This window comes from Solea solea, chromosome 15, assembly GCF_958295425.1.
Source record: "Solea solea chromosome 15, fSolSol10.1, whole genome shotgun sequence".
Classification (NCBI taxonomy): Eukaryota; Metazoa; Chordata; class Actinopteri; order Pleuronectiformes; family Soleidae; genus Solea; species Solea solea.
Window position 1 is genome coordinate 19,273,739 of NC_081148.1, and position 72,089 is coordinate 19,345,827.

General features: G+C 41.1%; 1 protein-coding gene across 1 annotated transcript; it reads left to right on the forward strand.

The window, feature by feature from the left end:
- Positions 1-1,864: 1,864 nt before the first annotated feature.
- On the forward strand, positions 1,865-54,663 carry zgc:171482 (zinc finger protein). The gene is made up of 7 exons (XM_058651222.1): positions 1,865-2,431; positions 18,268-18,384; positions 22,778-22,870; positions 29,362-29,539; positions 33,726-33,983; positions 42,266-42,362; positions 53,021-54,663. The coding sequence occupies exons 2-7, from the start codon at positions 18,274-18,276 to the stop codon at positions 53,040-53,042; spliced, it is 759 nt and encodes a 252-aa protein (XP_058507205.1). The 5' UTR covers positions 1,865-2,431; positions 18,268-18,273; the 3' UTR covers positions 53,043-54,663.
- Positions 54,664-72,089: the final 17,426 nt, after the last annotated feature.

Genomic DNA, 72,089 nt, shown 5'->3' on the forward strand with positions numbered 1-72,089 from the left:
GACTGTATTTCACGGCTGTGAAATGTTGATTTGGTTTGATTGGGATTCAAAAGGAACCGCTTGTTTATTCACATTACTTCAGAAATACCTCCAAGTGAAATATGGGCTCATTTGCAGCAATTTGGCATCTCTGAGATAATGATTTGTAGAATCCAGGAGGTATAAGTCAGCAAAATATACTGCAATCATCCTCATATTGTGGCTTGTCTGACAATTAGTCAGTAACTTGCTTGCTCCACAGTGGAACAAGAATTCAAAACTTTTTTTAAAAAGCCACAGAAACAGGAAATACTGTTGGATATATGGACTCTCCTTGGGTACAATAGTAGTTTTTGATGATATTGTTGGGTATATAAAAAGAAAATGTTGAAAAATATCTGTTACTTCATGTTACCTGAGCCCATAGGCCTTCATTATGTCTGTTTCTTTCTAGCCAAGCTTCATTCATATGATGTCTTTGCTTGATAAAACACTGTCAAGTTGAATTAATCATCAAAACATGATCTGTAATATGTCATTCCAATCACTCAACAAAGTCCTTGAGATTAGCTGTACTGTTGACCCAAATGCTTCATGAAAATACCAGAGAGGAGAATTATCACATCTAAATCCCTGGCCATGTGTCCGGGACACGTCTCTGTCTTCAGTCAAACTCATGCTGGGAAAATGATACGGACACTCAACACCTTCACCGCCTCGATGATGAAACATGGCAAAGGATATTCACAGAATACTGAGCCCGTCATGGGGGCTCATAGCCTTTGCTGTCAAGGCTTAAACTACGACGGGCGGGAATCAACAACGACGCCATGATATGATATTGATATTATTATTATGATATTATTATATTTAAGTCACGATATGATATTATCCCGATATTTAAGTCACAATATTGATATTGTTTGGTTAAACGCCAAGTGTGTGGTCCTGCGTCTGTGACTGGATCGTCTAGTCTGCGCTTTCTCGGGATTAAAACACTGAAAATCGGATACAAAGTTTGTTGTGTCTGTGGTTTTCCATGTTTTTTAAAATCACGTCAGATTTGAAAATCCTCTGGTGTGGGGCAGGCTTAAGTGAAACTTTAGGAATTAAAAGCACAAACTATTTTGTTTTTGATAATCGTGGCATAAAGCGTTCATTTTGTCCCATGCCTGGACAAAACACATACAACAGACACATTTTGTAACATCTGAACATTTGTTTATATTCTATTATTTTTCATTTAGAGTTTGTTTTCTATTTTGACTTGATTGAATTTTGTATACTTTCTGTATATATTTTGGTTGAAAATAAAACTTTCAAAATTCTATCAAGATTCTTTTACCTAAAACTGCAAGTATGTCAACTTATGTACACAATAATAGTAATATATAATAAATGCTGTCATGTCAATGTGTGATGGTTGTAGAAAAGTAACATTAGGGGAACGTTCTGGGAACCATTAGAGAAACGTTCTGGGAATGTTCTGTTGTATGAAGGTTGTGAGAAGGTAACATTCTGGGAACCTTAAGAGTGCGTTCTCTAAAGGTTATATGAAGGTTGTGACAAAGTAACGTTCTGGGAATGTTCTGGGAACCTTATGAGGATGTTCTCTAAAGGTTGTATGAAGGTTGTGACAAAGTAAGGTTCTGGGAACCAAATGTGCAACCAAAAAGTAACATTAGGGGAACGTTAGGAAAACTTTCTGTGGCAACCACAGGAGAACCTGTGAATAAAGCCATTGTTAGCCGCTGTGAACTGGGAAGAATACGTGAATGTAGCAGTGATGACGATCTGCTCTCGTCTCTGTGCTCGTGTTTATATGTAGGATGATATTCGTGTGGTGGTGGCTGCTCCGTGTGGAAACCTACCCACTCGACCAGTGCTCCCACTCACTCACTCCCCTCTACAAACCGCGCGTGCAGTGTAATTCACTACCACACGCTGTGCGAACGCAGCGCGCGCTCATTCATTCATTCTTTCATCCATCCATCCATCCCGCTGAAGGCTGCTCACACTTTCCTCTCTCTCTCTCTCTCTCTGGTTCTTTCCTCACACTCGGACATCTGTACTTTACTGAGTGTTTACCCACAGTGGGAGTGACAGTGGGTGATATCAACACAGCTCCGCTTCTCCTTCTCCTCCACCACGATACGATACGGAGCAGAGAGACAGAGGAGTCACCGGAGGACGCGCGCATCACGACGGCAGTATAGCGAGCAGCGGGTGGGAGTTTTTGTTGTTGTTGAGCATTTAAAAACAAAGACAAACAAGGTCTAAAGAAAACACCAACACGGGAACGGAAACTACAAAGAGAACTCTCTGTTTTGGACATGATCCCCGTGTAGTTTGGACGGATTTTACGCGGCACAGGTGCGTTAAAGGATTAAAGACAGCCCCGTTGGCGGATGATTGTCGGCTTGGTGAAGAGGTGTCACTGCCTCTGCGCAAGGTGAGTGATGGATTCCCGCCGTGAGTGGTAAAAAACAACAACAACAACAACAACCTGACAGCTTACTTTGTTCAACAGATGGATTCTTTCGAACTTAAATCCTCTGAATTCCTGCTGTGCAGTGTCAGAGTGTGTGAAAGTTTTGTGGCATTTTGTTTTTATCTCTCGTGGCAAATGAGTCAATCTATATTTTCCGTGCACAGTATCAACTGCTTATAGCTTGTTTGGAAACATCCTTCACTGTGTTTGTGCAACATCTTCCACCAAAAAGTACAACTTTTTATTCATATAAACCCAAATAAACAGTGTAGAACATTTGCTGAAAAGAAAAGAGCAGTGTGAAGAGAGTTGAGTGTTTTACAGTTCTCATAGTGACATTTATATGAGCAGATGTTGCACAGGTAGGATTGAATCTTGTGCAGTCTTCTGTTATAATAGTTTAGGACTGCCATGGCATCATCCGTTTATTTATAGACGCACTGTTTTGTCTAGGAAATGTCTGAGCCTATTTTAAATGTCCAGTGTCCAAGGATAAGTTCCCAATGTGCCGAGGCGTTCAGCCAACACTGGAGAAATCAAAGACGCTCAGTTTACAGCGGCAGAACCGTATCATTGCCCTGGATACAATGACACTGGAGAGTTCCTGGAGTTTCTGCTCTATCATTTTCGGGTAATCAACTATTTCAATAATTTAACAATCCCTTTATGCTCCTGCCAGGTGCTTTTGGAATTTAGCAAAAGATGGAATTACATTCATGGATTTTATCAAAACTTTTCAGAGTTGGAAACCCAAGCTCTGCCCCACCTTCAGTAATGGCTTTCTGTGATGAAATGAAAACGATACACACACACCAAATATGCATTGGATCATCTTGATGATAGTTACTGCATCACATTTCACTGACTCCTGTCCATCTGACTGAGAGCGCTATCACTGCATGTATCTGTCAATATGAAAAGAATAAGAATGTCCCTATACAGCCTCATGTCTCTGGTCATTTCATGGTGCTGGACTGTCCGTCCCTATCTCTCTCTCTCACACACACACACACACACACACACTCATGTTTGTATAGCAGTCATAGTGAGGACATTCATTGATATATCGATTCCATAGCCCCTTATCCTAACCTTAACCATCACAACTTTAACCCTTATCTAAACCTAATTCTAACCCTAAAACCAGGATTGAAAAAGCCATTTTTAGGGATGTCAGAATGTGAGGATAATCCTAAATGTCCTCACTTCCTCAGATATACAAGTATATAATAACATGCGCACACACACACACACAGGTTTACACAGCTATTCTTCTGAGGACACTGTACTGACTTCCATTCATTTGGACAGTCAAAACAAAGTGTTATCCATAACCTTTACCTAACTACCATTAAAATCTTAGCCCTAAACGTCAGAAATGAAGTTGTGTCGCAATAGGACCAAGTTTTGGTCCCCATGAGGGCTACTGGTCCTGGAAGAGCTACAGTGACAATGTCAAGTACACAGTAACCTACTATTTGGTTAGTGTGGCCACTGATGTCAGGATCCTGCACTGGCATTGTGGACTACTGTACCTAACCTGTGCTTAACCTAACCACACTTTGCTCTATATTAGGTTGATTTTTTAGGTTTAGACGAGTAAACATTTTAAAAAGAACACACACATCACATGCAGGCAGACACAAGCGTTTTCCTAAATACCACTCCTTCGGAACAGTGTAATAAAATGTCATAAAACAATTCATCATATTTATGTCAGCACATGCCTCCATCCTTTCAATCCAGGACATTTTATTAACCCCAAGCTGTGGTCAATACTCCGCCTTACGCCTTTTTAGCTTCATTGCATTGCTCTGGGTCTTTCTTGTTTTTTGTCCTCGTGCACATGCTCGACCGTCTACACTGAGCTTTATGCTCTGTTTACATGCAGCTATTGATCAGAAGTTCCTGCACGAGATCTTCAGTTATTGGCTGCGATCGATTCAGACTTCTAATGTACTTCAGCTCATTGCTGCAAACACAGTGGCACATGTATCAGCACTGGAATAGTATAGAATAGAGTAGAGTAGAATAGAAATGTAACTCTTAGAACATATTAGAGTTACACCAGACAATCACAAATATATGATCAATTGTTTGCTCTAGAAAAAAGGGTTGAAAATAGTCCCATTGCGGATTCTGAGAGCCTAAAATTGCCTCTTTAAAAATGTTTTTCCTACGTTGACCAAACTACCATTCTGTAATAATCTGGCTGTGCGAGAGCAAACCAATCTGCAAATGCATCAATTCATTTTTGATTCGCATTATTAACGACTGCAGAAGATGCAATTAAATGAAATGTGCGATGAGATCAGTGGGGCCAGCTGAAATTGTGTAAATGAAACTTTTGCCAACATCTTTGCAGAAATAGTTGTTGATTGCTCAACCAGTTTCAGGGCAGATGCTTTAGCAGGCGAGATGCCACAGTGAATACAGCTGAGATTGCTGATTGGTCTGTTTTTCTGGGCCTGAATGATTTCTTGATTGAGTGATCACATAAAGTTTGTGAGTGTTTGCTTCTTTTGTCATGTTTGATGGTAAACAAGATTGCATTTTTGACATGAACCTCCCAATCAGCAGTTTGATTGACAGCAACATGAATCATTGGCTGCAGCTTTATTACAAATCCAAAACTGTCCAGTTTGCTTTTGTGCAAGAAAATGCGTGAAGACTGGAACCAACCAGAGTCCTGCATGGGTCAGTTTTTTTTTTAACCCGCCCACACCCATGAAGCTCTGTAACGGAACCAGCCTGTTGACCGCCATTATGTCTAATGCAATATCGTACCCATTAAAGGTAGGCTGGGAGATCATTTTCAGGAGCATTTTTTACTGTATTGCTTAAAATCCTCTTCACAACCCGATTGTAACCAATTAATTAATGCATTGACACAAAAATAAAAAAAAATGTCAGTCAGTCGTGGAGCAGACAGGCCTGTAAAAACACCATCCAATCATACTGAACGGCAGCGAACAAAACAATTGTATCGTGATGCATCAATCAAACTGCCATCTGTCCTCCCTCCACAGCTCATCCAACGAGACAGTTGCAGCAACATTATGGCAGAAAAGGTGCCAACAACAGGTGTTGGATGCAAACAAATGACGTTTTTTTCTGGGAGAGCTACTGCCAAGAAAAAAATAACAAGTATGCAAAAAACTTGACATCACCGAAAAGTACCGAAAGTTACCGATGCTGCGCAGTGCTCATGTTTGAAGAAAGGGGCTTGGACTTTTGAATTCAAAAGGTAGTCTACTCTAACTGTTTTTCCAGGATCTCCAACCCTACCTTTCATGAAAGCCCAGGCTCTAATACTGACGTGCTTCGTTTTTTACTCGCACATTTTCAATACAAATTTCAATTAACACACAAAACGAAAAAGTAAATAAAAACGCCTTACGCACGACTACTGTAACGCTCCAGTATTCCACATTCATGGCACATAGCAATGCAATGGAGCCATGCAGTGGCTGTCGTTGTTGTCGGCAGCTTGTGACTTTCAAAATAAAAGTAATTTTGGCTCGATAAGAGCGATTCATTCAATAATGCACATCTTAAAATTAGTTTTATTATGAAAAACAAATATTTTTATTACCACTCGCTGCCTGCCTACGTTTTTTCACCCGTTACATTACACAGCCTTTCTGAGGGTCACTGTTGGGTACTTGACCCGGTGCAGGACTCTGGAACCAACAAACACGTTCTTCAAAAATTCTAACAATGGATCCAAGATGTCATATGTGAAATTTCTGCATTAACAAAAACTAAAAATGACTCAACTCTTAAACCTTTAATCCATAAAAATCCATATTTCTATGTCGAGTAATGACATAATCCAGTTTGCCTTTGAAAATCACCATTAGTAATGTAGTATTAAATGATCTAAATCCTACTTTGTAGTAAAATGTCAGGACTCTTCAGGAACGTGTAGTAACAAGGGAAAGCCACTGATTCACATAAATGTAATTAAACAGCTTGTATTTATCCTATTTTCCGTGTGCTGCACTTTTAACTTCACAGCTAAATACACAGAGTGGAGCCTTTAAAAGAAAAAAAAAAAAAGTGGGAAAAGTAAATCAAGTCAATTAGCACGTTCATAATGTGGAACATATGCAGAGTAGCTCGTCAGCTTTTACCCATGTGGAGGAACAGTAACCTCTTTAATTCATTCTGTCTCTCACGAGGAGCTGAACTGTGTCTGAGGGAGAATCTGATTAACTGACTGGCATCATTCACACAGTCCCAGAGGAAGAAACAGGGATGTGATGCTGCTGTTGGTCAGTGATATGAACATGCTAACCAAACATATGTATAGAGTACACACACATAAGAGCATTACAGCTACATTTGTACCAAAGCAGTACAGTGCGACACAGTGTTGTCCTTCCATTGATTCAACAAAGACGAAGAATGACAGTATTTCCCATGTTTGATATTTATGACTTAACAGCGGCTGGGGGGGGGGGCGTGAGCAGAAACCCGCAGTAACCAATGAGAACAAGTTGACCGGGAAACGGATGTTTTGTTTGGAGCCGTAACTCGTACAAGCCAAGCTGATTCTGCCTTCTCAGCCATGACTTCATCCACTGTTGACAGCTACTAACTGACGACGCCAACAGTCCGCCTACATGTCTGTTTATTTTCTGAAGTCACGTTAAATCACGCAACTTTCTATGAGTGGTCCTATGTGTGGTCCTGCGTCTTGACTGGATCGTCTAGTCTGTGCTTTCTCAGGATCATAACAAATCTGTTGCAAAGTTCGACGCGTCTGTGGTCACAATATGAAGTCCATTTGGAAAATCCTCTCGTTTGTGGCAGGCTTTAGATACCGAAACCACTGTGCTGGGTACCCGAACAGAAGGGTGCCAAAAAGTGGTACAGAATTTTTTTTTCTTTTGTTTTTTAGCCCATACAACCTTTGACAAAATGTACATAATTGCGTAACCAATCTGAATCGTACCATTTGGTGGAAACGGAGGCGTAATTGTGTCGGTGTCTGTGGGACTCATTAAACAAGTGTGATTGTTGTGGTTTCTTCGAGATCGATAGAGCGTCATATGTACGTGTGTGTGTATATTTTTCCTCTTTAAGTGCTCCATAGCAACAGGCAGCATAGTCTCTTCAAATATCTTTTTCTCACACTCTGAACGCTGTGACCTCTCGGCTGACTGTGTGTGCATGAGTGCATTAGCATCTGTGTGTGTGTGTGTGTGTGTGTGTGGGCCATGTGACCTTTCTTGGTGCACATTCATTAATAGCCGCATAATAACTAATATGGAGCCGCCTGCTGTGCCCGTCTCCACAATCATGATAACTCTTGTCTCATAGCAGTGTCACAAAAATGCCAACTGTCTCCAAGTGTGTGTCCTATTCTCTTCAACAGATATCATCACAATGTTGCAGCACTAATAAGGATTTAGTGCTAGTTCAGCGTTTTTTCGCCGATTGCGCACGTCTCTTGAAGGGACATCGAGAGACATCTTCAATAAATATCGTGACGCGGTTGTCAGGTTATGTTAATATCAACGTTAGCCTCATAACTAGTTGCATATTTCATATCCGGGCCTAGCAGACAGAGCTCTTTAGAAATCAATTTCCTTTTGCTCCATCGCCATGTTTAAAAACTGGCCTGCTGCCAGATCGGGAGGGAGTGTGGGAAGGAGAGCGGGTGGATGTGGATGCATTACTGAATGAGTAAAGAGGAACATGCATATCAGATCATTTTATCAGAAGTAGAATTCAGGTCACTGGCTTCATGAGTGTTTGTCTCGTCACAGAAATGTCAGAGAATTTGTCCAAAGTTCTTTGCTTTCAGGAAAACTTTCTCACAAACACACCGAGAATCACATGCAAGAGGAAGGAGCACAGGAGGTTGATCATAGCACACGGGGTCCTATTTATATACACTAGGTGCTGCAAGGTCACGCCCTATTTAGTCCATGCTCGTGTGTGTGTGCATCCATGTGTCTGTCTGATCACAGCGTGCCGTCTCAGCTCATACATATCAATAGCATTTCTATATGCCTGTGCATGTGGAGACTGCATGAATCATAATAAATAACTCTCTCTCTCTCTCTCCCACCCCCCATCTCATATTTGGAAAACACATTATATTGTATGAATCAAACAGCAGAGGAGGAAGGGACCGAGCAATTTGAAGCAGGCAGTAAATTGTAGGGTGCATGTTGTGTGGTTGAATACAGTAATTTTAAATTGTAATAACACTCTTTTGATGCTGTGGCTTTTGCTACAAGTCTTTCAATTTTCTGACTTCAGGCTTAAGAGTGAGTTGCTTTTTCATTCATTTCCTTTGTTTGATCATTTCACTGTTGATTGCCGTTATTGAGGTCATTGATTTATTTATTTCTTTCTCCCCCTTGTTCCTGTAGTTCCACTTTGCTGGAAGCCTTGTTCTCCAACATACAATACACATACCAAGTCAATCTGCTGAACCCAAAAAAAAAAAAAAAAAACGATTCTTTCAATGTAATAACACTTACGCTGTCTTAGAGAACTGGGCTCACAGTAAACACAAATAAATAAATGTGTACAGTGTTGAAGTGCATCATAACAGCAACATCCAGCTTAGCCCGACTGTCTTTTATCAGTTACTACAATGTCCGACATTATTCCTCCAGTATACCTGATCTTTTGTACAAAAATATTGCATTCTACCATAGAGAGTAGGGCTGCAACTGCATGAGGATTACTCTCATTAATCCCATAAATCAGATGATTAATGCAGAAAATAGTGTAAAATGGCGATCAGTGTTTCGCACACCACGACTTCTTCAGATGTCTCGTTATGTCCACAAACCAAAGATAGATAATAGATGATTTTCACGCTGAAGAAGCTAAAATCATAGAACTTATCTTGTTTGATCAAAAACACACTTAAAACCAAATGTACTAAATCTACTATTTAGTTTGCTTTGTTTCTTTTGCAACCTCTGGCCTCATCGTGAGGAACCCTGCAGCCATGGCAGCTCACATTTACTCACGCTAACGTACACAAATATGACATAAACACATATATATAAAGCAGGGGCACAGTGACTCTCACAAAGGATATTAGTGTACATATGCCCTAAGGACCAAAATACATACATAATCAACCCTCTGCCATATGGCGCTGCAACTAATAGACCTGCTCTACTGTCAAACTACATGACTCACAGTAAGTGTTAAGTATAACACTGTGATATTTGTTTAGTTTGAGCCGTTTGTGCCAGAGCGAGGAGCTTATTTTATAAATTAGTGAGGAGTAATTGTTTTAACATGACACATAAATAATGGAGAGGACGATGAGGAGAGCTCATGAAGAAAAGTCCTTACTTGGTTTGTGTTGGTTGTTATTTCTTGTTTTGCCATTTGAATGTATCTATGTCCTATTCTGTTGCAGTGGCGTAGGTACATCACTGCCTTATGCTGCCACATGAGAAATCCCCTTACATTACTCATGTATGATGTGTAGTGGGGATTTAGGTGAATACATGAATGACAATACTGAATGACATTGTTACTATTATTATGTATGTCTCTAACCTACTCAAAAACACTGGTAATGTGCTGGGGGGTAAAAAACAAAACATGTGCTTTCAACAGCTAAAATCCTTGAAGCATGCACTTTTATGTTCAGTACAATCCAGTGTTTAACGCTCTTCTCTTTATTGATCACGCCGTTATCTCGCTTTTATTGGATCCTCGAGCTTTAATTGTATCACTGCAGTCCAAGGTCTCACACACTTGGTACCAAGACGGTGTTTTTATTGGATTATTAATTTTAAAGATGAAAGTACTGACGGTACATAAACGGCATAAAGGAAAAGTCACGCTTTTAAGGATTGAAGACAAGGTGTTCTTGATTTTGTTGTTGCAATTAGTCGCTAATGAAACAAGAAAGACCCCAAACAGTTTTGTTGCCATGCAGTTTAGCATCACCCATATGTTACAGTAGCATAACAACCACATTCAAACTTCAGGCCACCTTTTGTCTCCCCCCCATTAACTCGGTTTGCCTTCGAGTCTGTTCTTGAACGTACGCAGACAGGCAGAGATACGCTCGGTTAAATTGGGAAAACCCAACTTTGCCTGGTATAATGGCCTTCATTCACCCTCTAATGAATCTATAATTTGGCCTAAAGCAATAGTTCTCCTATTAATACCACTAAAAAGTAATGGTCCCAAGAGACACAGAGAGAGCGAGAGAGAGAGTTATTATATTCGGTGGTAAATGTACAACGCTATAACCTCAAGTATGAAAGGTCCTATCAAGGCAGTGAGGTCATAAAGTCTACATGATATCATCAGATGTGACGAGCACATAGTTTCCCAAACAAACTGCCTCGTTCTGAGAGAGCGCAGCGGGAACTACATCTGATTTATCCCCTGATGGGCCACCTAAAGGTGATATATGTGTTTTTGCAATTGCTACATAGGAGCTATTTACTTTTAAGTTCAGTTTTTAAAGTTTATCAGTTCAATGTCAAACCTCATTAATTGGGAATGCTGAGGTAGGAATTACCGACTGTATTCCCGTTTCCACCATCGTTTGGTTTCCGTCTCCTACATTTTTTAGCCGATATCAACAGTCCGGGACATTTCGGCTTCATTTCAAATGTGGTCTGCTGAATTTATTGCCATTTAATTTTTCCATTTTAAATAAATAAAATCCTTGTTTTTCTTTCAATCTAAACTGTGGAAAGGTTAGCCACAAGAAAAGGGTGGAAGAGGAAAAGGAAACAAGAAAACAACAGTTAGGAATTGCTGACTCAGCATTCCAACTATTGGCGTTAGCGACCAAATAAATGGACAAATGAACAGGAAAACAACAGCCAGCTGTCTCCCATGGTGATGATGAAAATAGTTTTCTGGAACATTCTCTGCTACTGTGCAGGAGAAACATTTAATTCAGTACCAAACAGATTATAGATACTGATACTGATATAAATGCTCAGTACACAGCCCGAGTGCCGATAGGATAAAATAAAAGGTATACAAAGCCTCTTTATTGTTGTTGTGATATTGGTATTAATTCAGAAAGTCTCATCAAGACCATGGCCTTTTTTGTGAGGAGACCCAAGAATGAACACATTAATACATTCATCTTAAATATAAACAATATCAACCAAGTTCCCCTGAGAGGAATTGTTGTTTCCAATTTCAAGTCCTTTGGCAAATTTATTCCAGTAGAAAGGTTCAAACTGCTTAAGCTTATCTACCCACGAGGCGGATGAAATTGGGAATGAGAGATTAGAGTGTTTTTCACCGTCGATATCAAGATGTTCCATACATACCTCAAAGAGGGGAATTATGTCTGAAGTAGAATTTGGGGCACAACAAGCCCCAAAGAGGGAAAAAAACTAAGAGAGAAAGTGTAGTGTAAGAACGAGAGCGAGAGACTTGGGGGAAGAGCCAAGAGAACTGACCTTGGTGTGGAATGGTTTGGTTCCATTTTTTTGGCACCCTTTCCTTGGGGTACCAGAGTAATATCACGGTATAGCAATAGCAAAAAGCCATTAATAATCAGTATAATCTGAATAATTGGGTCCAGTTGATCCAGAAGTTGTCTGGGTGAGAAGCGAACGAGCAACAGCAGGAGAAATTTCAGATTATTCATGTGTGTTGTGGCACCTGGCTTGAGCATGACCCTCATCCATTCACCCACTGTGAGTTTCTCCAGCTGCATTTTCACATGACTGGACATTACTCTGGAGAATCTCTGGAGAATATCACTTATGTTCACACATACAGCCTCTCTGTACTATCTTGGAAGACCGCTTCATTCTTCAGTGCAGGTTTGAAAACATTTAAAGAGCCAACAATGTCTTGACTTGACCGACATGGAACAGACACTGTAATCACATCGTCACCTATTTTGAATCATTCTGGCTTTACACTTTGAGTGATTAGACTTTGATGTTTGTGCCCTAGATTTATTTAGCACTAAGTGAGGATCTGCAGTGTAACCCGAATGGAGGTGGACTTAGATTCAGAACGTCTTTGAAGACATTACTCCCTCAATCTAGTACCTTTGATTAGAACAGAGACGGGAGGAGGAGCCGCAGAGGGTGAACTGTGTTCAAATAGATTATATTACCAAATGCAAATGAGGCAAAAAAAAAAGAAGAAAAAAAGATGTGGAAGATCAAAGTCAGAGAGCAGAGTGACTTTGTGGTATAGATTTTCATATTAACCCTACAACTCGTTCTCTTGTTATTCCCACTTGTGCCCAATTAACGAGATCACTGGCTCACAAGATGATGTCAATATTCTTTTGACGGTTAAATCCAGTGCTCCTGTCAAAATGTGAGAAACAGGGGAACAGATAATCTATTACAAACAGGGTTTCTCAATCCTGGTCTTGAGAACCCACTGGCCTGCGTGGGTTTGACGCGTCTCTGTCTGTTGGAGCAGGGAAACATCTAAAACTTGTTGTGCAGTGGGCCCCCAGGACCAAGAGTGAGAAACCCTGGTCTAGATCATAGCACCAAGCTTTCCCGATGAAGCAGATTGAAGAGAGAAGAAAGAAATTAGGAAACCTCAACAACAAAAACAAACCCTGCTTCCCCAACCACCCACTGCTTTCCATCGCTCTCTCACCCCTGTTTTATTACAAAGGGTGATATTTATATCTTTCACTAGCTTATCTACAGTAAACATTTTACCTATAAACTTTACCTGTAAAACATTACACTGTATCTCTGAAAGAACTCTCATCTGCTAGAGTATTAGTAGCAAATTAGGTCACGCACTACTTCATTTTTTAAGCTCGGGCGATGGGAAACAGTCAACGCAGTTATATTTATTATAGAACAAAAAGCCACGTCCATTTCAGTGCCAGAGGCTGAGATTTCTGAGACAGCTCAGAGTTCACATCCATGTTAAATACTTGATGTGGTCTTAAAAATGAATCCCCACATGGTTCATGCTGTCATCAGACGCTTCAGGCTTTCATCTTCTCAGAATCAGAAATACTTTTTTTCGTTCTCACTCAGACTTGTCTAGTTTTCACAATTCCATGTTTAGTTTTGTTGAGCTACTGTTTGCGTGTAAAACTAATTTGACTTTAACTGTTGGATGTTTGTCGACGACCACACACACATTTTCAGTGACTTCATCGTAAATATTTACATGGTTTGTGCTCAGGTTCTCTCCAGCGACTCTGGTTTTCTAAAACAGTAGAAAGATTTGCAGATTGGGGTTAAGTTCTTTGCTCTAAACTGAGTTTGCTAGTATGAATGGGAGCATAAATTGTTGTTTGTCCCTTTATGTCCTGACTGGCCCAACCTCAAAGTAAAAGTGGTAAAGATAAAGGTTAAATGGATGCTTCATCTGGATTTTATGGACTACTTTGATTGACAACAGCTTGGCAGCATTCACAAACAACACACCAACTGTGATCAAACACAACACAGCATCACTGCTTCATCCCTCCAGCAACATAACCTCCTCCATATTTGCTATACTGTTGATATTGTTGACTGAAAAATGTTATAATCACCATTAACATCGCAAAGATAAAGCTGTTAAACTTTAGAATAGGCAACACTTTACAAATGCTTCCTTTTCCATTGTTTACTTAGTAGTAGTATTTGATGTTTAGTGTATGAATAACTAATGAATAAGTTACTCACTGTCATTGTGTCTATCTACATGTAAAAAGTCAGATTTTAGTTGGACTAAGACAATAATTCGGTTTTCTTAATGTCACGTAAACATGTTAGTCCAAATAAAATCAAGGTAGTCTTAGTCGGACTAACAGTTCTGGATAATGGGATTCATAGTCCAATTACTTAGGTGCGTTCAACAAAATGTCCTCCCGGAAGTAGAAGGAGACGACGTATAAACTACGGCAGCAGTGGCGCTGTCTTTCTTCCAGGCTCCATCTAATTTGTATCAGGATTCACATGAACAGCAGGTACGAAACCTACAGAACCACAGCACGATCCATCTCACCGTCCATCTCGCCGTTCGCTTTTTGTGTTTCTGTGACATAAAACGTCAACAGGAAGCTGATTCAACGCGCACTAGCTTATAGAGAGATACAGCACCACCTATGGAGACGGAGTCAGACGTGCACAGCCAATTCATTTTCTCCTCCGCATGTATACTCAGACTCGGCAAGTTGTCCAATTGCCTGTCTTAGCCGGACTACGGCCTTAGCTCGATTAAACTGTGCATTTAAACGTATTAAGTGATGTTGTTCCCTCAAAGAGCAGAGACTCCCTCAACAATATATAATGTTCACTATAAATTGTCCATTCTTAAAAGAAAGTTCCAACTTTCATTGTAAATGTTGTTTTTGATAAAAATGTTTTTATGGCCTTTAATGTACATATTGATTTCTGACTCTATATCACAGATATTGTCGATATTCAAACTATTACACTGTTACACAATTCTGTCATCACCGCGTGCAACAGCATTACCGAGCTATAACACTATAACGTTTGAACGTGAACCTATAAAGGAGGACCACAGAGACTAACTTAAAACTCAAAATGCTCACAGATATGAAATAAAACAGGCTTCCCGGTGGTTTATACTGGTTTTAAAAATTGATGCTGAAGTCATAAATTCTCACACAGCCTACATACACTAGTAAGAGTAGAGTGAATGACTGCAGTGGTCTGATGAGGTGCCTGTAACCACATTTCCATTCAGATATCTAGACCCATGCAACATGAAAATATCTTTTTCAGTGTACCAGTTAAAAACCTGACCCTTCCCCCCCGACACACTCACACACACACCTCTCTTCCCCCCCACTCTCTTCTCTCTCATTATTTTTTCACTATCTGCCTCTCCATCTTTTCACTTCATTGGGCCTGCCAATCCATTAATCTCACTAACAGACTGCCTCTATTAATTAGTCTACATCTCCCATCTTGCATGTAATAATCGGAGGTAATGGAGATATTAGGAAGATGGGGATATTTCCGCCGTCACAACCACTCTTAATTAGCCAGAAGATTGAAGATGGGCTCACTCCGGTTTGGCCGACGTCCAAAAACACAGCGCACAAGTGTCTGTCTTCATGTCACAAAATTCTGTGAGCACATTTAAAGTGCCATTTTGCAAAATATATCCTCTTCACCATGTCTAACAGGACACTGTGTGTGTGTGTGTGTGTGTCTTCTTTCCTTCTCTGTAAACAACTCACACCAGGTGGCATTTCGGTATGAATATTATTACACAGATCTGTAACTTACTGAGCACATGTAAAGCAGATCATTAAGTCTGGCGCTCCGAAGCCGATGCTTTACCTTTTAAAGTTAATCCATGAGGGTCGTTACTGGAGGATCAATTAAATAATGGAGCGAGTGTCTCCACAGCACTTCTCTAGGTAATTGGAAGGTCCTGGGTGCACTAAACAGACAGAGGATGAACAGACAAGGGTAATTACCAGTATTGTTGTAAAGTGTGTGTATCGCGTGTGCATGTGTCATGTGTCATGCGTTGGCTAAAAGGTAATTACACGCTACACCTCAGATAAAGAGTACGAATTCCTGCCTGCTTTTCCCCTGCTGACACACGGAGGAGGTTTTATCTGATCTCACCGATAACGTTGTGATTCCCAGGATGACATACATGAGACTATTCCGTCAAAGTCACAGAGTCTGAGTCAGCAGCAGCAGCAGCAGCAGCAGCAGCAGCATCCATGTATCGCGGGCTATTTAATACGATGCCCCTGCATATATCCTGTCCTGTAACTTCCTTCCTTGAGGCAACGAGCTCAACCAGTTTAATGGTGGCCGTTCCTGGTCAGTTCCCTATAGACCCGTTATTCACCCTAACCCCGTCAAAGCGGGGCCGACAGGGCACCTGTAATGAAGAGAGTATAAAATTGAAGACCTTGGAGCACATCATTACACCATTTTCTATTATGCTACCGAGAACAGAAGTCGTAGACAGGTTCCCTGCACTGACAGGGGTGTAAAACACAGGTACAAAAACCTTTGGAAAATTGTCAGTGGAGCCCCGGAGTGGTAACTTAAGATTGTATAAAAACTCGGTATAAATACAATAAATAAATTACTTGTTGGTCTAAAAAATGTCAGAAAATGTTGAAAAATGTTGATCCGTGTTAACAAAAACCTCAAATTGATTGGTCTTGTTTTGTCCACAAACCAAATGTATTCAGTTTTGATGATTTCTTTGACACAGAGAGCAAAGAACCCACAAAACATTAACATCTAAGAAGCTGCAAAACCCGAAAAACCATATTAATTTATCTACAAAAAACACCCAAACTGATAAACTGATAATCAAAATAGTTCATTCATTTAGTAATCTGTTAACCAATGAATTGTTTTAGCACACAAATTGAATTTCATCCAAGTTAAATGAATGCAATTTAATTTACCTTGTTCATTTTAGTTGAAATGAACTTGAGTCAACTGAAGTAAATAACCGTAGAAGAGAGGAAATCACTCACAACAATGGAACAAATAAGAGTCGTTTTTATGACTTTTTAGAGGTCTGTTTTTTTTAGAACTTATAACAATTTATTTAATGGCTTCAGTAACTGGATCAAGCCTGTGAACCACCAATATCGTCCTTTGGCTGCAGCCGCTTTGAGCTCTTGTTAATTTCACCCAGTTTGTCCCTTTAGTCTTCTCCTCACGTGCCGATATTCTGCTCCACTCCCCTTAACGGTAAAGTGATTGCCTTAAAGAGTCATCGTCTACGCCGCACAACAAGGTCGACCATTATTAGTTTAGATGCATTTCTTGCTCAATCGGCAGCCAAAATGTTTAATTACGCCGCTACTATCAGTAGTTACAAGGTCAGGTAAGAGAGTGGTGAGGCTGCTGCAGAGAGAGAGTGGTGAGGCTGCACACATTTCTGCAGGATAGAAACCATAACAACACCTTTGCTCTGCTTCACAAATTAACTTGTAGATCTTTAGTTTGTCCACATTTGACCTCTTTTTTTCCTTGGACAGAAGCTCACCCTTATATCACAAGCTCTTCAAATGTTATTCCTGTGCAAACCACAGCTGATGAGATATACAAGTCTTCAAAGCCTTAAAACTACAGCCCTACTGGGGTTTTTTTTGTTTGTTTATGTTTTTTTAATATGCTGCTCTCTGTTCTTCATTCTGTTTTGTTTTTATGGTGAAAAAACTCGGTCTTCAAAGGAGAAAGCCAAAATTAAAACAAGGACCCATCATAGCTATTGAAAATGAAAACAATCAGTAATTATGTTTGCGTGACAATTGGCTTGAGACATTGTTTTTCTGCAGTGAGAATGAATACAATCAGCAGTCACCACTGGGTCAAACCACTCAACATGACGCCAAGGTGAATGCAGCATTTTAAAATAATCTGCTCCCTGAAAGAGAGTCTGAAAAATGGACTGAAGTCAAATTTAAAAAGATATGAAAGTGCAGCTGCTGTCGCTCATCTCACGGTTGCCTGTTTCTCTTGTGTTGCACGTCCCTCTTTTGTTTCTTGACAGCACATTTTGTGACATTAAACACAACTCACTGGGGGAAAGCGACAGAAAAAAACTCTCTGCTGGCAAAAGAGAAGGGTTTAATCACTGTTTCTAACAGGTTTAACCATGTTTTATAACTCTGGTGTGGAAGAATGCAACCAAAAATCACCACAGAGAGGATTTTCTAGTAGAGGATCAACATATTTTTGGCAGAGCTGTCATCATAAATTGAGATAAGATGCATTTTCATGCCCCTCCAAAACTGTAAGGTCTGACTGGCATTTTAATCCAAAGTGAATGTTTAACATATTCATATTTTGTGTTTATGTCTGGGCATGTGTGTGTTCCTGCAGTTTCAGATGAAGATGAAATCGGCGGGCGTCGTGGATGGAGGGCTGTTCACAGAGAGCTATTGTAACATCTGCAATGCCCAGCTCATCTCCGAGTCCCAGCGCACCGCTCACTATGAGGTGAGATTGTTTTTTTTTGTTTTTTCCACATACACACGGGGAAATTTGCACAAAAACAAACAAAACAAAACAATGTCTGGCAGATTTCTGCACTCTACACACTTTGTATAAGCCTTATTTGTACCAATTTGTGTTTGTGCATTTAACTCAGCTCATCCATTACACATCGACTTAATGCAATATGGTAATGTTAGTCACTTGCACACCAACAAACACACATTTCTCTTTTTAATGTAGTCTACTCCTCAGCAGAAGCTCTAAAACTATTTTAATGAAGGTCAATTAAATAACCAGCTCTGCATTATTTACCGGGGAAGTGTGTGTTGTGTTGTGTATGGCTGTACATTGCATGTGCATTTAAGTGCGTTGCAGTTGTCCTAAATACAAGACACAGTTGGGATTAACAAGCAAATTAATGAGTACAAGGCCCCTGTCTGGAGAATATTAAGCAAGGACAACAACAGCGTGCACAGGAGTGTGCACAGATGTTCAAAGAACATGCACATTGGGGGTAATCCATTGCTGTGTCTGACAAAAACCCACAGACTTGAGTTGTGCACACAAACGGGCACGGCTGAGTCACTGCGTGCCTTTCAATGTCACTCTTTCACAAAGGATCTCTGCAGAGGTCAGTCTGGAGACGAGGCAGGAAATATTTCTATTTTAATTGAAAGTGTTTTGTGTGAGACATGCAAACAGAAATAGTTTGGAGGGGGAAAAAAAAGAATACAGTACAATTATAAAAAGGGATGAATCACAGAGTTTCTTTCCTATCTTTATTCAACAGAATGGCCTTTCATTTTTAAGAGCACCTTTCTTTTTTCTGCATTCCTTCCCCTAAAAACCCTGGCCTTGCTCTCTCATGTAGCCGCTGCTTACAGTACATGCAGATATGCTGTGTGTTTAGATACGTTTGCTGCACATTTAGACAAAAAGAAATGTAAGGTACGTGAGCTGCTGCTGTTATTAATAACTACAAAAGAACAACACATTTGATCTTTGCAAACAGAAATGATGTCAGTGTTTAGTTTGAGTAGGGCGAAAGTTTCAGCTTCTTCAAGAGCCATTATACTCTCTGCGGTTTCCTCTCACCCACACGAGGATGACGAGGCAGACGTTTATTATCTTTATGTTTATTATTTATCCTGTCTTTCTTCTTCATTTTAAATGGACGCATTGGGAAGAAATAAAAGCAGACAAAGAATACGCACAGTCCATAAGAAAAGAAGGACGACGGAGGGTCAGTGAGGGTTCAGGGTTGTAACCAAGGAGACACGCATACTCAAGCTTCTCGCTCCTATATTCCAGAGCCATCGACTACATGACCAAGTATATACTAAACCTGGTTGATTTAAAATTAGAGCACGTCATTTACATTACATATACTGCAGAAACTGAGTGGGAACCAGATGCTATTCTGTTTGTATACGAGGCATTTCAGTGACATCTGCAAATTGTTGCTGAATTTAAAGCGTGTACCACTCTCTCTTTTAATGTAAGATCAAATTAGTGTACTCCTTTACAACCTTCCCTAAAACACAGCACAGGGACAGAAGCCTCTCTCTGGGATTGAAACAGGAGTTTAATTTTTTCTTTTATTATTCTGTCATTAGATGTGAGATTGTAACGTAACATGAGTGAAAATTCATTCTCGCCATCTAGTCTGTATAAACCTGTCGCTACACATTTGACACATTCTAATTTAATCACATCCATCACCACATTTTCTCCCTCGACGTGTTTCATAAAGCAATTTCTCTGACAATGTCTCCACTTGCGTGTGGAAAAAAAAGCAGAAGCAGTAGAATTTATATACAATGATAGATGTTATACAGTAGTGAAGGTCGCAGTGTGCCAATAAAACCATATGTACAGCGAAGCTGTGTATGCAAAGACACGAGGGCCGTCTAAACCAACACTTAATATACTCCTTACCCTACAGCATGTCAATGATGTCCACTGTTCTGCGTTAATGTGACAGTATGCAGCTTCAAAGACAGCACTCTATCCTTTCATATAAACACCACTGTTGGAGCTTGTAAGCATTAAGAGCAGGCAATGAAACACAGTCAGGGGCGTGTTCTATGTTCTATGCTGTATTTCCAGTTCGGTTTGGTACATGACGGTACGGTTTAAAACAGTAAAGCCTCGGTCAGGCTTGCGTTTCAACGAACAGTACTTGTATGTGAATGAACTACAACATTGAACGTGAAGCATCAGACAACAACGCAACCGACAAGACAAGACATCAAGCTTTGTATGAGAATATTCTGCGGGCGTAGAAGAAACACCGGTCGCAAGGGAGTGGCGCTTTTCCGTCGACCAATCAGCTGACTGTTGTGGGTCTAGCTCCACCCGTACCATCCTGTACCATTACTCTGGTACCCCAAGGGCGGGATACAGAAAAGTTTAATGGTTGGAGATTAAGGTAACTAGCAGTTAAACCCAAGGTTCTCATGATTTCACTCATTGTTTCTTACAGTAATACATCACCATGGCAACTTGTGCTGCACGCCTGAAGAGGTTATGGTCAAGATAACAAACAATGTGCATGCTCTGAAAGCACCACCTAATGATGAGAAAGGTCTGCTGTGAAGCTCAGTGCGTTGATTGCGAAAGGGTCAAAAGATTTCAGTCTTACAAATCCCTTTTCGCTTTCTCCGGTGGTTTTTATTATTACATGATATCCCTGTGCTGCAGATGATCCACTTCTCAGCAGGAGGTTACTCCTGTGTAGGAGGACCTCCTCTTGTTTTGTTGATTTACTTTTCTCTGTTAGCTGTAGGCAATGTCAAAGCCATTCCATTGAGCTTGTGTAGAGTTAATAATATCCCAAAACAGAGACTGATTTAAAGCCTTGTGCTTGTTGTGCTTTTAAGATACGACGTTAGTCTTAACATTTTGAACTGTGATTTTTGTATTTTAATTATTTTCTGGTCTTTTTGACACCAGGGAAAAGAATAAGGCTAAAACAGTGACACACACACACACACACGCACGCACGCACACACACACACCATCAGAATACATCCAGATCCAAGCAACACATTCACTTAAACAAATGTAATTAGGCAAAACTAATAATAGGGTAGTGATGTAAGGCTATTAATTTACACGTCCTCACAGCTTTTTTCCCCTCCACTGTCCTTCCTGCAATTTTCACTGCAGCTGTTGCTCTTAGCTCGAAGTATGTGTTCAGCTGTGTCGCATCTTTTGAAAATTACAGGTATACTTAGACTTTTGGCATGCCGAACTAATTCATTATGGAGGTGTAAATAAATATTTTTACACCTTTCAATTACACTACCTTGTTTGGTGCAGAACCTTAGACTTTTAAGTTCATCCATCCATCCATCCATCCATATTATACCGCTTTATCCTCCACATGAGGGTCGTGGGGGCTCTGTGCCAATCCCAGCTGACATAGGGTGAAAGGCCATCCACTCTCACTCTCACACTCACACCCTCAGTCATTTTACCTAATCCCCATATTGCATGTTTTTGGACTGTGGGAGGAAACTGGAGAACCCTGCAAAAGCAAGAGTGCTAACCACTACACTAACCATGTGGCCCCAGCTGTAGCTGTTTTACCACCTCAGACAATACAGTATTTGAAGTATGAGGCTCATTTCAACCAGTGTTGATGAAGTTGGAGATGCTGGTAAAGTGTGACCGTACCACTATGATATTTTAGTGAAAACTATATTAAGTTTGGTGGGTGAAAGGAGGATGCGCTAAGCTATCATCTTTAATGGAGGAGTTTCACCAATGTCTCAAGACACTGTGACCTCACAGACCTCCTTCAGTGACAGGCTGCTGCACCTCTCGGTGTGTTAAGGAAAGGTATCGCAGGTCTTTTCCTCCCCTGCTGCAGTCAGACTGTTCAACCGCAACTGTACAAGCATCAGTAGACCACACCTGCACCACAACTACCTTTAAACTATATGAAATCAATCAGCCCATGCCATACAGAAACACTGCTACACAATTAACCAACAACACAACACCGCCATCAGACTCACAGCTGTCAGTGTCGTCTCATTTTGGATTCAAAATGATTTCATCACTTTTCCTTTTAGCAGAAAGATGCACACTTCACCCGGCTCCTTCTCTGTGGAAGTGCTGGAGGCTTAAAATAGTTCAAGTTGGTAAAGAAAATCTGTGCACACTTAAGACCTATGAAAGACTGCATGGATCTGAAGTGTGCTGGGATTTTTCTATCAACAAGCGCTAAGAAGCTTCTTGTATATAATGCTGCACTCAAGGCTTCCAGAGAGCTTAAGCTAGCCTGGGTCATTAGCCTCTTTGGGGGGGGTGGACTGGACTTACTGAATAAAATCTAATTCAGATTCCTGACTCCCCCTCACTTTCCGTTTCTCTTTCTCTCGCTCAGAGTAAAAAACATGCCAACAAGGTTCGCCTGTTCTACATGCTTCACCCTGAAGATGGAGGACCACCTTCCAAGAGACTGAGGCCAGACAACCCAGTAAGTTTATACTTTGTTTTGTCTGTGTCGATTACACTTTCTCACCCCAAATGAAATGTATTGTGTTAAACAAAAGAATCTTAATAATACACCGAGTATTGTGTTTCTGTATGTCCCTTTGATTTCCCTCATTATCACGCATTTGATTGACCTCAAACTTGTGTAATTCTGAAGGAAGTCTGTGAAGTGTTTCAGAGTTATTGAAAGGAGCTGTTCTCGAGCTGTTAACATGCCATTAACTGACAAATGGCAAATTTGTAACAGGTAAAAGTAGGCAGCACCACAAACATGCGGTCTCGCCTCAGAGTCCATCATCCTGCACGGGTTGCTCGACTAAACTCCGCAACATCAGCTCGGGAGGAAACGTCTGCTGTTGTCAAAGGTTTTGTTCCGTTTCATACGGGAGAAAAAATATCATTCAAGGGCCTGGTTGAAACACTGGAGCGCCAGTATGACTTGCCTAGCCCGAAAGTATTTAATATATCCAAATTGCACACATAATTATTGTATTTCTCATGTATCCTGTTCTGCTGTCTAATTATACCTGTGACAATGTTATTTACATTTATTTACATTTTACAGTATTTTGTGTGTGCATTTGAAGCATTATTCTGACATGACTCAATGTAATGGCCTAGTTCACTCTTAAACTTGCCCATTGCAGCCAAGTGCTCATGGGAACTTTGGTTTGATCCTTATGAGCTATAATTCCTTCTAGAAAAGATTTCCTTCAGCTGTGGTGCTCTCGGTAAGACAGGGTTAGCCGATGCCACCAGCCTGCTTTATATGTGAGTATTGGAGGTTAGTACAGCACCACCGTCTGTGTGCAGGTGTGTGCGTGATGTAGATGGGCCACTGTGTCTGTGTATATCTAGGTTTCTAGGATCCTCTCGCAAATGATGAGGTTGCAGTTGCGTCCACAGTGAACTGTGAGAAGATGACGCAGTACTGTTGCTGTATGTCTGTGTGTGTGTTAGTGTGTTTTTACCTCTACATTTTCAGGACCAGGACAAAACCTAGTCCTAATGAGTCAGAACCTCATTTCTGAGGAACTGGTTAAGTTAAGATTTAAATTGTGATTAAGTTAAGGTAGGCATCGTGTGATTATGGTCATGGTTCAGGATAAGGCTTTGTTCAGGCTGTTCAAAAGAATAGAAATTAATGCGGTGTCCTTAGAAGAATAGCTGTGCAAACGTGTGTGTGTGTGGAAGGAGGACGTTTTACCATAGCACATCCATCTTGCAAGATGAATGGGGCACACGCACAGATGACATATATTACAAATGTACGGTCATGTCTGGTGGAAAGACAGTTTATCAAACTATAAGAGAAATCTAGAGACATAGAGAATGACAAAGAGGAGACACGTGAAGGGTAAGATGAAGAGTTTCTTTAAGGAAAATTGTGCCGTGCCAAATCCACTGACCCTCGGGCCCCCACTGACAGAAAAATGCATCAATGATGTTTGTAAACAGTGAAGTTATTACACACTTGACAAATCATCAAAGTTTAATCCTCACTTTAAAATGACAGTTTGGGGCTGTAATCAAACATATTCAAACTGTTATAATTGAAGGCAGCTCCTTTAGCTAAATCAAACAAGGCTAAAGCACTAAGTCGTTCACTTTTAAATATGAAGTCACAACAGAAAAGAAGGGAGCTGTACTAGGGATGGGACAATATCATAAACTCGAGTATCTACCGATATTATCGTCCATTTATGAACATATGAAGCTGTTAACAACACATCTATGCCAAGTCATTTCAAAGACATAATTCTCCAACTGTGTAACAAATACTGTTCTCCCTAAAAGAAGAACTAAACAGCCCAACCATGACTCAGCTAAAATGCTTTTGCTGATTATTATTTACAGTTTTGCAGTCTGTGCATAGTGAAGCATGGGATAGGATTTTGGATAGTATCCAACCTATAATGAAACTGACCAATGCTTAAACTGTAATTTATGTTTGTCTAATGTGGATATCCTGGTGTCACAATTTCTATCAACATTAAATGAGTTTGAATGTAACCTTCATTAACCAAGAATGAGTTTACGAACACGTTTTTGTGTTGCATTTATCCAAAAAAAAAAACAACGTGTGGAAGAATGAAAAGCCATTCTGTTACCTTTTGTGTGTGAGATTCCAGCGTGCTAAAGTTGTGGTTTTGGTTGTAAAGCTCACTGGGCAGCTTGTGTCTATTGAAAAAGAAAATATTACGCTTACTAAAAAATACTTTTGGAATATGGCCAAAAAAGAATTAGCAGATGCCTCTACAAAACTAAACCAAACTGATAACTAAGATAGATTACACAAATAAACTGGGATTTTATAATACAAGATGTTTTTTTTTTCATTTACTTACAAAAATGGTTAAAATGTTGATTCTTGTGCAGACATTTGTGCAGTGGGCGTGTCAAAGGCACACGGGTTTACTGAAACCATCACACATACTGTAGAAATACACACACCTGCGTTCCCATCTGTCTCCTTACAGTAAGTAAATAAGACGTGACTCAGCTCCTTCTGGCTTTCACCTCGTCTGAGGGTTACACACACACACACACACACACACACACACAAACCACGAGCTCACACATTACAAACACACACACCTCACCGCGAGTACCGCAGCTAGCACTTTGCTCATAACCTTTTACCCAGCGATGTGACATTGATTATCTGTCAATGCTGGAAAAGCAATATAAGAAGTAACAGTTCTCTGGAGACCAGTTTCCCATCACTGAGTTTGTGATAAAAAATTCTCGTTTCATCTCTTTCATGGTTTTTTTATTTTCCCCTCTGGGAAGTTTTGTTCATCTTCCTTCGCAGACTACATCTTAGCATTTTGCCCCCGTGTTTTCATCCTGATTGACGTGGTGCAGTCCAGTGGGAACGGCAGAGAGTGATTTTTGCCCACAGAATGAAATGCCGGCGTCTACCAAAGTAAAATGCCATGCCTTGAGGTTTGTGCGCTTGTGTGTAAAAGTGTTTGTCACAGAACAGAGAAAGTAGGTCATAAAGGTGCTCCCAGATGAAAGGGAGTTTGATCCTGGGTTTTTTTCCCTCCCAGTTTCTCCATCTTTCTCACCATCTGTCTGTCTGTCGGTGCAGTTTTCTGGTGATAACAAAATGCAATTTTTCCTGACCTCATAGTCTCCAGTAAAGCTATACATTTGCACCTTTCCCCTCTTTAAATTTACTTTCAATGCCTCTTCAAACTCCAAATGAGAGTGCCTGTTTCCCTGTGCTGCTCCATGTGTATATTTAGCCATGTTTTTCCCGCAGTGCCTCCACACAGAGCAGTGGGAGAAATAAGGGGGAGCAGAGAGAAAAGCAAAACAGACGGTGGAAGATAAACAGCTAATTAGGAATCTATTGTTAGGTGCATGAGCAGGAATAAAAAGCCACCCAAACACGGAATATTCTGTGATATAGACGTCACTGTCAGGTTGCGGATAAGAAAGGGGGGGTATGCATGCGGCGTGTGTGTGCACACAAACAGAAACACACACACAACAAACGCGTCACATGCAAATCAGTCTCAACAAATGTGTGAGGTGCGACAGGTATGGAGAGCGAGGGAGAACCGGAGACTTCCAGCAGAGACAGAATATAGAGGAAAATAGAACAGTGACTCTCTTAGAAGAGCAGTAGCTGTAACGAGCCGACAATCATGTCAGTCACTTCAGACTGTTTAAAAAAACTTTTCCACGCACAGTCATTAATTCCCCGGTGTTACATCTGTCGCAGAGTGGCGCGATTTATGTTGCCTTCTACCTTTAAGTAGATGCGTCTTAGTGTTTCCGTCCCTTCTCCGCTGCCTGCTTTTTATGCTTTTCTGTGGATTTTGACAGTGGAGATCATTGGCCGTCATGATAATTATTTTGATTTGCTGTAGAATCGTCAAAAATGTTTAATGAGTGAGTGCTTCTGGCCCCTTTTTTTCCGAGATAACTTTCACTTTAGATATCTGGCAGTTATTCAAACGTGTAGGAATGACGATACTGAGGAGCTGACGTCACAAACGTGTGGTGAATCTTCTCTGTGATTGGACGGTTGTTCTGCGGAAATCCTGAGGGCTACCGTAATGACAAGTATATGGGCGCAAAGCTCTATTTCTCTGCTCTCCAGTATCCATCCATCCATCCATCCATCTTATACCGCTTTATCCACCACGTGAGGATCGCGGGGGGGTGGACCCTGAACAGATCGCCAATTTTTTAGATATCACAAACGGTGTAGGAGTTACGGTAATGAGAGGTATGCATGCCAAATCCTGTCGGTGACGACAAGAAGGGTTAAAAAGAAGTCAGTTTGTTTTCATGCACTGTTAAATCGAACTAGCTCGGTTGAAATCGATTTATCAAATGAAGTGAGTCCACCTCCATTAGGTAACAGGTGACAATATATTAAATTTGACTCCTCGTCTGTCCAAAAATGTAGTAGCCTGGAGTTTTTCTTGCTATTTTCTCCTTCTGTGTACCAACTTCTTCTATTATTCATTCATTATCTACTGCTTTATCCTCCACATGAGGGACGCGATGCCGCCGGAGCAAATCCCAGCTGACAGGCGGTCAGTCCCTCACACACTCACAACTACAGTCAATTTAGAGTATCCAGTTAACCTCAGCATGTTTTTGTTCTGCGGGAGGAAACCACAGGCACACGGGGAGAACATGTTAACTCCGTGCAGAAAGGCCCTTGGTCTGAGTGAGTCGCAAACCCTTTTTGCTGCAAGGCAACTGTGCTAACCACTGCTCCACTGTGTACCCATTCCTTTTTATGCCCAACATGGACAAAGGAGACAAGAATAGTAGCAGGAGGGACACAGAAATCTGTGAATGAAAGATCATGTGTGACGCTCTGATGAGCCGTTTCTGTTTTACACGTAATCAAACTCCCATATAAACAAATGTTCTCACACTGGCTTCATCTTCCCCTGGCAGGGAGACACAGTGCTGAGAAGGGCAGTGGTTTGGGTCGAGAGCAGTCTGGGGTCGTTCCAAGCAAACCTCTGACATGATGACAGAAGGGACAGACACGGGAGGGGCGGGGGGGGGGGGAGGGGGCGGGTGTAGAGGAGGCGAAACGGGAAAAGGGGAAGGAAGACATGCCTGCCAATACAGATAAATATTTAATTTCACAACTCATAGAGTTACTGAGACTGTGCCCAGAGGGTGGGGAAGGGGAGGGGTGGCTGAGAGTGAGGGGACGGCAAAAAGCGAAGAGGAGAATAGAGTGGGTAAGTGAGAAAGAGGGAGGAAGAAAAGAGTCAGAGAGATGGGACAGCTGAGAGATTAAGTGAAGCCTGGAAGGTAAAGGTGTCCTTAACTCTCACATACACTGTCCATGATGCTAACCAGGGCTGACAGGACACACACACACACACACACACAAATCCATAGATACACGCACTCACACACTCTGATGTGGTGTCGCAGATGCTTTTCTATTATTGTCCTCTCTCTCCTAAAGACTGTGATTTCTCTCCAACTGGATTTGACACCTGGACAAGAAAGAGTGCTGGTGTGAAGAGAAAGGAGAAAATAGAGCGATTGCGAGACAGAAGGGTGGTGCAAGCAAGTGAAGAGTGAAACAAGGGACTATTGGACCATGTTTGCAGATATACATGCACATATGAATGGATGGATCCAGTCAACTTTGGTTTTATGCGATTTATAAAAACTTGTTTTTGTAAACTTAGGTTTCTGTTCTTGTTGGGAACACTGGCTCCTGGTCTGCAGAACTGTTATTTGATATTGTTCTGTTGTCACTGTTGGCCGCTCAAAAGTATAGTGCAGCACATCGTGGGATATTTTGGGTGTGGATGAATAGTTCATTTGCTCAGAGATGGAAGGATGCAGTGTTTGGCCACAGCCGAGTGCACCCTCTGAAGAAGACAGCCCCTGGATTGAGACACGATTCATACTCGACACTTTGCTCCAGCTATTTCCTGCCTGTTAAGACAGTGTCACGGCTTTTTCATTTCTGAAAATGACCACATTAGTGTCACTTTCAATACACACATATCCTATCTGTGACTGAATGGTTGTAGCTGTTCTTTTTTTTAGTTTGTATCTCCTCCTCGTTAGTAATGGACCTGCAGCTGTGAAAGGCCAAAGCCATGGATCTCAGCTCAGAAAATTCAGATGAATATTTGATCTGCCCTCTCTTTGCTTTTGTGTAAGTGTGTGTTTGTGGGCATGATAATGATATGAAGCCCATTGAGGTCAGAACAAAGTACACATCTTTCCATTTCTCTCCCCATCACTGCGCTTTCCTTTCCTTTCCTCACCTTCACCTCACCCCGTTTCTCTTTTAATGTCTTCCTCTACACCAACCTCTTTCCCTCCTCACCTCCCTTATCATCCCCTCCTCCCGCAGGGTCTATTTTTCTCTCATGACACCTCTCCCCTCCAAGGCTCTCTTTTACAATGTCTCCCTCTTCTCTTCTCTTCTCTTCTCTTCTCTTCTGCTGCTCCTTCCAGGAATGTGCAGAGACAGAAGTGGACAGGAACAAGTGCTGTACCTTGTGTAACATGTTCTTCACCTCTGCCATTGTGGCCCAGTCACACTACCAGGGTAAAACCCATGCAAAGAGAGTCCGCCTGGTGCTGGGGGAGCCGCCAAACCTACCCACAGCCATGACCAGCCCAACAAACACAGGTATATATTATTTCCCAGTCATCTAATAATCTGACATTGACTAAGGGCCTTTCTGCACTGGTTTGCATGTTCTCCTCGTGTGTGTGTGGGTTTGCTCCCAGGGTTCTCCAGTTTCCTCCCACTGTCCAAAAACATGCAATATGGGGATAAGGTAAATTGGACACTCTAAATTGACTGTAGGTGGGAGTTCCTCATTTACACAGATTCTATATTTGTGTCCTTTTTGGGGACTATGCCCCCAGTGCACAGAAAAACATTCAACACAAAAACTGGTGGATTGACACTAGAGCTTAAACAATTATTCGATTATTAATCAATTACTAAAATTAATCGTCAACTATTTTGATAATCGATTCATCGGTTTGAAGCTTTCTTCATTACTATAACAAGAGTTCGGATTGTTTCTGCTTCTTAAATGTGAATATTGTCTGGTTTCTTTGCTCCGTATAACAGAGAAATCGTCATTTCCAGGTTTGACAAACACCGATCAACATTGTGTAACATTTTTTCGGACATTTTATGGACCAAACGACTACTCGATTAATCGTGAAAATAATCGTTAGTTGCAGCTCTAATTGACACCGCTGCAGCATGGATGTATTACTCACTGTCAACCTACGAGGAAGAAGAGGATCTCGTCAGTTTCTCAATGGTCAGTTTTTGGTCATACTAAAAGTGCCTGACATATTGAATTGATTATGGAGTGGGGTGGAGTGGCTCAGTGGTTAAGACTGATACCCTGTATGCGAAAGACTTCATTGTCGCAAGTTCGATTCCCACCCCTGACTGATTGTACTCAATTCCATTGTAAGTCGCTTTGGATAAAAGCGTCTGCTAAATGACATGTACTGTAATTATATTATTATTATTACAAACATATCTATTGATTTATACAACTAAATGAATGTACAGTAATAATGAACCCACCTACATTTATTTAACATCGATGTATTTTTTTAAACAAGATAAATGACGAGAACCCTGATTAGAAACAAGTACTTTGGATCAATATGGACTAATACCAGTCAGTTTGCACATAAACCCTTGCCTGACTGAAGATCAAGGATATTAATAATCACCTCGCTTGCACACGCCCATCCATGTAATCCAGGCATCTATTTCTTGGGAAAACTATTTTTAGTTCAAGGCTTTTTTTTTCGCTTTTTTTTTTTAAATACCAAAAGTGGATTTGGAAAGCTTTAGTCGTGCTTCAGTCAAAAATGTCTAGTGTGCGCATCAGAGGAATAAGTGTGTGTGTGTGTGTGTGTGTGTGTGTGTGTGTGTGTGTGTGTGTGTGTTTAAATGCTAACATGCCAAAGGCATGAAGAAATAAACTTTGAAGGTTACAAAAGGTTAAAAAAAATATCCGTAACAAATCAAGACATTGGCAAAGTGATTTAGTTTTTAAGTGTTAAGTGATGCATTGTCTCCAGGGGAGTTTTACATAATGTGATTCAAATTGGTTTAAAAGTGAAAATTCACCACACTATAAATGCACAATCTATCATGCTACAAAAAAAGAGTATTAGAACTCAGCCCCTGAGTTTCTTTTCCTAAATGTTGTCCTACTTCGGAGAAAGTGTCACTTCCACACAAATGTTGCCAACGGAGTTTGTGCCATTTTGTGACAGTAGGACCTAGAGGAGAAAAAAAAAATGGGAATGAAGAACAAAGATAGCGGAAGAGTGACCTGGGAGAGAAGAGGAGGAGATTTCAGGAAAGATTAGAGTCAAAAGTAGCCTTCACCACGAGCACTCCGCAAGAAGACGCACAGCCGAGCTGACAGGCACAGACACACAAGCGCACATTTTGCTAGAAAATCTACATGAGTAGGATGACTGATGAATGCACATTCATTGGACACTAACATGCACAGAGAAACACATAATAAACCCACATGGTAACTACAGTGTGAGCAGAGAGCTGTGTGTGTGTGATGGAGAAGCCCATGAGACATGGAGAGATTGGACTCAACCTATGTTTTTTCATGTGTACCTTCCACATCCCCAGACACTCCAAACTACCACCACCACCTTCTCCTGCGCAAACGCACGCACGCACACACACATACAGTGTGTCTGTGCCCAACTGCGTGAAAAACACTTATTTCTGCATCAGTGTGCAGAGATGAGAGATTTCTCCACAGTCGGGAAAAAGGGGGGTAGAGCGGGAAAACAAGGACTGGAGAGTAAAAAATGCATCCGAGGATGAGTCCCTGTTGCTGCTCTCCACGTGTTGCCCCCACAAAGCTTTCAGAGCACAGCAACTTCCCTCGCTCACTGACAGTCGAGTCACAACACACACACACGCACACACACACAAGGTTGGCTTTGTTTTCAACAGCGACAGTGGCAAAATGAAATGACAGTAAAGCGGGGTCGAGTGTTGTGAGCGAGATGATGGGAGTTGTGAAGGCAAACACAAGCGAAGGGAATGTGAGTGGGCGTGGTTGGCGAGATGAGCAGAGACACAGCCATAGATACTGTAACTATGTGAACCGAGCAGCCTAAAGGCACATCAAGGTAGGAGCGACCAATCAGCATACGAACACACACACACACACACACACACTCTGGTTTCCATGACTTCAGAGGACATTACATTGACTTACTACACTGACACTGACCATAACTCCTACTGTCCTAACCCTAAACCTTCACCTCATGATGCAATCATTTACATTACGGGGTTTTTTTGTCCCCATAACACTGTATAAACAGATTTATGTCCCCACTACATGAGAAAAACCTGGAACACACACACACACACACAAACTCATATACCTCACCATCAGGGTCACTGGTCAACAACACTGGTTTTTACACAATAGCTGGTGTTTAATGTGGAAGAAGTGACTCACCGAGGCTTAAAAGCCTGTGCGAGTGGGCTTTTGTTGCTAGTATGAAATAATAACATGTGTGATAATGCGGCCGTGTCATACAATACAGTACAACTCACACTGACACATTTTACATGCAAATCGGCACATTTGGCCGTGCCATCTGGCACTGTACGGTTTCTCACAGTTTGGCAGTGGAGCTGACACCCTGCTCCTCATGATTTTTTTTTGCATTCACTGTAACTTATTATATGTTCACACAAGCAGCCTTTTGTGGAGCTTCATTCATCCACGCACATGCACACGGCAGCCTTCACACATTTTCTCCAACCACCACCCACATACACACATCGTGCATGTGCGTGTGCCGCCACACGCACATGCACAATCATCACAGTGTGAGCCAAAACAGCGTCCTGTGGACATGTCGGTGCCTGTTGGCTATTAATGGGCAATCACCATGGTAACCAGAGTCATGTCACAAGGAGCAGGTCACCTGAAAGTCTGCCATGTCTTTTTCCAGAGAGGAGAGGAGTCGTCCGTGTTCCACAGACACGGCCTGCAGTGATCTTTAGCTCGTCGTTATATGGTGGAACTAATACAACCAGTGTGTGCATCTGTTCAAATATGATCTCATGATAGTTATATGTAAATTTAAGTATTTTAATTAGGGCTGTCCAACGATTAAAAAATGAAATTGATTAATCATGGGGTAGCTGTGGATTAATTATGATTAATTAACATTCCTAAATATGACAGACAAAATGAATTCATGGTGTTGGAACAGGAAGGTAAATGACCTTTAGTTTTTTTATCATGCACAATTTCAAATGATGGTATTATTAAAATATAAAAAATAACGTATATTAACTTAATCATACCACATCAAAACTCAAACCTTTTTCCATCACTCTGGACTGTCGGCCATAATGGTATAAGTAGACGTAGTGGGATGAATTGTGGGATGTATGGAGCAGGTCATTCTGCGCATGCATTTAAAAAAGTTACTGCGTTAATTCCACAAACGAATCATCTTGCATTGCCGCGTTATTTCTTTTTACAGCCTTAATATTAATCTCATGTCATTTTTAGCTAAGAAATTCATTTATGATACGGTATGATAGGACACGATATAATGCACCTTATTGATCCCATTGGGAAATTTGTCTCACACTGCACATTTAAATGCATTAAAGTAAAATAAAACAACGTGAAAACCGGATGTAACAATCACAGCAATTAAAATTTGCAATAGAGTTAACATGCTTTCTCACTCTCTCTCTTCCATCTATCCTCCCTTTCTCCTTCCCCAACCCTTCACCCCTTATTCCGTGTCTCCCCCCCAAGATTCCTCCCCTTCCACGCCTCAGCCCACAGACCCTGCTGTGTGCCCTCCTCAACCCCCTGTCCTGCCCTGGCCCACGACAGAGGTCAGTGGAAATGGAGGAAAAGAAGCCGGGAAGTACTGTTGTCTATGTGGAGCCTGGTTCAATAACCCGCTGATGGCACAGCAGCACTACGAGGGCAAGAAGCACCGCAGGAATGCAGCCAGAGCACGCCTGCTGGAGCAGCTAGCTGGCAGTCTGGATGCCACAGAGAGCACAGGTCAGCCTCATAAACCCCAAAATCCCAACACAAGTGACAAGTGAGAGGCAGGAGGGGTGTTAGGACTTTGTACGAGGAAAGGCGATAGGTGGGATCATGTTCAAGATCTGTTAAGAGTGGATTTCTGAAATGTTCGCATGTCTTTTTACATCATGCGGTGCAGATTTCACCATGTGGTGAGACATTTATGGATAAAATTAGCACAATTAAAGAGTCGCTGTACAGATTAGCGTAACAACTTTAGTTGTTCACAACATAAGCTGTGTATACGTCGGACAACCTCTCTCCACTGTAAAAAAATGTTTATCAACGCAGTCAAGAGTTAAGGTTCCACAGATGGTTGAGAGGTCCGTGTAATCCAACGGATTTTTATTTCAAGAAAATAAAAACAAACCACTTACAAATAGGGAAATGCAAAACAAAATCGACAATCACAGAAAAAGACAGAATGATCTATTGTCTGGAAGTGCGAATAAACGGAAATAACACGACTTTGCAAAGCTTATTTTGACCCCGGAATCGTTATCGTTAGTTTCTGTCATCATCATGTCAACATCATAGAATTTTATATATTCAATCTTTGCAAATCTTTCTTATATTTTTTAGGGTGACAATCAGAGTCATGCTGAACAGAACAGCCCCTAAAAAGTCACACAGCAGAAATCCAACTGTGGTGCGAACGAACAGAGGTTCACTTTACCGCGGTAAGAGGTTTTACCACAGGACTTCCCATTCAGTTTGTTTTCTGCTATAAAACTAGTCAATTTGGCTAAACACGTGTTTAGATTGCAGAGAAAATGTCCTCCTGACGTCCGGGTACAGTGCAACAGCGTCATAACGATAGTTTCCAGATCAAGTCAAAGAACAATTTCAGTCATTCAAGTCTGTCTGTGAAATCAGCTTGTAAATACCGTTGGAAAATATCATGGCTCAAAAGAAGCTTTGCCAAGTCTGAATAAAAATAAAATTACTCAAGTGACCTCACACAGATATGTTGTCTCAGGCCAGAAGCTGCCAACTTTTATTAGAAAGCCTGTGTTTTTCTGAAAGACACAGGTAATGAGCAGCTAATGAGTCAGACATAACGTTGCTACACAGTTGTGCTATTGTAACTAGGGAATAAGTTTGGGCCTAAGCATTAATTAAACAGAATTTACTTTGATCAATCCTTTTAAAAATCAATTCTCATTTTAATACTACATCGCAAGTCAGCACGTAAAGTTTTTATTGACTGAATTATCTTAAGAGTTTAGTAAAAGTTAGCTCATCCATCAACCCGAGCAAACATTTCTCTTTTCATAATTAACCGCGTCAGTCAATCGCATTTGTCACCTGTTTGCCACAGTCTAACCTTTCCGATTCGAGCTGTCAGGGGTCACTGTCTGCTCGCATTACGGCATAACTTTCACACTCGTTAGTGCCAGCGCTGCCGATGTGTAAAAGTGTCAGAGTTAAAGGACCTCTGCTGACATGCGAGCGTACTTAAGAGGAGAGTACACGACGCGGTGCGGAGGCACAGGGACCGAAATAACAGCACGTTACAGACGGATATCTGCTGACGGCTGAAACACGCGTCTGACAACCAGAAACAGAGATGACTCGAGTGAGATGTTTTGCATCAAATTACAATCTGTCCCTCGCTCCCCATCTATTTTCTTCCTCCTCACATGCAAAATGTGTAAGTGTACAATGTCCTTACACACGTGAGATTATTATAATTTTTTTTTGGTACAAAAATTGCCTCCCCGTTTCCTTGTTCCTATGAGTGATATCATCTAATATCACCCTAGAATTCTGCTGCAGCTGAGCCCGACATGTGCACAAGTGCCGAACAACACCTCTACGAAACACACACGCACGTTTGACATATTTATACCACACACACATACACACGCAAGGCACGCAGTCGCACACACATGCAAATGCCGCGTGAGCCGTTCGCTGTGTGCTCCAGGTGCCATGACACAATTCATTATCCCAAGAAGCCAATCAGATTAAAAGCATGAGTTATGTTGCCGCGTTCACTGGCTCAGAGGCTCTAAGTGGTGTCATGTTAGATACCGTCCTCTGTCCGTAGAGTGTGACCCAGATCCCACAACCTCAGTTTATTTGGGGGGGGGGGGTCTTTTTAATGGCAACTTTCAGGGTTTTCTTGCATTAGAAATATACAACATAACAGACATATTGTTATTTTTTATTTCATCCAACATCTTTGTTCTCAGTGAAGACCGCCTATCTGCTGCAAAATGTATCACATATCGCTGCAAAATCTATCACACCAATGGGGCATTGAGCTCACTGCTGACATGATCCATCAAATGTGCCATCAATCAAGTGTTTGTTCCAGTGCCTTTAGTCAAAAACACTTTATTCATCACAGTACAGCCTCACTGTCACTAGTCGTTTATTCTCCCGTTAGACACATATTTCCATTCCGTGCAAGATTCTCACATCTGATTGGCTTTTATCACTACTTCAGGTGTGAAGGCGCAGGTGCACTGGGTGTAATCTCAGACGGAGAGTCGAATGTGAGGTGGCAAGCGAGAAAAGAGGGAGGAGAGGGAGGAGAGGGAAAGTGCAGATTCATCTCTGTCCTTTTGTCCTCCATCTCGCTCCATGTTCTCTCCATACATTTTTATATCTGTCCCTTCTCTCCTGCTGCTCTGCTGCTCTGCTGTGTGTGTGTGTGTGTGTGCGCGTACCTCCAGGGGCTCCAATATTTTCGTCATGTCTCATCTGTCACCCTCATTAAATCCCCACAAGATACAGGTGAATTATTTACACACCAGTATCCCCTCTCTCTAAACTATGGCTACAGAGTGAGTGTGCTGTGGTTCACTGTCTTGATTGTGTCTTATCGATCATACCGACCTTTACCTGTACTTGAATCTTTTTTATCTTCTACCGCTCCCTTCTTTTTTTTTATCTTGCAACAAAAACATATCACAAAATCCCTGTGACATTTATAGACACTGTTTCCGACTCTCGGATAGTGTAATTGCAAAGGCAGGGCACCGGGGACAACGCTGTTATTTTCCTTGGCTAGGTGCCAGGCAAAACCCTTGGAGATGGATTACGGACCAGGGCGAGGGAGTTACAGCGGCGGTGGCTACTGATGCAGGATGGAGCCCGGCTGACTTGGCTGTGTCTTTACATAAATCACAACAAGAGTAGAAAACCCCTCAAGACAGAGCCAGCGCATTGTCTCTGCTCTCTGGAGACTCAGTCGAGAATCAGAGGCAGTGAGATTAAGTGTGAAGGACTAGTATGTGTGTGTGTGTGTGTGTGCGCAAGGACCCAAGAGAGGGTGAAGTACCAAAGCAGAGAAAATTGTGTGTAATTGATTACGGTGCCTGAGCTGGGAGACAGAGCTGACCTCCTCCCATGAGACGACACTCATTGTGGCACAGCCACACTACAGTACATGCTTACATTTAAGGCATGTAGGCAATGCAGGATCCACATTCACGACAACACTCATGTGCAGTCGGTCTGTTTTATTGGAAGTCAAAAGTTGTCCACTATCATCCAAAATGTGTTGCCACCGCTACACCTTGTACAAATTGCAGGTGACAGAAGTTGAGAACTTTCTAAGCGGTAGTGTGAGTGTCAGCCAATCAAATCACATTATGCAAATATACCAACAGGTGCAAACCAATCACATGACACACACCAAACACCACACAGTCCAAACAGAGCACTCAGACGAGGTTGTTCTCACTGTTGCCAGTGTTTTCTGGGCACCCAACAATGTCAGAAATGATGGACATCACATCACCAGCACTTTAGCAACATTAGCACTTCTTGCTACATAGTAATTCTTTGGTCATATTTCCCACTCCTCCCTATAGCAAGTCAAGGTACTATTCTCAGTCAAAACACAAGCCTGACCGAGAGCTTAACCATTCCAAACCGTGCTGTACTGTACCAAACTCAACAGCACCATGATGGAAACACGGCTTATGGGCCGTTTAATCATCTTTATGCTAATTGTTTCAGAATTAAGATATATTACAGTACAATTGTTTAATTTTTACTACTCTCATCATCACAGTTAACAGAACTAGTAAGACATTTTTATTTAAGGAAATGCTCTTAAAGCCTACAGCATGCTTCCTGCTCAAAAGACAATGGCAGACAAACTTGGCGACTTAGCTTGTGTCCACAGTGGAGTAATTAGTAGCAAGAGCCATTTACTTTCCCTGGAGATTTGGTGCAGACCAAGCACAAACCGTTGCCTTTCTTTCATCAAACCGTAAATAAAAGGTTGGCCATATTTAGTAAAGCGCTGCACTACAATTCAAAATGTTAAACTATGATTTAAATTTCTAGTGGAGGATAAAAAATTTAATTAACCATCATGTTGACCTGAAAATGTAATTATCTCTTTTTGCAGTAGTTTCCTGTGTATCACAATATTTTGCATAAAAAAATATTCAAATTACTGTCACATTTGTTACAAAGCTAATTAGTCTCTCCAAGTCCTCATAAGGTTGTTTCTTGGAAAATTCCTCTCTAACCAAGCACTCAGCCCATTTTAGCACTGGTGTTTGTGATAAAGTCCTGTGAGACTCAGTGTCAAGCCTTTGCTTCAGACTGTTAGTTTTGATTGTATCTCAGTGGGCTTGTGTTTGGCTCCCTGTCCCTTTTATTTTGCAAAACACATGAAAATAATGATATACCACAGCACACAGGGTCCAGGGGTAGTAAGAGTGCTAAACTACTATACTTCTTACACTTAAAGTCAGCCCCACAGAGGGACAACATGGGAAATAAAGGGAAGTACCCTAAAATGACTATCCATTTGTAACTTTATGTTGTGCTGTGCTTATACTAGGGATGGCCATGATCATCAAGCCTTTAGCCTTGAATGCATCTTTAAGCTGAACCATGAGTTTGTTTGTTTTCTTTCACTGTAGAATTCACCTCTGACAGACAGATATTATGTTTGGTGTAGAAGTGCAATTTAAATTGTGTCTCCTAGATATGGCTGAAGCATTAGAACCTTTTACCTGAGCACATGCAAAAAGCCGTGTTTCCATCATGGTTTGGTTCGGTTTGGTACAGTATGGGACAGTTTGGAGTTCCAACTGCTGTGGGTCTAGCTCCACCCGTACCGTACCATTACTCTGGTACTGGAAGGGTACCGATTAATGGAAGAGTTGGGGCCAGTTATTTTGATGCTATTTCTAATGCTAATGCAAAACAATACGTACCGTACTGAACTGTTAAGAGGCAGCGTGTGGATTCCCTGAATTGAAAGTAACTTCACAGTCAAGTACTGTAGCTTTATTTTGCTAAACTGTCACGTTATTTGTGTCATGTGTTCACCTTTGGGTGAGTATTTTAATATTCGATGGTATTATCCATCGGATAGCCCAATAGCATTTTTGCTTAAAAATGACCATGCCTAGCTCGTACACTGTTCCCAAGGCTCATTTCCTCCCTCTGCAAATTAAACTCGGACCCCACTGTTTAACCGCCAATGTTCACACAACACTACCCTTAACAATCGTTAGTGCTGACCACTACCTGACAACCCACAAGAGACTCTGGAATGAAAATAGTTGCAGTTAGAGCCAGAGCCGGATAAGAGGAGCTGTGAACATCACACTCCCAATGTATCATTAATGTTGCTGCAGGAGGATGTTTCGTTTGTTTACAACGAGGCTTTAGAAAAGAACATAATTGTCGCCATTTTCCGAGCGCTGAGTGTGGCTCATTTCTTTATTTCAAAAGCATTTAGGCATAACCGTACAAAAAGTGGCAGCAATGCCAGAAGTCCCAACATCAAATAGACTCCACACCCGCTGCCTGAGCTCATCAAACCCCCTCATTTCTGTCTCCCTGGCAAATCGTCTTGAGTAATTAACAAGGCTTAGAAACACCCTCACAAATACTGCTCCCAGAAAACCCACAGTCACAGTCCTGCCCTGCATGCTGTCACTTGCGTTGTACACACACATTTTCCCTGCGTGTAATTAACACGAGCCGAGTAAGTGCCTACACACCTTCTATACCATGCCCATCCATGGAGCCAGATGCCAGAACTGCTGTATTAACCATAACACAGAGTATGTGCGTGTGTGTGTGTGTGTGTGTATTTGTGTGCCCTGTGTGTTCAAAAAGGCTGGCACACACTCGCATCACTGGCAGAGACACAACAGCGCAGCATATTGTACATCAGTGCTTCTCAGCCAGGCGGTAGGGAGGTGACATCAATCAGACTAAAAGCAGGGAGGCCTTTGTGCGCGTACACACACACACACACACACACACACATAAAACACAAAAATAGCCCTCTTTGTGTCATCCTCGTAGCAGTGTAAAATTACGGGAAACAGAATAAGAGATAATTTTCTTCCTCAAATTACCTCTTTACCAATTAATAGCCTTTTCATTAAAAGAGAATTGATGTAATGACATTTTGGCCCAAGAGCATGCAATTTCTTTGTTTTTTTCCTTCTCCCTTCCACACCCACACAGAGTTGCCATCTCTTAATAGATGCAAATTATCAACATTTTAGCAAAGACAGTTCTTACTCCGGGCAAGTAATTCAGCTGTGGCTTTTCATTTCTTTTTTGAAAATGACTGCTTGTCCTTAATCTTTCTCGACAGAGCGGACTGTCTGACAACCAGGAGTAAATAGGCCACATTATGCAGCTCGAGCCCAGTGCAAATAACCTCCCACTTCTCCTAACACTATCACAACTTCATCTCCGACTGTACTTCAACAATTACCTCCCCAGAAGGTCAAAAGGTGATGGAACACACCGACAACTCATAGATCTCAAGGACAATAACGATAGCAGAGAAAAGGGCACCCGCATAATTTGAGCAGACCTGATTTATTCGCGAAACGCACCCTCACAGTAACGCAATTTATCATCAAACATTTTAAATAAAAACCACAGAGCACAAAGACAAGGCAGGCAAAGACCGGCTGGAGGTGGAACAGATGTCACTTCATTTGTTTTTGATTGATTGTCATACTGATCCGAGTGAAGGTGTGCAGGTTCAAGTAGTGACAACACACTGCACTGTGTTTTAACGCAGACAAAATCCACAGCCAATTGCATCCCTTTGCTCGTCGACACAGAGAGCATTTCCTCTGTCCTTGTAACATAAAGGCGATTTTAAACTCTGGTGCTGGTGTGCTGTAGTCAGCACACTTTTGGGAACTGGCTCCCACATCATGTTTTTTTGTGGTCATTAAACTCCAGCAGGTTTTTTTTTCCCCTCTCCTACAGTGTGACACAGACTGTACATAAAAATGGACGTAGACGATGGAAGTTAACCACCAGGGGGTGACTCTACTGATTGCAAAATGCACTGAAATTGAGCCTAGTTCTCGCCTGATCTATAATGTCAGTAAACGTTTTACTGGTTGATGGTCTCACTCTGTAGTTTCAGGTCTTCCTCGATAGAACATGACGTCAGTCTTGTGAATTATGTGCCCACTTAGATGAAACTAGACAATAACACGTGACTGACACCTGCTACCGTCCAAAACTGCCGGTCACATCACAAATCTTGAGGCTTTCTGACTCATCTCCATCTTCAGATTTTTCACCAGAGCCTTCCTCATTTCCGTCAATCCTTCCCCTCAACCCCCCACCACCACCCCACCCCTCAATGGCTCTTCACTCGACTCTCTCAACATCTCCATCTGCCTCCTATTTCTATTTATTTATTTATTAATTGGGGGGGTGGGGGGGGGGGCTTATCTCGACCACCTGCAAACCCTCTAATTAGTTCACATCTGTGTCTGAGCGGCACACATTCACCGACACAATACAAGCACAGGCGTACACGGTTCTACTACATTGTTCTTTTCTTACCCTCGGTGTCCTCATTCTTCTTCCCCCAATTGAAATTCAGTTTTCCAAAGCCACCTTCACACACACACACACACATGCAGAAAAGCAGAAGGCACTGATCTAAAAATATGACTGCTTTCTGCTAATGATTAGTCTAATCAAATCCTTTTTTTTTTCCAGATGCACTCTAATTATGAAAATTACCCTGCACTGTAGAGTGTCAAGTAAGACTGTTATTTGCAGTCTATTAAAAAAAAATGTTTTATTGTTGCCCCCTTGGCCTCAGTGATACAGCCGATGATGTTCCAGATGCTGCTGATGTTGATTATGATGATGATGATGATGATGACAGCTTTTAAGAGTCTTCATGTACCATATAATCATTGAAAGTGCACTCACAGTAGCCTTTTGTACTTGTGTGTGTGTGTGTGTGTGGTTGTGGTTGGTCTGTGTCTCTGCAGGACTGCGCAGTAGTTACTCCTGCAGTGTCTGCAGTGTGGTCCTCAACTCCATTGAACAGTACCATGCACACCTCCAGGGCTCCAAGCACCAGAACAAGTGAGTACAATAACTACGGATGGATGGACAATCGACTAGAATGCCTGGGTCACACTGGATGTACAGTGGATGCACATCATGTGCCTCAATAGCCAACATTGCACACAAGCCTGTTCACACCACAGACCACAATATCTAAAGTGGACCTTGTCTTCCAGTTTTATTGAATAACCACCAGGGGGCGATACTGTTGACTATCACAGATGTAATCAGTGATAGTCTGCAGTCAACCACTACTAGCCATTTCCTCCTCTAGTCCGCAAAAGAGATGATTTTCTGTGTGATTCTTTCTTCCAAACAGACTCAGTTCTTTTGTCCTCATGCTAAAGATTAATGCGGTGCTGAACATTAAGTAAAACATTAAGTATTTCTTTATTTGTGAAGCCCCAATCAAAATGTAACTTCAGGAAATGCCCCGCGTTTCTCATCTTGTCGCAGGTCTCAGCTGATTTTGCTTGAATAATAATTACGACTTTATTCTCATAATATTACAACATCATTCTCGAAAAAAAATGTCAGTACTCTGTTGTACTTGTGCATGTCACCACCACAGAGAGAATTCCTCCTCATCTCCTGACAGCGGCGGTGCTCGTCTGTGCACCGATGCTGTCAAGGACGAGTGTGTGCATACTGTCAAAGTGAAAGGAGGGAAGAAAAAATGCATACAAAACAACAGCATGAGAAACACATCTTTTGTCTATCAGACTCTGACCATATCATATGTATTCTATTTTAAGACTCATGTCATGGATTTGAGGGTGTTTTCTGGACAGATGTGCTCATTGAACATGCAGAAAATAGACACTGAAATGCATCCTGGGCAGAGAACGGCAGAGTTTTCAGCATGGCAATGGCTATTGTGACCAGCATGATAAAATGATATAAGCAGGGTGTGCTTCCCAGGTGTTTCCCAGCACTTATGTGTCCAGTGTGGCCCAGTACTGAGAAAGGGAGTACGTGTATAACTTTCAGAAATAGACAATCCAACAATGAAGCGCAGGTGTCTAAAAACCAATGAACTCTCCAGGCTCTCATTATACACAAAATACTAGAATATCATAAGCTTTGAGGAAATACTGTGCATAATAATCTGTGTTTGTACCGAGTGTGACGCTGCAGAAGTGATGCATGGAGCTGTGGAAACAAAGCAATAGTATTAAACACCGCTCCAGCACAAGGATTTTATAGCACTTACACGTCAAAAAAGACATGGCATGGTTGACATGATTCTCCTGGATGCAAATATTGTTTTACGCACGCATTTTCCCTGTGTGTAATTAACTGTAATAACTGTTTTAAATAGTATAAAATAGACTGCACTGCGTTTCTATCTGTTGTGGTGTGTGCTGTGTTTAAATGTCTGGGCGTGGAGTCGTTTTAAAAGACGCTGGGTATTGCTTTAGTGGACAAAAATGTTGGGTGAAGACAGAGCGCCTGACCTTTTACAATTTAGAATACATGACTGAAACAGCATAACATACTACTTTCAGTACATTAGATGTATAATGTACATACACAATAAGACTAACGGGGTGTGGAGCGGCCTGGAGTAGCATCATAAAAACACAAGCTTAGTTACGAAAGAGCATGACAATAGCAGCATAGGAAGAATGCATTTACAAAAGTATCGCTTTGAGGATTTGTGTAGACAGTGAGGTCATGAGTGTCTGCATTAGCTGTCTCTTTGATTTAAAAGTGACATAAGGGATGTTAAGTGTTTTTGTATTTGTCAGATAAAAACAGAGCTTGTGGGTGTAATTCTGTTGTTGTTTCTTTGCTTTTTGTCTATTTTTAAGAGGCCGGCTTTTTCACAGAAAATAGCTGTATTTATACGCCCCAGGTCATAACTTGTCTGCGCCGCACACACCAAAACTCGCTTGGTGTGTGCAAAACTTGCGAAAAGTTAACTCTCCCAAACACAGCGAGGAGGGTAGAGTGAGAGAAACACAACAGCAAAAACAAGGATGAGAAAAGCAGAGTGCAGATGGAGGAGATAAAAACTGAAAGTAAATAACAGGAGAGATTTATTTTTTTATTTTGGTCAAGGGCAATTTCCAAATACTCCTATTCCCTGGTTGGCATAAAGCAGGGTTTCTTGAAAGTTTTTGAGGCCAGGGAAAGTTTCCAAGGACTCCTCCTCATAATCCTAACACTGATTGCCAACGCTGTACTAAAAAATACATAAAAAATCTGCCTCTCTGCATCGCTTAAACTCCTCCTACAAACATTAACTACAAGAGAGTTATAGCACTTCCGAGTGATGGAGTAGTGCGTCATGTCTGGCATCCGTCTTTCTGCAAAGGCGTCCAAACAAAGGTGATGGCACCGCCCTCAAGCTCACAGACTTTGTCTGTGCAGTAACAAGCTTGGTTGACACCAAATTCAAGGACGTTTCAATGACCTTCCAGAACCAATTCACTCGAATTCAAGGACAGAATGTGTTGACGAAGCTTAAGAACCACATCCAAGGTGTCCACTTTTATTGATTTGAAGCACGCTCTGCATCTGGACAAGTGATTATCCTGGGGATCTTGGTAAAAAAAAAACGTCATTTGCCGTCTGTTGCTTAGCATTACTCGCTCATTGTCCTGCACAGCGGAGAGAGACAGTGTCCACGGACGCATGAGACAGCAGGTGGCGTCGTAACAAACAAGGGAGACATTTACCTAAATATAATTCTTCAATGTTGATTTTCAAAAACGTTCAAAGGCCTTGATTTTTATTTATTTTTCAAACTCACAAACTTTCAATGATTTTTAGGACCTCGGGAACCCTGGATATAGATGCTGAAACAGTGAGGAAAAACATTCTTTTCTGTTTTGCTGTGAGATGAACACAGCTCACAATAAAAATAGGTGAGAAGCTTTTTTCCCCCCAGAAAGAGCCTTGCATCTCACACGTATCTCACGAGGGGAATGTGAAAGCTCTTAGCAGTTACACACCACACGTGAAACCAGCCTCAGCTTTGTATGAATGTTTTATCCAGCTTTTAAATCAGGATATATATTTTGTATTTTAATATACTTTTGACATGTGTTTCTTTATTTGAAATGTCCGTTTAAAGGCATTATTATATAACATTAAGCCAAAGACCAAAACCCATCTTCCTTTTATCCAGAGAGAGCTTGCTGAGGAACAGCTTACATCAGTACAACTGAAGGTCCTGGATGATGTGATTTTTGTTTTCCACAGAAAGTCATTTGGCAGGCGTAGGTATTTTTCTTTTTTGGGTGGAGTTTAAGGTCACACAATTGATGTTTGCACTGTTCAAGGCAATGTCCATTGACTACTACATAACATTTTACAGCTCTGTTCACAGAGCAGTCAAATCCGTTTGTGTTACGTCAGCGCGGACGTATAATGTCTCAGCACACGAGCTGTAAATCAAAGGAAAATTCTGGCCACGTAAATCTCCCTGTCTGCCAGTTTTAGTGTCGCAAAGTGGAAAAGAGGACCGGCACGCTGAGCTGGTGATGTTTATGAGAGGGAAAGAGACAGTACACAAGACTAATGGACACAAGAGAGACACTACTGTCTGCACAACAAACACAAAGAGACGGAGGGGAAGAGAGATGCAGAGTGACAGAAAGACGCATCAGGTTTAAGACTGAGGCTTAAAAAAATTAAAAGGGCAGGAAGATGGCAAATGACTGAGATTCGTTTTTTTAAAGTGGAGACAGATGCAGAAACGCAGCAGAACAGACAGAAACAGCATTTATTTCAGACCAAAACAGCACAGAGTGGAGTAACGGGGAATATAAAATTACACAAGAGAGAAAATCGAGATGAAGAACAGATTAGGTGAAGACATTGACAGCTGCAGGGCTTTGCTTCTTAGGATAAAGAGGACATATTGACAAGGTATTGACAGACAGAGTTAGAGTCCGATGAACAGTTTGAGACAGAGAGCTAGAAGGTAGAACCGATCAGGGCAGTAAACTCCTAGTCGACTAGGAGTCGATGCGTTCTGGACTAAAATTCTGATTGGTCGATTTTTTTGCCGTGTTAATTTCATACAGTCTATGATTAATTCATCATCATTTCTTTCAAATCCTGTTATATGAATTCCTACGTTTATAAGAATGGTCATTTTTAGTCTCTTTTTTTGACAGAATCTGAAACTATTAACTGTGTCATTCTCTTACGCAGCACCTGCATCAGCATTGTCGACTGTGTGCAATAAGTGTGTAAAAGTTCATTAGAGAGCCTTTCAAAGCACAAGTGATTTTACAGTGCACTGGCCCCGAGCACCCACAGACTTATTGCTGACTTCTGTTTAGTGTGTGAGTGAACACTGGTACTGGAAGCAAGTCTTGCCAGCTCTGTTGCACTTCAGTATTGATCCTCTGGGAAACAGAACAAGAGCAAAGGTTCCACCTCATCGACCTTATTTCCTCTTCCTTCACCCAGGTGAAACTCAATACATGTACACGAATCCTTGCATTAGAAGCCATCACTCTGACTCATATACACATTCTCTACCCATTCATACTTCACACACATATGGGGGCATGATATATGAGAGCAAAAAAATGCCTTTTCTGTTGGCATTGGACACACAAAAAATATATACTTTGTTCTCTATGTTGTGAATAAATAGAGAAATCCTGCAGTTTTAAATGTTTTGCTTTCTTCAGTTAGACAGATATCGTGACGTATCGCTATATGATTGTCTTACAATATGTTGATTATCACAGAATCGTTGTATCATGATATTATTGGTATTGTGGACAGCGCATCGTGTATCGTGACGTACCCTGTGATTTTCACATTTATTTATATTTATTTATATATATACACATACACACACACACACACACACACATATAGTATATACATATATATATATATATTTGTGTGTTTGTGTTGCATGTGTGTTCTTTCAACTCAGGATGAGCTCTGGCTTGTGTAAGAAGCTTTCTGCAGGAGACTAAAGCACGGCTGACAGCAGCAGGGGATTAACTTTCACTGAGGAAACATCCTTGAAAAGTGTGTGTGTGTGTGTGTGTGTGTGTGTGTGTGTGTGTGTGTGTGCATGTGTGTATGTGTGCTATGCGTTACGAAGAACGTGTCAACATAAAGCAACAGATTTCTCTGATTTCTCTCTTTCTTAAAACAGCTGGATGCATCTGTATGCCAGCTCGTCTCATCACTACTGTGCATCTGCTTCCATACACAGTCACTGTAGGCCATTTGAATTTAGGAGACCTGACGCAGTTTGTAGCAGATTGGCTGCCGTAATTGGACCTGTGCAGGAAGATAACGGCGGCGATATACAAGTAGATAAAACTTTACAGGACATTTTCACAGTTTACTCACAGTAAGCCAGTGTAACTGCCATGCAGAACTGGATAAGGGGTCAGAACATTGATGGCCAATTAACTTTTTACAGCAACTTTTGTTTTGATAATCCAAACGGTTTTCTACATGTAATTAAGACGATGATGTGGACAGTATCAAAGATTTATGTTACAATACAATTCAATAATACTTTCTTGTCAGAACATGCCTGAGACATGACTGCCGGGTCCTGTTTGTAAATGAGAACTGGTTTTCAAACATTGTATCTGGTAAAATAAAGGTCAAATAAAATAAAAATTGTCCTGCATCACAGCTTTGTTTGCAAAAACAAACAGGACAGCAGAAACTATAAATATTAAACATTACAATCGCCCGGGAACAGACCACAGACACAAACGCACATTCATTACAAGATGAACAGAAGATGGTGATCAATGCTCCTCAAAGATCCATATTTAGATTCAAGATTGTCTGATGTACAAAGCAGTTTTTCTCACCTTATTAAACTGTGAAACCCTGTACGTCATAGTATTATAATAATCATGCTTTCAACAAATAACATAAAGTCAGAAACAAATCATGAACTCCAGATTAAAATAATCATAACAAAAACCAATGGGTTACACAGTTACAACCCCTTTGCCAACTGTGCAACAATCATCTGTTTAGACTGTTACGCCAATCTATGTCAGAGTTAGTGACTTTAGCAGTGGTTTGGCAACAGAAGTTACAGACTGGAGCTTTAGAAACTGTTCAAAACAAGACAAACAATTGTAAATTATATAAATATAATATTAACAATCCCTCAATCATCTTGTTATGAAGGAGTGATAATGAGCTTCACTTGTTCACAAACAATAATGTAATGCAGTCGTTCTATAGACAGTATATTATCTGCAGTGGTGCTAATATTATCCCCTAATTGACATGCTGACTTTAAAAAAAAAAAAAAAAAAAAAACGTGCTTCAACACTGTTCTTATTATTAACATCCACTGTGATATGAACCTGAAAATGTGCTGTGAGAAAGCTCATGGCCACAGTGCAGAATATCCTCAAGGCCTTTGTGCAACAATTACCAGCAAATCTATTCAGCCTGTAAGTTGTTGTTTTGTCCAAGTATACACATACATTTAAATAATCAGCTCCTTTGAGTCCCAGACTGAAAACAAAAGCAACCGGTTAAGCACAGTTTACTTGATAGAAACTGTCAGAATGCCTGTATGTGACCAATGACACTGCTTGGCTTTAACTACCCGTATAATATTTTTCATGTTCACATCACTGGGCCTTTGCTTTGAGGATGATTGTTTTTTATTATACGAGGCCGACGTCTGCCCTGCCTTTGTATGAGCTTATGTGCTCATGAATGCTTGTGTGTGTGTGTGTGTGTGTGTGTGAGTGTGATGTTGATGCTAATGCTAACGCGGGCCCCAAGGGTATAATGGTGAGGTCGGGGACAATCCATTTAGCTTTGTCACTCTGGTAATTATTCAGCATTGGTATCAAAGGGGACACATTCACACAAACTAATGCACATTCAAGGAGATAACAGTGCTTGGTGCAAAGTAATTCTGAATATGAATGATTTTGCTAAATGCTAAATGTGATGATGTTGAATGGTTGAGATATTGACCTGCTAATAGAGCAGGCTTGCTGCCTGTATGTGTGTGTGTGTGTGTCCTGATCTGACTGTGTGTGTGTGTGTGTGTGTGTGTGTGTGTAACTGCTTGAGGCCAGGTGGAAGGTTAATTCAGGACTCTCAACACATGCCTCCTCTGTCACGCTTCAACACACACACACACACAAATTCATGCTTGTGTCTGAAGTCGCTCTCATTTCCACCCATAGACACTGGTCCTTGTCCTTCTGCATAAAAGGCTTACATTCATGTGACCACACTTTCATTTGAAAATGGCACAAAAAAAATGAACGTCAGTTAAAACATTAAAGTAACTCTCTCTTCTGTACAGTTTTGTTTCATAAAGTACCACGAACAAGAAAAAAAAACAATGGTGAATGAGCAAGGAACAAGGATTTCTGTAATAAGGCCAACTTTAAGGAGTTAATAAAGCTTATCAGTCTCTGTGTGTAAGTAAATGATCAGGAAGCAAATGTGGGTAACTGTGTCATTGTTTAGCTCCGTTTCTGCCTGTCCAGACTGAAATTCAGCCCAGGAGTTTTCAAAACAAAAACAGGGGAACGTCGCAGTTATCGAGAGTTGAAAACACCAGGGTAGTGTGTACACATTTTTACGACACCACCGTAAACATCCCTCCATCCATCATCTACCTTTTCATCCTCACTGTTGTAAAAAAAAATCACCGCCGATCATTGTTCTGCTCCAGGAGAAGCTGCTACTGCCAGACAGCATTCCAAGGTGGCCTTCACATCCTCAGCATCACTTACCTTGGACAAAGAGGTTCATGCACTTCTTAAACAGTATATTTCACATAGCACCTCTTTAACCCTTGGAAAGATCATTGGATAAATGTATTAACAATTCCCTTCACTCACAGACAGTGACCTTTTTTTACACCCCATCTCCCGCCTTACCCTTTACTCTCCTGCCTTCTCCTTTCCTCATCTCTGTCACCTTTTCCTATTTCCTTGCTACAATACCACCAAAGACTGGCTGCATTCAAACTGTTTACTGAGCAACACGATCGACAGTGTCTCACTGCAGAGCTGCTGCTGCTGTGTGACGCAGGGTTTGTCTTTAAAAATTGCCACAAATAAGGGAACTGAAAGTGCTTTTACTTTGAAGGTTAAGGGTATATAAAGTGCAGTGGAAAGCAGGGTGTACCGTTCCAAACTGTGCCATGCTGAGCTGAACTGCTTGGTGAAAAAAGGGCCAAAGTTCACCTTCCCTGTCTGATTTTGTTAGGAACCACAGAGGAAACATGTAAACATTCTATATATTTTAAGAAGGTAGTGTGGCTGCTCTAATCTGAAATGAAAAGAACGACATTTTGTGATGACACTACAGATGTGATCCAGTGTAGCCTGTTGTTGTACAGAAGTAACTGCTATAGCACTGTACAAAAAAAAGGCTTCTATCTTTTTGCCCACTCCCTCTTCGTCCCTGTCCTCTCCACACTCTTACCTTTGTCTTAAAAACCCGTCCCCTCCGAGCACACACCGCATACTGCTCCACAGTGCTCTATGAGTCCTGACAGAGTAGACAGGGTGAAGAGGCCACCGTTTTAACAGCCATTACTGGGATAGGTGCTGACAGCTATGGTGCCTGCGCATCCCTCCCTCTTTCTCGTACTCTGGGGCACCGCTCCAATTAGGACACAGTGGAGAAGTGGCATTTTAACAAGGACCATGATGAAAACAGAATATGTTGTGCTCTTTGGGTGCTGTGTTTTCTTTCAGGCTCAGTCCAACAGCCATGTTTGGAGACATGTTTTTGTTTGTGTCTCAATGAACCAAGGCTACAGCCATACTTTCTTTGAAAAATGCATAAATTCTGCTCCAGATACACTCATCATCCATACAAATGCGATGTTTTAGAGCCCCAAAAACAAGGGATATTTTTGATTAAAAACTCCTGGGCTGAATTTTAGTCTGGACCTACAGAAATGTAGATCTTTGGAATTAATCTGTACATTTGAGTCTGAGTAAAATCAAGCTATTCATAGTCAGACTAATATACCTGTATAATGCGATTGATAGTCCTGCATGTATACGCTTAGTCGGACTGGAGTTGGACTTGGCGTTCTCTGAATGCACCAAATTTTCCTCCCTGGTCTTTGACCTTGAAGCGCTACCGGATCACGCGTCTTTCTTTGGACAACACATCAACCACAAGAACTATGCTCGATCTAATTTATATCACATTAACATGTACAGCAGGTACGAAACATACAGGACCACAGCACGAGCCATCTCGCAGTTGAAAGTTGTCCGATTGCCTGTCTTAGTTAGACTACCGCCTCAGGACGATTAAACTGTATAAACAATAACTTTCAGTTCCAAATTTACCTCACTGTTAGTGTGATTTTATACATCAGTTTTATTGTGGATGCAGATCACCTATGAAAGAGCTAAAACGATGCAGATAGTTGTCGTTAAATGAAAAATTGGTGTGACCTTACTAAAAGCTGCATCATTAAACAAAGGTATAACACCTCAAACTGACTGAAATGCAAACATTATGAAAAAGCTGTTGACTTTCTATTGTGTCAAACTCGTGATATTTTCATTTCAGTGATACAAAGGTCAGCTGCAGGTTTACTCAAGATGTTAGCAGTAAACATCATTATAGAGCTGCAACTAACGATTATCTTCATAATGGAGTAATCTGTCGATTACTTTCGATTAATCGTTTGCTCCATAAAATATCAGAAAACCTCAAAAAATGTTGATCGGTGTTTGTCAAACCTGGAAATGATGTTCTCAAATGTCTTATTTTGTCCACAAACCAAAATTATTAACTTTTAATGATTTCTTCGTTATCCAGAGCAAAGAAATTAAGAAAATATTCACATTTAAGAAGCTTAAACAATCGGGAATCTTGTTTTAATAATGAAAAAAGCTTCAAACCAATTAATCGATTATCAAAATATTTGTTGATTAATTTAGAAATCAATTAATTGTTTCAGCTCCACATGATTATAAATCTTAGTAAAAATGCTTACTCAATTATGCAGCTGTTGCTTAGCATGAGATTCAATCCAACTTATCGCTTTGCTATAATTAAATATGGTCTGTGTGTGCGTGTGCGTGTGCGTGTGTGCGTGTGTGTGTGTGTGTGTGTGTGTGTGTGCGCCTCTGGTGCCACTTTGTTTCATGATGATAAAGCTACAGAGTGCAGCCACAGCAACTGGCACCATGAAAAACAGCCACATCTCAAGATAAAGCCAGATCCACAGTAATTATTGCACTTTAAACATGAAGGTTTATGCTCCTATCTCTCTAGTTTATTTTAACTTGGGGAAACAGCCAGATGGAAGGCATAATAGATTACTGCAATAATGAGAAGATTGTGGAACACGATTATTGGGTAATGCTTCACATACAGTAGAGCTGTCTTTCCCAGTGAGGTGGAATTGTTTTCGATGTAGCACGGGGGGAAACGCAGTGTCGGAATACGGTGTTTAACGACGGCACATTTGTCTTGTTACATTACCAGTGGAAAGTTTTTATTTTGCAATCTCTACACTATCAAGAGTGACATGAGACATGGATTCACAGGTAAATGAGATTACTTACTGGGGACAAAGCAAGGCAGCACCTCAATATCCAGCTCCGGTGGGCTTTCCCGTTCCTGAAGGAGCCCTGTCTTGTAAGATCTGCCTGTGTCAGAGAAAAAACAAGACTAATAAATAATTTCCTGTGCTTCCTTTACAGCCTGAAGCAACACCAGCAGTAAGCCACCTTAACTTTGGAAAAGGAAGACATGAAGACAAAGATTACTGGAATGATAAAAACCCACAGAGGACGAGCCGTGTTACAAAACTGAGGAGCATAAGAAAGCAGTACAGAGTAATGTCTGTGTCTGCGTGTGTGCGTGTGTATATGGCTGTCATGGGCATCCATGCCTGTATGTGTGTGTATGCATGTGTGAGTCATTACGAGAGTGTTTATTTCTATCTTTGTTCTAAAAATATATCTTTGAGATTTATTCAGCACCCAAGTGTTTTGATACGAGTTCTCAACACCAGCAGCCGTCAGACGAGCTGCGGCTGCAATATTGCCCTGCAACTCCTGTGTGAACCACAATCCTAGAATTGAACTGATGTCGGTGCGTTGCCCAGAGTGGCAATAACCATTACAATGATCGTCATTAGAGCAGCAGTAATAATAACTCTTCAACTAGTCGTCCCCAACGTGCTCCGACTGTGATCCAAGTCTGTTTTAACATGGATTTCATATACAGTGATGCGGAAAATGGCACACGCATGGTTCACTTTCAGACCACTTGAGACCTTCTCAGGCCTAAACGTTAAAATCCAAGGACGTGAAAACTACCAATGACCTCAGCCATAACCTACTGCATGAATTAAGAAAACTTTAAAAAATTGGTTTTATATCCTGTGTTGTCTGTGAATGTAGTATTTATTTTTCATGTGTTGGATAGGTCTTTAAAAAAAAGAAAAGAAAAGAGAGACAGAAAAGTTCTCAAAACCTGAAGATTTGGCTGAGTTACAGGACAGAACGCACTGTAGAAAAGCAGCACAAAGACTTTTAAAATCCTGCTTTGAAGCAACAGTCAGTCATGTACAGGTGTAAACATTCCCACAGAGCTGAATACTGATGTCAGATGCATTTTTGGAGGTGACAAAATTCTATTTTTCTGTTGCAATAGCCAGAGGGAGGAAAACACTCCCCAATCCATGTAGCAGCTAATGTACAAAACACAAATGGGATGTAATGCATAGCATGTTAAACCCAAAAGTTGCATTTACTTGCCTTTTTGAAGTCTATTGCTTGCACATTTTGTTGCAGTAGCGCCGATTGCTTTGTTATGCACACTGGAACAGTAAGGTCAGCTACGAGTACTGCAGAGGCTTCTTTTCAACACCTAATTTATTCAACTCAGAACCTTTTTAACACCAGTTACTTCTCATCTGTAGTGTCATCACAGTGTTATGTGCAGTGAGTTTCAACAGAGACACAACACTAGTCAACTGGACTACCGTCCTTGTCCCAGTATGAAAGTGGGGAATCGATATAATGGACGAAGTGTGTCCACCTCTGCTCCCCTAGGTGGCAACAATTCCATCTTTCCACTTGTTAGTATTAGGCTTTTTCCAGTTGACCTGTTATGTTATAGAAACAGAAGAGAGGACACACTCCACTTTCTTGTGTTGGCACCGGGATCGGTCCATAGACTGCATATTAAAAATGGATGCAATCTTTGGCTGTAAAAATAAATTCCTGTTGTGAGGCCATGTCAGTTTTTGAAACCGGAAATCAACATACTGTACATCAAATGCAAATCACCTATTGGTTTCAGTCACACTGTTGTCCACATGTGCAGTACTTTATCGTCCATTCACCTATTGGTTTCAGTCACACTGTTGTCCACATGTGCAGTACTTTATCGTCCATTTTCCTCTTAACGGGAACATAATTTACAAAATTGACAAAATGTTCTCTTGAAGAAAAACAAAGGAGAGCCTTCACTACTCAGGAAAATGTTCACTGACGTGGAAAATCAAGTGAAATGTAGGCTCATTTTCTCACAGATATCTATACAAATGCAGGTTGTAACCGACTTCTGACCTACTTCCTGGGTTTCACTTTAAAAACCTGAAGACTTCATCCATTTTTATAGAGTCTATGTGTCAGCCCTAAGCAGAATTTCAAGCAGCTATGAAAAGGAGTCACTGCTAATGTTCTGTCAGTTCTTTTTGGGTTCAATTTTGTTGTTTTTCCAAATTTTTCATTTTGTGCTTTGTTCATTTCACAGTGAAGAGAGTGAACGCCAAATGACCTGATTAAATTTGTGTTTCCTCTGCAGACTTGAGGAGGAATGGTTTTTATGCAATCACACTGAAGTATTAACAACTGTAACAATGTGTTTTGAAGTGAAATTGTTTAACCGAGCAAAAGAAGAAAAAAAAAAACAGTCTGTAAATAAGCAGTAGCAGCAGTCAACATTTGTGTTTAAGGAAGTACAAGAGGTTTTTTTTATTTATTATCTTAACTGAGATGATGGAAGTGTACCTCTTAAAGTTATTATTACAGAAAAATACAAACATGCTGGCAGTAAAATGAGGACAAACTGAACCAAGGACTGATGATGGACCAAAATCCAGCATGAGCGTTCTCACCAAGAGGGATTACGCGATAACAGCTGTTTCCGTGAGGACCACAATCATCAAAGACCGTCTCCTCAGAAAGAAATCTCTGAAATGTGACCGTTTTGCCAGCGGATTCATTAGACAGTGATAACAATGACAGGATGACAGGCTGTTGGATTTTAATGAGACATCTGAAATTACCAAACCCTCTTCTGTCGTTGATGCCATGGAGAAAAAAAACACAAAAAAGTCATTTGGCATTTCTCGACGCACATCACGACTCTTTTGATGACTAAATTACACAGACTCGGTCCAGCACTGGCGTACTCAGAACAGAGACGGTGTCTTTGTGTGTTGATATCACAGAATGTGCAGAGGATGGCTGTGCCATGAGTCACATATTTTAGCAGATGTTACATAACATACAACAGAGTTGTATTTATGGGTAGTATTGTGTGATATGATGCTTGTGGGTGGGTGTCTGTGTATGTGAAGGTGTCAGCTGCACTGGCAGTGGGAGACTCGCCGTGGGCTGAGAACCGTGAGCACATTTGTAAACACACCTGATGATGAATACAATGAAGATGATGAAACTATGTCTATTTTCTCTTGCAAAATTCATGTGTGTGCGTGTGTGTGTTTAAAAGAAATGCCTTGTTGACAACAGTGATCACCTATCACCACACTTTTTTGGTTTAGAATTTAAGGCTAGTATCCTGTAAAAAACAAACAAAAAAAAAATCTGGCCACTGTTTTGCTGCCAAATGTGTCTTTGTTATCTATTAAAAGTAGAAATCGCTAGTCATATTTATATTTTAAAACGTTTAAAAAAACTGGCAGTGTCTGATTATTTTGTTCGATGCTAGTTCTAGTTTTTACATTCTCTTTTTTGTATCATTGTCAGAAGAAGTTTTTATGAAATATGATATTAAGGTAGAGTTGTTAATGAGAGTTTTTAAGGACCTAGTTTCACCAGTCACCTAGTATTGACTATAGTCCTGAAAGAAACATGACAAGATTATACCTTAATCTTGGTATAAGCGCATGATAGGGTCACGCAAAATTAAGGCCGTAACGCTGACGGTATTTTGACTGTATTTACATTCAGCCACAAAACTCATTAGCAGCATGTAGCATCTCTCACCCTAAGTTACCCCCCACATGCGAGCAAAACAAAGGCGCTCCTATGTTAATCACTGCATAGCAACTGCCAAGCCCATGGAAACCATCCCCAGCAGTGTTGCGCTTTCCATTAGATTCCAAGAACTAATCATGATGTTAGCATGCATTAACCATATTTGGAAGGCCGGGCCGCCTGGACTGCTGCTTGCTGAAGTGTATCAATTTCACCGGTGTAAACAACGTTAGAAGCATTTTTCACCCCACGTCAACTGAAATGTGTCAATCGCTCCGCCATAACTCCATGCGTTACCCGTCACAAAAAAGATTAAAATCTGCTAATGTTGACTTTGTTGGTGCAGGGATTTTACCCTCATGCAAGCCTCATGCTTTCTGGTTCTTGCTGCAGACCACCATCTCCAAACTACAGATCCACAACTCATGCAGACTTAGCAGGAGGTGCTCTTGTTCCTGTCAGAACACTGGAGTGTCTTATACTTTCAGATTATACAGACTTTCACCATGGTGACAAATTCATTATTTATTCATACAGGAAAGTATAGGAAGCACATGAAAAGAGAATACCATTGAGGTGTGATCTGAGCTCTGTGAGAGTGTGTGTGTGTGTGTGTGTGCATCTACAGTGTTGTTTTGTGAGCCCTGGAATGTGTTGACTTGGTGGATAATGCTGAATATATTCAGCAGATAAAACTGATGGAAAGCTTAAAGCTTCTGTGTTTACTGTGGTTACTTCTGTCACCTAAACACCACTAAGATGCGTTTCCATCATGCTACAGTTTGGAACGGTAAAACCCTGGGTCAGGCTTGTGTTTGGATTGAGAACAGTACCTTTACTTGGTAGGTGGGGTGAGCGCTGTGCCTGATGGTCACAGATGACAGCAGCATACAATATATTCAGCATTATCCACCAAGTCCACACGTTCCAGAGCCGGTCTAGATCCACCCAGACCATTCCGAACCATTTTACTCCGGTACGCCAAGGGAAGGGTACAAAAATGGAATGGTTGAGGCTGGTTATTTTGGTACTATTCCTAATGGAAACACAAAAACACAGCAGTGAAAACACAGCTCTATTGTCACTAACCTCCCAGAGCTACTCCACACCTCCTACAAGTCTGCAGAACTTTCTGAAAGAACAACTTTAGGTTTCCTTTCTACACCTGATTCAAATAAATAGATCGTTAGCAGGCTTCTGCAGTGCTTGCTGATGAGCTCAGCATTTGATTCAGGTGTGTTGGTGCAGGGAAACATCTGAAACATGCAGGGCAGTGGGTCCCCAGGACCAGGATTGAGAAACCCTGATATAAAAGGTCTTAAGTTGGGGGCATAATCACAGAAAAACACTCACACACGTTTACCTTCCTTAAAATCTTGTGATGATAAATGAGGATAATAACCCTCCAACCTCCAAATATGAGCACAGTTACACAGAGCAGAAGAATATCTCCACGGTGGGGCAAAATATTTACTTTAATTTCTTGTAATTTCCTGTTGTGGAAACCATAATCGGTATTTACAGAGAACAGTTGCAGTGCAGCAAACGCATGACGGATGTTTCTTTCCTGCTGTTGTTGCAGGCTTTGCCGCAATCAACACAATCACCAACCTACAGGTTTGCAACTTACACAGACTTCTGGCAAATGCATTTTAATGAAGAGAGACAGAGAGAGAGAAATAAGTACGCAGCAGGAGGGAGAGGAAATCAGTGCACAGAGATGCTGTGTACTCTTAATGGGCCACTGTACTTAACAGGAGAGGAGCTAAATAAAACATTAACGCGGGTATTATGTCATTTTCACTGCGCCTTTCAACTTCTGTGTTCAATTAACTCAGTGGGTATGAGAATACTAGGACACCACTCCACTTAGTCCACAAGCTGGGCAAGCTACAGGATCTTAGTTCATCCATATTCATGACCCTATTACTGTAACCCCACTTTGTGCTAGGATATGTTTCTGCAAAGGTGATCTCGCACTACGGTGGGACCTCTTCACAGATGGACCCGTTGAACTCGTTAATTAGGAAAAAACGTGCGTCACCCTTACTGTGGCGTTTACACTGAATTAGATGTGTTAAGCAATCGTGTAATTACTCCACAACGTGTAATGGAGTCTCAGTGAGTCACGATGACGGCACCAGGAGAATCAGGAGTTGTGGATGTGACAGTTTCCTTCGCGTGACCCCCGTACATCGGCATCATTATGAGAAGCATTTGTTGAAAATGTCAAGCTGGAGATTTGTCTTCAGTTGACATTTAAAAAGGATGTAAGGGGCAGCGGGGTCACAAAAAGGAAAGTCTCTTCCAGAGAAGAGAGCAGATTGATGATTTCATATTGTTCAGCCAAGTCTCATAATGAGTATGAAGCAATCGTACACACTGAGGGGCCCAATTTAATCGATCTATGGCGCATGGTCTAAAGTGTGCGGGACGAATGCATTAGGGCGTGTCCAACTCCACTTTTGCGAGCTACACAGCGTGTAATCGAGTCTCAAAGTGAGGTGCAGGGCACAAAGGGGTTGTATCGAGTTTGTAGGTGTGTTTTTGGTGTAACGTCATTGAGGCCAGTCATTCCCTTCTCTCCTGCTGCTGAGGAAACAGATCTGCTCGTGCCCAAAGTGAAGGTCCATGTGCAGATAGTCTATGGTTGCAGCACAGACCTTTCACTGAGGGTTTCGGTCTACAAATAAATGACCAATACTGATTAAAAATGGCACAAATCGGCCCGATAAATCGACCCGACAGATGAATCGCTCCATCTCCCCCTGCAGCAATGTATGTAAAAAACAATAAAGTGTAGATGTAAATCTATAACTGATTAACAACATCTGACAATGATCACAGGCACCAAAGACAACCAGACAACAAAGCGCAGCACATTTACTCGTTTTGTCTCGTTACATAAACACATTTTTCCACAAATCGAAAGCAACGGAGCTCTGTTTTCCTTTCACTTCACATGTCAGATGTGGTGTCTTCATTTTCCTAAACTGGATGTCACCAGCAACAGTGTTGATGTGACCTCAGACAGCCCGGCAGCAACACATTTCCACTGTGCTGCACTCGCCGCATGCGGCAGGCTGTTCATTGTCAGAGGCTGTCAAAGCTTTTCTGTCAAAACTCATCGTCACCATCACAATGTTCAGCCCCACAGCACTTGCTGGCACTTGAGGCAGTGTATCACAGGCAGCAGAGTGAAACAAGCAGATATTCACATATGCAGCACTCTCAATGCATCTCCGTGGTGGCATATTCCCCCCAGAGAAGAAAGAATTATTAAAAATGATTAAAGAATAGAAGAATAATTAAAGAATTATTCAGTGCGACTGTGCTGTCTTGTGTTTAGTGCACAAAAACAACAGTTCCCATGAGCTGCTTCCTGACATCATCAAACTAGGTGTTTTGTTATTGGTTTGATTGAGAGAGCAGCAGAGGTTAGTTCAGATCATTTCAAAGTGCAAATTCCGATCGTCTTTCCTAAGGGTTTCTACCCAATTTTAACCCTTGAACACCTAAGCCTTTGCTTATTTTAACCATAAAAGGCTAATAACTTGCAATATCTGGCAGTTATGTACAATTTAGTGCATGTTTAAATAGTGTATCAAAAACTGAAAATAAAGATTTTGTTTAGAAAAAAACACTGCAGTTGTACACGAACACCAGATTTTGCGTGTTAAACGTGAAATTCGAACAATAACAAACATTTTAAGCAACATTTGTTTGAGTCAAGGTCTCAAAGTCCAAAAACAGGCCAAAAAATGGAAACTATAACTACGGGTGTTTTTCCGATAGCACAAACCGTCATGTAATTGCAGTAAATGCTTGAGCAAATGTGTTGTCTGCGATACACTCGATGTTAAAGGGTTAAAATGTCCATTAAGAATCTCTACACTGCGTACTGTGTACTTTATTTGCACCATTTGAAATACAATAGTGCATTAGAGTCAGTGGCAGATCATTCCATGCAATGATCGCTTCAGTCAGAATGCGTCACCTCTTTCAGTTGTCGTTCAGTCGTCTCTTACTTTTTGACTACTCTAAAGCTCTGGTGATGAAATGCATATTTCACACCGTCACGTGCTAAGTCACTTTCTGATCCTAATGTCAACATGCTATCAGAATAAATGCATTCTGACAGATTACCCCGGTATTTTTAACCTTGTTTGAGGCTAAAAACAACATGGCTGCGGCTCCAGTCAAGCAGACACAGTTTCGGCTCCTTCCATAATCCAAATCTGTCTCTTGCTGTTTTTCAAATGGGTTCGCTTTGCCAAGTGCAAAACACTCGCTCAGTAAAAAGCTTTTTGCTGTTCATGCACTGCCGTGACAGTTTTAGTTAAAACTGTGTCTGTGTGTGTTTGTGTGGGTGTTTTGGCAAACAGTGTCCTGCATCCTAAAAGATTCATTACATCTCAAATCTATTTCACCATCTAGGGACTTCACAAATCCATCCTTTTGTTTAAAGGAAAGGAAAGTTTAATTTAAATAACGCATGATCTCCTCACAAACTGCAAGACATTAAATACATTTAAAATTGAAGAGAAAATAACACCGATAGATTGTGTAGATGTGACAGTCCTACACGAACAAGGGGGATTAGAAGTGAGTAGAAATGTCAAAGGGATGTCCCACAGTTTCTACACTGCTCTAAACTAGGCTTAAAAACTAGGCCAGCGAGGCAACATTTGGCCTAATACTTTATGTATCTGGGCCTCCGCTCAGGAGGGGGACAGAGAGTATATTTAATCTATCTGTCCGGTGACAGCTACATCTGATGGCTGCCCCTCTGTGACTGCTGTCATCCCAGCATCCTGCTGCCATCCTTCAGATCGCACCCCAAACAACCCATCTAAATCTGTTACCAGCGTGAAGACAAACACATACATGCACACGGGCAGCCTGTCTGCTGTAGGTAGCTCGTCCGTGGCATGTTTATTTGTTTCCCCTGTCAAGTAGCTGCAACTTCATGTCCAACTCTAACGGGAAATCAATTTTCAAAACAATACAGAAGCCAGTGTGCAACGGCCTAATCGACTGACTCAAAGAAAGTCACTGCACCATTAACACCACACTCCAGTGCCTGCCATCATCTTGTGTTAGTATGCTTAAAAACGTTAGTTATTATGGCCTTTACACACTCTAGAATTGGGTTTTATTTTATTGTCAAGAGATTAAAATCTTTTTTTTAAAAGTGCCTTTTTATTAGTCAATATCTTTATTTATAAATCACATTTCATGCAGATTACAACACAATTACTTTCATGTGAGCTTACGTGTGCATTTTTTTTTTTTTTCAATACATCGCATCGTTATATGCACGCTAGATTTGTAGGTAATCAGTGTAAACCTAATCTGATCTCATCAGATTAGGTGGTGATAGTTATCAATATCAACGCCCACTCGCTTGTTGTAGCTTGTGATTTGATACTGGCTTGTTATCGCTTTCCAAATTGTCATTTACAAAGCAGAGCAACAACGTTCTAAATGACAAGTTATGTAATCACACAATTAAAATGCACGTTTGACTGTTGCTTTGTTTTTGGTTTTTTTTAAATGGCATCTTTTTCAGGAAGTAGCCAGAGGCCAAGAAAGATGTGATTAGTTAAAGAAACACCAACGCAGCATTTATTAGTGCAGCATGTTTAAGAAACCTGACTCATGCAAACCCGTCTCTGCGTGGTGAAGGTATCATTTCAAGCAAGTCAGACAAAAATGTTTCAATAAGAGGCTCAGTTTAGCAGAAAAGGTGTATAAAGTAACAAGGTACCAACTTATTTTAAAAATATCCTCATTATTGTAGTGTGAGAACGGGAGAAAAATAGGATGCATATGGAGAGATGTCTAACATTATATTGTGAAACCTATTTTCAAACATTTCTTACTAACAACTGTAGTGCAGGCGAATAAGTAGTGAGATAGTGGCAATAAATTCCACTGCTTTCACTTTTGTATGTCATTCAATAAATATGTGAATTTAAAAGGCTACAATTTCTTCTCCGTTTATAAACTGGGGGTAAAATGTGCACTTAAACCTCAAATTTTTCGAATAAATTGTAGTATTTGAGCACAGTGTGCTAAAAATATGTCACAGTCTCTCGGCTCATTATAATGCAAATGTTTACCATGACAGCAACAAAACCAATCCATGGAGCATAATTTAAGTCCGCAGCAAAATGAATGAAAATAAATCATTACAGTGAGTCAGTATGAAACCTTTCACTACATGATTCATATGTTTAAGGCCTTGAAATTTTAATGAAATGAATATTTAAACACTGAAATGGATGAACCCCACTCTGCCTCTAATGATACACAACCGCTCGTCTCTTCAAAGTAGAGTATCAATGGGGTCTTGGCCTTAATCAGTCACTGTTGTGTAAGTGAACAGGGTGAAGCCGAGTACAATACAAAGCCATTAGAACACTAAAATGCACTTAGCCTTCATTAGAGGGGGAGAAAGTGACTGTATGGCAAAACAAAACCCTCATCTTTGTGCTGGTAAGTGTAAAAGGCTGAGGAGTTAACGAGGCCGAGCTCCCGATGAGAAGCAATATACTATAATCTTTTAGGTCACAAACCAGAGGACGGTTGTCATCACATTCACTGTGGGAGAATAAAAAAAACAAAAAACATGGAGGATTTTGAATTGACTGCTAATGTGTCCGACGATCCGTGGAGTGCATTACAGTGCATTACAGTGCATAATATGTTGCATATAGTGCAACTCGTAGTCGTACACGCTATATGACGTAAAATATTCTCTTTCAAAAATAATGGCATATGGTATGAGGGTAAAACGTATTGAGCACGCACAAACACACACGTACTATGACAGGTGCCCACTTTCTGAGGAAAAAAAGATCCTTGGAGACCAATTATGATCACATAAGCTTAGAGGTATTATGGCAACCTCACTGTATGGAGCCTCAACGAGGTTTCTGTGACCTTAAAGAACAACTGCACTAACAGCTAAGCCCCTGTCAGTGACATCACTGAGTTAAAATGCATGTGAAAGGTTTAACATGCAAAATTCTGTCTCACAAGATATCGGGAAACGAATATTACCTGAATATATATTGGAGAATGGAACAGTCTTGAGCGGAGACTGACATCGCACTCTTTCTCTGTGTGTTGTTACTGCAGCCTTTGTTTTGGTGGAATAGTCCAACGGTCGCATTTGAGTAGTTTTGAACCCTGGAGCACTTATGACCCTGGTGTGGTTTGTTAGGGTCGGAGTCAGAGACTTTTGATGTGCACCAGGGAAGTGTACAACTAGTGTGAGTCTACCCACACAGGATGTGGAGCATTTCCATTTCCTACAGCCTCCGTGTTCTCATCCACATCTCCCAGTGAGGAGAAGGCAGAACTGGGAGGAGAATCCTGAAAGACAAAGCATGGTACAAACTCTTCTTCCTCCACTGGCAAACTAGAACATTTAACCAAGATTCATCACCCTGCAGTGCCACAAAGGAGGTGACTTGCTGCCATTTCTGCCCCACGGGCAGGAGGGCACAGTAAGTAGGGACACAGTCTGTGAGGTGAGGACAACACCTGCATGCTCAGGGCACTCCTTCATGCAGCCAAGAAACAATGGCAGGTCAACAGAATTGCAGCTGGGTGAGCAGAGCTAAATATGCTGCCTTACATGCTGAGAAGGAAGAGTTGGGATTCTCACAGACATAGACCTAGACTCTGTTCCGACTCTCAGAGATTCTCCTCCTGATTCTCCCAGCTCCTCACTGGGGAATACGGACAAGAACAAGGCTGTAGCTTCTCTACTAAAGCTGCACCACTGACTACCTGCCAGAAATTGTAATTTTACTCGCTTACATGTCTGACCAATAACTGAACGGTATTTCTGCACACATGAATTTCACATTCCATAGTGCATTAGAGATTTATATTTGACATGAACCAAACCAAACTTGCTGAAAAATGATCTCAGACTTTTTTTCTTAGATTTTCTTAGTAAATCTAAGAAAAACTTTTTTAAGTGAATCAGGACAGGAAGGTAGCCCAAAGTCAACCAAAGTCCAACATCCCTGACAGCAGCTTCTGTCTACTTTAAAAAGAAAAATAGAGTGCACACTGCAAATCTGATAGTGTTATTGCCCTAAAAATACCAATGATAGCACAGCCCATCAGCAGCAGCATGTGTTTGGTGTCTTTTCAGCATATTTATTCTGCCAGTTAGAATACATTTTCATTCAAAGATAACTGTTTGCCTGTAAATAGAATCATTCAATGAGACATTCGCTTCTCTGGCCTTGTAAACGCGACACAAACACAGCCTCCAATCAACCGCTCAGTCAGACCTTACTTTAGATTCTGATCACAGAGCTGTGGGAAACTGCATCACCCGTGGAAAAGTTTCAGTTGACAGAAAGACACGGGAGTAAGATGGATGAATGGTGACAGCTGACAGGTAAGTGACTTATTATACTGAGGGCACGGAGAGTAGCACAGGGCACACATGAGAAGGGAAAGAAAACAATGTTTTCAAATTTCAACGCAGTAACTGAGCATTACTTTGCTTAGACATTGTGATATTGTCTCTTTTTTTTAACTGCAATCCCTTACACTACACTAATCACTTACTTTTTACTACTATTTGTAGTAAAAAGTAATAATATTACAGTAATATACTGATATAATTCACCCCTTGACGCTGCCATATAGACCTCCGTTTTGCACATTCACATGTAGGTGTAGATCAGGGATCAGCAAGTAAATGTGGTCGAGAGACTATTTTTTTGTAAGCAATTGAATATTTGCAAATATAAATCAATAAATCTGATCAAATAATTTAAGATCAGATTTATTAAATCATCTGCTAGGCCGGATACTGATGCTGGCAGGCCACTTTTGGCCCACGGGCCACCAATTGCTGACCACTGGCGTAGAGTGACCCAATTCTTGTTGAGGTAGAGGGTTAGGGTGAAATGTAAGGGTTAATTGGCACTTGAAATTTTAATGTACACACCATAAACTGGTCGACCAGAGTTCCCAAGCACTACAGACATTTTCTGACATGGTCCACAGTAGCCGCAGAGCAACTGATTTTTAACTCCGGCAAAAACATGTCGTGTCTACTTGTGTGATGACATATCATGTTCTTTAAAGGGCAAAGAGTTGGGGAAGGAGAGGAGATAAAATGAGATGTGGGATTGGGCCTAAGCGATGACAAAGACCACTCTCAATGATTGTGTTAGCATTGGTTCGACCCTGGAATTTAGTGCCAGTGAATAAACACTCTGAGCAGTCTTAAATGTGATGACCTTGTCTCAGCTCGTCACCAAAGCTCAGAAGCACTATGACGATGTCAAAGGTGGCCAGACTGCGACAACAACTCTGCCACAATGTCATACTTGCTATGAGGGAAGTGAAGCCCCCGAAGATCGTATGGCCCGGGGGCAAGAAGTGTCACATATTTCATTCACTCACAGGTCACCAACACATGCACACCACGCATACCATTGTCTCATCAGAGTCCTTCACCCCGCGGCTTTGGCTGGCATTGTGACTGGGTGTGAGCGCGCGTGCTAACATGACTGAGACAGATCACAGTGTGCCGCGGATTATGAGCACAAGCAAGTCTCTCTGTATTTATTCTCCCCTGACAGTGACCTTGCTGCACTGTCTCCACCTCCTGAGTTTGAATGCCAGCACTGTCAAACACACACACTCACTCTACTCTCTCCCCCCCCGCCCCCCAGAGGTCCATGTTGGTATTATGAGACAAAAGGCCGTCTATGAGACAGTTTAAGACATGGGCAATAGCTAATGTGTGAAAATAGAGACAGTGTAGCTGTTGAATAAATGAGCAAAAAAAAAAAAAAAAGCATTTCAATACAAACAATTCAATGCATTTCTACTGAATAACTGGACAACGGCCACTGTCTCCAATTTCCCATCATGACGATTGCCCTCATGAAGTTTTTATAAAATAATCAAGTTGTTAAATGTCTAAGCCCAAGTACCTGAACAAAAACGTAAAGTTGCAGCATGTAACTTTTTAGTGATTTTTGTTGTTGATGTTAGTCTGCCTGTGTTTGGTCATCATGCTCAGAAACAATGCAACATCATTTGTTTGCGACTTTCTTCCTCTGTCGAGCAACACGACCACGACTGACTGAGGGAGTATTTGTGTGTATACAGCAGCAGCACAGGGACAAGAAGCATTTATCCCCTCAAGCTGCTAAATGACCAGATTTCTTAAGCCAACCCATTTGCAGCTGTCTCACTTTAGTAGAATCAGAATAGTAGTAAAAATAGTAGTAGTAGTTCAATGTTGCTATCTCCTCGTCTTGATATTAAACAAATCACTTCCTGGCGACATGAGGAGTAAACACGGCTATATGGAGAAACACAGACAGAGTCATGTGGAGCTGATGGGCTTAATTAGCATCGTGTGAACTAACCTGACAGTAATTTGTATGCAACAGACATTTCCATTTAAAAGTTATGCACCGCAGCTTTAAGTTTTATGTGTCGTCTCCTGGGTTTCATTGCCAGCGGTTGTTTGGAGAGAATTGGCATGAGTGCGTGTTCTCAGAACTGTGTAGCAGTAAACATGAGACAGTTGTGCCACCTGTTTGCAGTCCAGAGATAGTGAAGAGTGTACTTTCGGGGGAATTAGTGGTCACAGTTGTGGAACACACACACACACACACACACACACACACTATGATAGACACTCAGAGAGGATTAAGTGTTGCAGTGTCAAACCTGCTCAACATTCACCTTTTCTCTGCACATTCTAGTCTACAAAAACACGCTCACACATGCACCATAAACTGCATCTTAAAGTTGGTCGATCAAACATTTAATTTTCTTCCAGTGCTGACAAAGCCTCTCACTGTAGAAGAGAGACAAGCCACTTTTATCGACTGGCGTCCAGAGGGCCACAGCAGCTATTATAGCAGCAATGAGTGACTGGCCCAGTCAATAGACTTTCTATTAGCAGACTGTTCCCACAGCCCCAAACACACACTCAGAGAGACAGAGAGAGAGCGAAAGGAAGAGAGACCTGGGAGCTGTATGAAGGTCAGGAAGGAGCAGCTAACACCCTCGGGGAAATACACTGTGTGAGAGAAAGAGGACCAGGACTGAATCAATAAGAGGAATAAATAGGATGTGACACCAGGCTCAGATATCAGGGACACTGATGCATGTAACTGCTATCACAAATGTATTATACTCCTTTATAAAGACAGTAGAAACTGATTATATTATATGCGCCCCAAAGTATCACGTTATGGTCCTTAAACGCAAAAACGAATTACCTCATACTGTGTGTGTATACACACATACACACATACATATATATATATACACACACACATACACATATATATGTACATACACAAGCAAATGTGAATACAAAGCTTCAGTGACCTTGGTTTTTGCTCGAGGCAAATTTAAAGTGATCGCGGCAAGCTGTGAGGTACCCGTGCTGCTCTGCTCTAATAGAGGGAGTAATAGCCAAGGCAAACACCCTCATTCATCTCCGAGCATCTCGGTATCACCTGTCATGAACGATGCTGCATGGCCTAAACGGACTCAGATTAATCTGAGACGCAGCACGTGAAGACCCAGAGTGAGTCAAACAGAAAAGTGGCAAGAAACAGAAACTTTATATGAAATATGACGGCTGCTGTTAAAATGTAAATTGCAGAAATCAATATAACTTGAGCAACCTGCATGTCCTTTGCTGGATTTTATTTAATTAGATTCCTTTGAAAAGGTGACATCCCTTTTATGTATTATTTGCATTAACTGTTAATTGGTCAGTCATGGTGAAACACTGCAGGTTTAGCATGAAGCGCCCCACAGATGAGTCACCAATGAGAAGAGTTATGTGCATATATTAAAACAAGTTGAGATTCATTTATTAAACATCTTGTGGAAATGCCTGGTTTACCAATTCAAAAGTAATAATATTATGTGTTAGAGAAATGGCAGAAAAACTAGGCATAATAAATTGAAATACAACACAAAATTGCTCTTGTCACAGTTTAAATTGTGATCTGGGTCACTGTAGTTTGTCACGGGTGCCCCATTTAAAATGTTTGAGAAACAACATGGTCTGACAGAACCAGGTCTGTACCTGATGCTCCAAACATACATGGACTTAAACTTTAAGCCGTCATGTCGCCTCATGTCCTTGTTCAATTGCAGTCGGTAACCAGGTATTCATGCTGTGAATTCAGTACTAACATTTTGTGGTATAAGTTAAAGTTAAAAAAAGTAGCTTGTTTAAAATGTACTCAGGGTATCTTAGTTACTTTAACAAGATTCTTTCTTGTGTCATGCAAACGGGACATGGGGACACAACATTTAAAGGCAAACCTTTACCAATCAAAGTGCTGACAAAATAAAATATGTAAACACATAATGTTTGTTAAAATGGGTCAAAGGTCACAAATGCTTCAGCTTTCTCACTCGGGGACCTTTTTTAGCACCAATTCACCTCTAATTTGGAAGTACAGTACTTCCAAAAAAAAACATACATAAATACACAAAAAACCTACTCTATTACATTAACGCGAGTAAACGTTTAGTGGATTACCTTCCACTTCTGAATATGGCTGACTTCAATTATCAAATCTTAAACCCAAAATATGTGTCAAATTACCATTTATAGATTAAATGTTATCCTGACCTTTACACATCACGTTCTACAGACTGAAGAAAACATCTTTTGTTTCTCATAAATGTGCATAAATATCACACAGTAATAACTTTAAATATGTCATTCAAATGAAAATGAGAACAAATATGTCGAAAATGACCATTCCCTCTCATATCGTGACTCAGATACATTAATATAAAATCGCTCGGTGCTCGTCATCGCTGCGTTTAAAAGCAATACACCCTCCGAGAGCCACTTCCCTTCATCACACTCACCGTCTCTCACTGTCAACTACTGAAGTGCTATTACAAGACATCAGCTGGTTAACACGCCAACTCTGACGGGAGGAAATTAATAGGAGACGCAGAGACAAAACAGCAGTTAATATTAGCATTAATGAGAGACATGTCCCCATGTGTCACGGTGTGTTCAGTGTAAAAGTCTCTACAGAGGAATCAAAGTGACACATACACACACACACACACACACACACACACACACTACAGATTACAGTGAACAGCGGTAAAACTCTCAAACATCTGAATGAAGCATTACAATATGTAACCCGAGCTGCGACTAAACTGAAATAGCTAAGTGAGTATTAGAGAGGCTCTGGCACAAACGCGTGTATATATACAGTATGTGCGGGGATGGGGAGCGTTTGGAAAAGCACAGATAAGCTGAATCATTTTTAAAAAACTGTCACTTGTTAAAGCTTCTTGATCCTCACAGTGTTCGAGAGAGATGACCAAACAATGACCAGTGCTTTTTGGTTGACAGGATCGAGAACATGAGTGGGATTAAGATCCAAAAGACACAGGCTTTTCTTGATCTTGTAGCTCTCTCCGCTTCTCTGATGTGGTGCGGCGCTCACTGTACACAGCAGTGAGCGCAGAGACGTGACCACAAATGAAACGTCAAAAAGCCTATTTCTTTTGGATTCATTTACACTTATGAACTCCTGCTTAGTGGTTCCCATTATGCACGGTGTTCACTGAACATAGGAATAATGTTTTTCTTGATGTGCCAACATTGAATTTGCATTTACTTTCAGATGCTTTGCGGTCAGAGTATGTTTGTGACTTTATTTCAAGCTGTAGGTTTCAGTGATTTAATTCCAAAACTATATAAACATTTATGTATTTTATAGTTAATTTTAAGTTTATAAACAGTCAATTTATGTAAACATTTGATGTTAGGGTATTGATTTGCAGATTTGTGAAGGTCCCGTTTTTTTACTTTTTATGACTTTTCTCCATTCTCATACACACGTAATAATAATTGGACATATAGATTCAAACATTTTCACAAAATCCACACGTACACCTTGTTGCATGATGGCTTCTGTGCCCAGATTTATGCTGGATTAAATCACATCCTGGTAAATGAAGGTCAAAGGACTTCTCCCTGCCTCGTCTCACGTGAACACATCCCACAGTGAAGTTTTTGTTCATGTGCACGTTACTCTGGGCAAAGACATTAGCAGCTACTTTCTGACAGCTTAATCGCGTGTATAAAAATCTGACGGACGTAAATTACAAGGACGAGGCAGGAACACGGTTCCCAGGATTTCTCCACATGTCACTTCCTTATGCTTCATTAACACAGACACCTTCTGCACACCATTGTGCTGACACGCACTGTTTTTGCATTTTCCAGACTTTTTCACAGTTTAGACAGTTCGGGGTGAGAATTGGGGTTCATGCTATCAAATACACCAAACTTCTGATATACTGTTGATATGACATGAAGTCAATTATTAAGAACGTACAATTTGGAGTTTGGTGAGTATCGACAGGTTCCAGATGCTCTTGCTTGTACAATTAAATCATAACACAGCTCATTACTTTCTCCTTTCTGCAGGTTACACACAGTCGTTATTTCGAGTGCAAAGTCAGCACTCGAAAATAAGGCACAGCGGAACAGATTTAAAATGAAATTCAGTGATTACATTTTTGGTGACGTAATGAAATGGCCCCCAGCCACTGCAGAGAGTGTAAGACAGCATCACCCTACTTTCAAACAAGTCCTCTTACAAAAAATATGAATGAGGTAGTATACTTTCCTCAAGCTCTCAAGATTCAAAACTCATTTATTTAAACGTGAACCTGCTTTGATCTTATTTCTGCAAAGGAAATGTAGTCCTGTGAGTACGAGGCTGTGAGGAGTGACAGTCCAAATACATTTGATTGGACGTTTTGGGTAGAAAGTGACCGCTCTAATGTTATCAGGAATTGTAGCCATGTTTTTACATGGTAGGGTTTGGGTTAGGGTAGTTTGCTTTGTAATTAGCTGCATCTTTAAAACAACATGAGAGGTTTAAAGGTGTTGGGAGTGTGATATGAACAGGTTTGTAGTTGTAGCATAACATAAACGTAGTGAGAGCTAACCGTTGCCGACAGGATTTGGCACACATACTTCTCATTACCTTAACTCCTAGACAGTTTGTGATACCTAAAACTACGGACTGGCGATGTTGTCCAGGGTGTGACCCCGCCTTTCGCCCTATGTCAGGTGAGACGGGCACAGCACCCACCGCGACCCACATGTGGAGGATACTGGAAAGCAGAGAAATACACTTCACATCATTACGGTAGCCCTCAGGACGTCTGCGGAACGACCGTCAAATCACAGACAAGATTCATCAGCTTGTCACATGTTTGGGACGTCAGCTTCTCAGTTTCCTTAATTCCTAAACAGTTTAATAACTGGCAGTTACAGTATCTTGGAAAAAGGGGCAGAAGCACTCACTCATTGAACATTTGACAATTCTACAGCCATAAAATCAAAATAAATCCAGGCAGCCTGATTATCATGACTGTCATAAGAGAGTTAAAGAAATTATGGACCACAGATGAAGTAGAAAATGGTGCGTTTGCCCCAAGTGGATCGGTACGG

What these genes read in the sequence shown, in the direction of transcription:
- zgc:171482 (XM_058651222.1), top strand. Translation starts at nt 18,274, where the DNA reads ATGAAGATGAAATCGGCGGGCGTCGTGGATGGAGGGCTGTTCACAGAG. An exon ending in AGCGCACCGCTCACTATGAG is followed by an intron (nt 18,385 to 22,777) that starts GTGAGATTGTTT and finishes TCTCTCGCTCAG; the next exon opens with AGTAAAAAACATGCCAACAA. An exon ending in GGCTCCAAGCACCAGAACAA is followed by an intron (nt 42,363 to 53,020) that starts GTGAGTACAATA and finishes CTTCCTTTACAG; the next exon opens with CCTGAAGCAACACCAGCAGT.